This window comes from Calypte anna, chromosome 18 (genome assembly GCF_003957555.1).
Source record: "Calypte anna isolate BGI_N300 chromosome 18, bCalAnn1_v1.p, whole genome shotgun sequence".
Lineage (NCBI taxonomy): Eukaryota > Metazoa > Chordata > Aves > Apodiformes > Trochilidae > Calypte > Calypte anna.
Genome location: NC_044263.1, coordinates 8037644 through 8109732, shown reverse-complemented (window position 1 = coordinate 8109732; position 72089 = coordinate 8037644). Strand labels below are relative to the sequence as shown.

The 72089-nt window shown below is 39.1% G+C and overlaps 2 protein-coding genes across 5 annotated transcripts; one reads left to right on the top strand and one right to left on the bottom strand.

The window, feature by feature from the left end:
- Positions 1–43363: 43363 nt before the first annotated feature.
- On the bottom strand, positions 43364–50099 carry PCTP (phosphatidylcholine transfer protein). The gene is made up of 6 exons (XM_030461874.1): positions 49939–50099; positions 47615–47732; positions 45939–46018; positions 45434–45605; positions 44833–44900; positions 43364–44362 (listed from the first exon to the last, which is right to left on the bottom strand). Exons 1-6 carry the CDS (start codon positions 50083–50085, stop codon positions 44297–44299), a joined length of 651 nt encoding a protein of 216 aa, XP_030317734.1. The 5' UTR covers positions 50086–50099; the 3' UTR covers positions 43364–44296.
- Positions 50100–58107: 8008 nt separating this feature from the next.
- Positions 58108–64060, top strand: TMEM100 (transmembrane protein 100). Of its 4 annotated transcripts, XM_030461853.1 has the most exons (4): positions 58108–58285; positions 60837–60991; positions 61385–61414; positions 63494–64060. In XM_030461853.1, exon 4 carries the CDS (start codon positions 63556–63558, stop codon positions 63958–63960), a length of 405 nt encoding a protein of 134 aa, XP_030317713.1. In that variant the 5' UTR covers positions 58108–58285; positions 60837–60991; positions 61385–61414; positions 63494–63555; the 3' UTR covers positions 63961–64060. The 4 variants fall into 4 exon arrangements, with proteins under 4 accessions (XP_030317713.1, XP_030317710.1, XP_030317711.1 ...); XM_030461850.1 differs by lacking the exon at positions 61385–61414; XM_030461851.1 differs by lacking the exons at positions 58108–58285; positions 61385–61414 and adding an exon at positions 58374–58454.
- Positions 64061–72089: the final 8029 nt, after the last annotated feature.

Here is a 72089-nt window from a genome sequence, read left to right as displayed (position 1 = left end):
TACCATATATTGAATGCACATATAACACGCCCACACACACTTTGATTTCACAGATTCTTTAAGTATGCAGGCTTAATTTAGCCCCATGTTCCAACACCAGTTTAATTATTATATTTGCATAATTAAATCTGCTGATTCCCTCTCTCCTTTATTATTCCCACAATTAGGAGCTGAAGGATCTGTGTATCTATATGTTCTTCTGCAGGGATTTCTTCCAAATCTTTCCCTTTGTCTGAAATATAATTTCAGCTAACAAAAGAGACCGTCTCCTCCACAAACCTTGTATCAGATATCCATGAGTTGTTATGAACACCAAACAATTATTCTAGCCTGGCCTTTTTGCAAATTTGTGTTTATTTGGCCATTTCTCCAAGGTAGCAAGTAGAACATGAGAAAGCTTATGTGCATGAAATAATAGAAAAAAATCCATGCCTATAACCCAGCCACACTGAGCCAAAACACCCACCTCTGCTGTCAGGTACATGCAGAACTTGTTCAGTTCAATCCCCTATTTTTATGGGAATATTTAATTGCTCCAACTTCAAACATTGAGACTGTACTCAGCAGACAAGAGCAGTGTATCAGTACCAAAATATTAGATCACTTTAAAAAAAAACAGTCATGTGTTGAACAAGGGTTCTTAGAACTAAGGAGGGCCAGTCACAGAGGTGCAATGACTGCATCTAACTTAGGAAACCAATGACAAATAGCAGTGGATGGAAGTAAGAAACCATCCTTTCTTAATTCATTCTTAACAACTACTGCCAGCAGAGCCAACTGTGAGCCCTAGGGTGAACCACCAGTTGACTATAAATTCATTTTATCTTACTTTTCTTTTTCCAAGTAGGCTTGTGTCAAAAAAATTATGGGGAAATTAACATCTTTTGTACTGTGTTTGGACAGAATTCTGGCCTTTAACTAGGACAAAAATACTACATTAAGACAACTGAGGATAACCATACTACTTCAGATGTTTTGCAACCTCTCTTTGCACTTTATATGGAGGCCAAACCCTATAATCATGCAGATACTTTTAGAATGAAATTGACATTTTTCTATTCAGACCAAATTGTTCTACTGATATCACATGGCAGATCAGTATGTTAAGGTACTTTAAAACCTGATTATTGTTAGGATTTAGCATCTAATAAAACTTATCATGTAAGATGCAACAAAAGCTCATCTTATTCAAGCTGAGCATGTGAAATTTCTGAGCTTAACGGAAAACATGAACTAAACACAGCTTTGTCATTGATAGCTCAAAACTGGACAGTTTCTGCATGCTAAGCTTTTGAACCTGCCTCTCAGAACACTTATTCATATTATGCCCCATTCAGGAAGTGATCTCACTGGAAAATGTGAGCAAACAGTAAGACAGAAGTTCCAGGCCCAAAAAGCTAAAGAATGTTCTTTTTTCCCCCTTCGTCTTCTTTTAAATGAATTTAGTGCTTGAGAAAAAAATTAGATTGACAACCCTAAAGACCAAGGGTGATTGTGTATGCACAAGAACACAGCAATTTTCAGTGTCCTGACTTCATGTTCCTTAACTTACCATCTTGGGCATTAATATTCCACTCAAAACTATTGCAGAGATAATGCACAGATTTCTTAAGCCTGAGGGTAAATACCTATATAAACATACAGTTTATTAATGCAGTAATTCATCACCTAAGCTTTTCAGTTCTCATAGCAGAAAAGAAAGTGACCAACCCATTCTCAAGTAAGCACTAATATGTAATTCCTGCTACTTGTACTGCAGTATCCTCAGTCACAGGCTCTCTCAACTTTGAACAAGGGCACCAGATTTGAGCGGAAGCCAGCATTAAATATATCCCTATGGGATTGCTGTCTTGCTTTTTGCTGCTTGTAATGAAATCAGTGTTAGTGGAGTAACAGAATATCAGCCAATCTTGTGCCCTGTGCAGTAGGCTAAATCCCAAAGTTAAATTACTTCAGCTGATGTTCACTGTCGCTACTTGACAGTGCGACATCTTACACTTACCCTGACAAGAGCTGACTCCATATTTGTTGTTTCTGCTGTTAATTTCTGTTCCTTATATAGATGTAAAAATCATGCCACCCACTTGCAGCAGATTTAAATTTCTAAACAACAGCAAAGTTCAGTGAAAGCATTAGAAGTAAAGCTGCTGTAGCATATTTATTCTCTTCACAAAGAGCAAGTCTCATACTATGTTTAATTTTATATATAGACATGCATATATATTCAGAACAAATTTACTAGACTATGCTTGATTTCTCTTCACTATACCTATTTTCTGTGCTTTCACTGAGAGCATTTCCAATGTACATATTTGCTCTGACACCTTTGGATATCACTGTAATGTTCTTTCATGCCCTTGGGTGAGATTGACTCACTTCCATCTCTTCTGTTGCTATGAAAAAGTAAACAGTAGCTACAAATATGTCAATGAATTGGGTTTAATTTTCTCCTGTATGCATTTAATCCTTTTATCTATATACCTGAGACCTTGTTCTATCATCCAAGTCATGTTCATATTTTGCATCAGCTCTTGATTAATATTTTCAGAAATTTATACCTGGCTCTTGCATCCTTTGCATTTTCACAGAATCACAGAGAATTATTGAGGCTGGAAAAGACCTCTGAGATCATCAGCTCCAGCCTAATTTTTTTATTAAGCCAGATGGAACAAATTGACTACATTCAATCCAACAATTCTGACAAATTCCTCAAAGTAAATGTTTCAGAGAAGCAGGGCTTCTCTGGGCTCCCATCAGCAGGCACACACAGGTAATTCTCCTTTCTGTCTCATAAAGGCAAAAAGAACTCCTAAAACCCAGCTTCACCCACTCCAATCAAAATGCCACTCAACTGCTGATTGAAATATCCTTCATTCAAATCAGAGTGAGTGCCTTTAATGGCTGCCCAAATGGCTGTCAAATTAAATAAGAAACAAAATGCAAATAAATTAGCATTCCTAGCTACTGATACACTATAAATATTTATGAAGAAAAAAAGATGCTGTAATTTAAAATGATACCACAGGCCTATTTTGTACCAACAGTTAAAACAGTTATACACGCAATACTGTACTTTGCAATTTTTTTCCATTTCACATCACCATAATCACCTAATAAATATTTAAATGGACCCATTTGCTGTAACTATAAAAGAACCGTGTAAACTTGTTGTCATCTAGACACATAAGCCGCAGTGGAGTCAATGAATTTCAACAGTCACTTAATATTGCAAGCCACAAGCTACCTTAAACCTGCCAGCAACTGTCTGCCAGGAAGCTACTGTAGCACCACGGCTACCTCCTCCAACCCAGGACACGAGATTCATTATGAATGCTAGCATTGCTACTCTAATTAGGCCTGGGAGAGGTTTAACAACCATGCTACAGTCTTGCTGCTGACAAATATAAAAATAAAGCCTTGTTCAAATTAGCAATGTGAAGTGAGAAGGCCTAGAAGCAGCAACTGTCTGACCAGTAGTGAAACAGTTCTAATCTATAGTGAGGTTATTTTGCTTCATAAACTGCTAGTATGTTACCTGCAGGAGGTCTCCCTGTAAAATGAATTATAGTAAGCTATATGTGATAATTAACCGTGCATTAGCAAATATCTTGAAACAGGGGGGCTCTGTTTTCTCTGTATTTTGACTAATAAAAGCATGAATTTGTTCAACAAATGATCATTTAGGTTGTGGAATGCTAAGCATATTGGAAGAACACAGTAAGCAATAGAATATTGTAGGTGGACTAACAGTTTCCTTACAAAAACAGGCTGTTTAATAGGCTGGCTCCATACTACGTTATTCACAGTACTAAAAACCACAGTGTTGGGAAGACAAATACAATATACATTTAAAATAATATAAACCTTGTACTACTATTTACTTTAAAAATGCCATGGATGTGACAATAAAAAAAATCCATAAGCAAACGTTTATTTCAGAAAGACAAAATCCCAAATGACTCTTTCCAGAATGTAAACAGATAGCGAGGCAACTGCCATGGTCATCATCTCTGGAGGGGAAAAAATGTTGCTGGGTTTAAAATAGTCTCCATCCATGACTGTGAATAAAGGAAAAAAATCGTATTAATTTATTAAGTATACTGCTTATCACAATAAAAATAAAGTGGTGCTATAATTTATTTTAGCTTCATTTACATCTTATGAAAACATACTTAGCCAGAACACTTCATGGAGCTGTGACTGTACCAGCTGTATTCTTGGCTGTGAATCAGGGGTCAGAGCCACTTCTGCATAGAGAAGGTGACAATCAGTACCTCTTTATTCATATGATATGGACTGGAGCTCAAGCTTCCAAACATCACAAGCTGCAAGTCTTTTAACTACAAGTAATCTGTCAGCTTTAACCAGATCCTATGCAACAATGACTAATTTTTGGACTTGGCCTTATCATGGGGAGATACCCAGCCCTACTTCTGCTGGGCTGAGCGGCAAGTAAAAAGAGAAATTAATGAGCAATGATGTTTCAGTTCATAAATATCAGCATCCAGAAGTCTCTGAAAACTTTTAAAATGTTTTAAACATTAGAAGTGTTCTCTGAATTTAAGATAAAGCCAAGATCAGAATACACCTCTCAGTTGTACCTCCTCATTTCCTTCCAAGCAGCAGAGCTCTCATCTGCTCTGTAACAAACAGCACATGTGAAGTGTTGGGTCTTTCCATTCAGCATTCTGGGGCTTCATGCTGAGCTGAGGCAGGGGCTATCAGCAAGGTATTCCCTGAGTGCTGAGACAAGGAAATATTCAGTGTTTGAATAAGGCAGGATACTCAGAGAGTTGGTACCTGGAGAAAACTGAAAGGGTGTGCCTCTCGTCCTGTGACATGGGCAAGAGTAAGAATGCTTCTTGTCAGTGCCCTCCAGTCTTCAACATCCACTTGATTCAACAAGAGGATATTGGCTTCCTATTTCCATTGCAGCATCTACAGAAATGTGGTTTTGCAGCTCATAGAGGTATATATACCATGTACCTGAAATATTTCCTTTTCTAACAGTTATATTATTGTTGCTATCATATTACAAAAGATAGTCAACAACACAGCATTTAGAAAGCATAGAGAAAGGAAGTATGCATTCTTACAGAAAATACAATATATATTTGAAAGTTACTACAAATGAATGGCAAGCACATTTCTTGAAGGGTTGAATTTTTTTGCTGTTTTTTTTTGTTTTATAAAAACCAACTTGCACAAAGTTGGCTATCATTACAACCCTCCAAGAGTGGAACAAGTTAGTTTTTTAAATTCATAATGGGCAATAAGCTGGAAAATTAAGACAATTTTGAGATTCTATTTTTCCCTAAATCTCTATCATAAACATGTTATATCCAAGAGGCATTTAAGTGTATAATTTAGTAATTTTTTCATGCCTCTCTCAACAAAATGATTGTCCTCTCCAAGTAAGGCCATCAGATATTTTTAACCGACACACTTTGAGATTGACTACTGGTTTTATACCATTTTAGATAATAAAACTTAAAATACTAGTCAATAATAAAAAAAAAATTCAATGCCCTTAAAACTTATCATTGCACTAACCTTCAGTTTTCTCAGGTAAATGAGGACTTAGAAAGTAGTGTGCTGCATTTTTTCAGTTGAATTTTAAGTATAGATTTCCAGACAGAGGGTAAGATTGCCCCCTTTTGGAACTTTAAATTGCAACAGTTCAAAAAAAGAACTGGGTGCAAAGCATTCCTAATCCTTACTCAAGATATGCATCTCATCAGGGATTATTTGTGCTTCATATTGTTGTATTCTAGTGTTGTTATATATGTGGTTTCACATTTCTTATTAAAGCAAAAGGCATGAAAGAATTCAACTGCTCTTGCCAGCAACCACAAGGGCACAAAATCTCAAGTCAGATAAAGGTAAACATATGGGAGCCTCCAAGGAATGCAGTAGTAAAGATGGAACAGATGAGCACATTTGCCTCTTTTCTGCTCTGCAGGACAGACCACTGTAATCTATAATTACAGTGTCCCATAGAGTAGCATTGTGTGATAAAACTCACAAAGAGCTTAGTATTTTAAATTAGAAATTGTCTGGGACAATTCTTTTTATTCCAGATGTAATTAAACAGCAAAAGGCATCTTTGGCATCCTGATCTGGTGGTTGTTTTTTTTTAAAACTTGTCATCTTTAACCCATCTAAACAATGGTTTTTCACCAAGGGTACTCATCCCCTAAAGGGATGTTCATGACTAGAATCAGAAAGTGCACAGGTAACCAGGAGTCTGGATGGAAACCTTTATTTTGACATTACAGTGCCATAATGATAAATATATCAATAATGTTTGTTACTGAAAGCAATAATTGTTTTTCTTTTGAAGTAGTTAATAATTAGAACAACTATAAATTAAGAATCTTTAGTCTGTTGCTTGAGCACTATCTTCTAATGTTATAAACTAATCTTTTATGATATTTGATTATGTGACTTTATATGATTTTATTATTACACAGGACATTCCTAATTTTGTTTCAAAACTAAAAAATATTCTGACCTTGTTTCAGTTCAATTTGTTACACATAACTTTGGCATTATGGCTCTAGTTCTTATTTTTGCATGTATAGAACTATATTTGTGCCCTTATGTAGGGTGATATGAACTCCAACAGTTTTGGAGACACAACACCTTTTCAGAAGGAAGTATGGGCACAGTCAAAGCTGTGAAACCAAGTAATGCCTTGCCTTAAAGCCACCAATCCTTAAACCAGTGTGCACCTTTGACAGCATTTCTACAGTAAGGTTAAACAGCCTCTGCTAATTTGAACATAGATGAACCCAGTGGAAAGAAAGCACCAGAAAACACTCTCAAGACCAACAATGCACAGAAAGAAGTGAAGGTGCAGGTTGCTCAAGAACAAGCAAGTAATTTCATGTAAACAATCCCTGATTTACTTGTTTCGATTTTTCTTTCTGACTTGTTCTCACAAGTGTCTGACCCATCCTTTTTGGACCTTATACTCTTAAGATTCAGATGGAGACAACTACCCTTAAACCTTTCCATGGATTCTTTAAGAAATGGCTTCAGCCTTCATAGCTGAACAAATATTGAGGCCAATGTTTAAGAGTAAGCTCATTAACAGAATCATTGTTTCATCATTGTTTTCTAGGCTACTGATTATTTCCCAGGAATGATACTTTTAAAGCTATATTTCAGTTTTTAAAGATGAAAAAGCCATCTCTAACATTTTTGCCTGTGATTAATTTTGTAGTATATTGAATCTTAGATATCAAACTTAAAGAGCATGCTGAAAATTATCCTTATCATTTACATGTGTGTTATCTTTGCTTCACAGTAAATAGATTAACATATTACTGAAGAGTAGATATTTTGAATTTTTACGTTTTCATTAAAAAGCTGAATTCCCAGCTTTACTGAGTGAAACATAAAAAGCACCCAGTGTAACAACATGAACAGCAATGTAACTTTCCAGACTACTTGCCCAAGTTGTTTAATGCCCTGTGTATTTCTGTTGAGGAAAAGAGAGAGTTTAAGTTGAATTATGTTCTTGCTACTTTCAAAATACTTCAAACAGTTCCTTAAAGCTGTAGCCAGTATGTCATGCATTCCAATACAGAATCTAAGAATCTATGTCTTTAGTGTCACTGTAAGACTTTTACCTAGAGTTTTACTTTCAGTGCCATGAAGTTAATCATAAGGAAGGAATGCACACTCTGATCATGTTAACTAGCTCACTAATTCTGACTTCTAAATGGATCACTTTAATGTGTCCTCAAGGATGCTTAAAAACCATTTTATTAAGAGAAATGCTTGGTTTCCTCAACTGACACAGTCATTAGACTAAAAGGCTCATTAAGTAATCTGTAGCTATCATGATATCCATATATGGAAGAGGAATACCACAAAAAAAAAAAAAAGGCATTAAAAAAAGTGTTAGATGCCATAAACTTTTTTAGATGTTTCTTTAAGCTAAGAAAAAACCCCAAATGTTTACCACGACTCACAATTTTTTACTGTCTGTATTTTCATCTTTGCCTGTTTCAATATAGATTGTTCTTATTCTGTCATCAAGTCCTTTACTATGGATTAGGTCCTTAACAGGACCTTTAATTCAGACAGTACACTGGAAGCTTGGGTGGGATGCTGGCCAAATACCTCCATCTCCTGCTGCCACCAGGCCTTCTCTGCTAATTCTTCAGCAGTACCTGCATGAGTAGCAGGTTCTACCTCTTTATAAGTAGGTTCTAAATAACTGTTCTTTGTTCTGAGTTCTCAGGAAGGATGGAAGATATCATATGTTAAACAAACCCAGCATCAGTTCATGGCACTTGTCACAAAGACAGGGTTACTTATAGGACAGATAGGAATTCTGTTTGCATACTTTAGATTTGTTTAGATGCAAAAAACTCTCCATCATTAGTAAATCTGTTATGGAACCTGACTGACCCATGTGACAGGCCTGGTATAATGCAGCAGAATTTGAGTATTCTTAACAGCAAATCATTTGAAAATATTTGAAAGACTCTTTGTGAGTGTAGGAGAGAATGCTTATTATGTGCTTCCATAATCACATATTTCATCCAAAATTAGAATCTCTTCAGTAAATCCCATAACAATTTATGACTTCTCTAAAGCCATTCCCACACTCTCCAATTATTCTTCAGGCAACTAAAAGGCCATGCAGCACAGAAACAGCTGTAGGCTGCAGAATGTTTTCATCTGACTTACTAGTGAGTTTCCACTGTTTTTTTCAAGTTGGAAAGCAGAGTATACACAACTGGACTCTCAAATATATCCAAATGCTGAAGACTGGTTATGACTTATAATAAAAGATTGAAAGATATGTTTTCAATACAAAGCTTTCTTGTATCTATTAGACATAAATTCAGCTGTCCTGCCTGTATTTAAAATTCCCCACATTTTTTTCTAATACCACTTAAAAGAGGTCTCAGTCTTTGTAACAAGTCAGGCTATGCCACTTGACCCATAAATTTGGGTTGCGAAGCAGAAATTCTGTATAAGTGAGAAAAGAACATACTAGAATGATTATTATTAAATACTCTTCATAGAAATGTCAGTTTTAAGGGATGTGTTTTCTGCTGGTGTAACAAGTGGTCTGTAGTTATAATGTATACTAACAAATGCTAAGAGCACGTGGCCCAATAGAAGGCAACTTCTGTGACACATACCAAGTTTCTCCACATCCTAATGAGTGTCCTTTGATTCCAATATATCTTTAAGACAAAGCCTTTGGAGCAAAACTTTGTATCATCCAAAAAATAGAGATTCATAGAGGCATGAGGAAGTGTATTTGTAGGCTGAAACAGGGGGATAAATGATGTATCTAATCAATATGAATTAAATTTCAAACAGGCCTTAAACTTTGAACTGTGAATTTTAAATAATAAAGACTCTTATCTTTTTCCTTCCCTCTGAGATGAGAAGCTCAATGAACAATAAAGCAAGAAGTTCAAGAGAGGTCTCATTGAGATTAGCAGTAAAGTTTCAACAATAATCAGAAAAATTTCAGTAAAGATAGTGTAATTAGACATGCCATGACCCTGAAAACACAGGAAATAGGTATTAATTCCTTGGTGAATTACTGGATATGTGTATATATATATGTAAATATATTATGTATTGACCTCAGTACAAAGTTTCAGGTAAATTCTTAGGAAACTTTCTTTATCATGAACTTAGAACTATTAAACTATCTTTAAAAAAAGAAGCCAGTACCACTTTATCAAGTATGTGGGAAGAGTAGACAAGAATGTCACATTACTTCCAGGACAGTCAATAAGATTGTAACATGCATGTGCAGGCCAACTTCTTCCATCAGAAGGAGCAGTCTTCATGAGATTTAGTTACATGAATCACTATTTATCTACAGCCACTGACAAGATACAGTCAAATCATATGCTTCCAGAGAAGATACACTCATGTTAAATTATACAACTGTTTGTCATTTTAAAAGGCACCACAATCAATTTATGAAACGTGCAAAAAACCTTGCCTGGTGTAGCTCCCCTTAAGTATTCTGAAAAGTGAAAGTGTTGTTGCTATAGCAGGCACATGAGTTTGAGTGGATTGCTAAGGAGCAGTGCCCAGAAAACACCCTGAGAAATAATTGTAGGTTAATAGCAGGTTTCAGAAAATCCAAATGTTCCTTTTGACATAGCAGTCTGAAGTCAGTAGCACAATGCAGAGTTCCTTAATCTTCCATTGACTGGAGTTGATTTGTTCCAATAAAACCTGATCCAATAAGGTTTTTACTAATGCCAAAATTTACTACTTCTTTAGTTATCAAAAACAAGCACACAGATCCCTTTTTTTTTTTTTTTTTTAAGAGAATCAAAAGGATCAAGAGCTTTTTGTGAAAAACAGTTTGCCTCAGACTGTCATAAAATTCTATGCATACTCTTTCTGGAATGTCAATTTTTAGTACCAGGTTTGCTCAAGTGTAAATGTAGGTAAGTTATTGATATTAACCTCTCAGAAACTAGCTCTTGAACAGTAGAAATGTAAACAATTGCAGAAATAGAAATTCTAAACATCCAGTCTTAAATATGGCAATTTTTTGTCATTAAAAGGCATTGACCACACAATCACTCTATCAGAATATACTTGGATTAAAATATCAGCATATGCTTGGAAGGTAAAACAAAAGTGCTTTCTTCCCTACAAATAGTCAAAATGCCATTCTTCTTGTGAAATATTCCCAATAATTAAAGAACAGGAAGGAAATAACCTGCTTATGCAACACATTAAAGGAAATGCAATTTTCATTCTTCAAAGATTAAAAATTGTGTTCAGAAATGCATACAGTAACCTGCTCATCAGATAAGTGAAATATCTAAGAAATAATTTGAATACTTACAGTTTGTTTTGTCCCTCACCAGGTCACTGTTTTTTTACTTCTGCTGTTATTCAAGCCTCAGCTGAAACAAACAGTCTTTGACATGGATGTATTTCCTCAGAGCTGCTTTGTCTGTCTGCAGTTCCCCAGATGAACACTGTCCCAATAATTTATATCACTATCAGCATTCTGTTGCTCCACTAACATTGCCAGGGTGTCCACTCTGTCATCTCCCACTTGCTGAGCTTCTGCAGGAAAGAAACAATAGATGAGAAACTGACAACTGATAGTATCCAACTACTCAAGGAAAAGCAACCTGAGACCACAAGGTAAGGCATGAGACTGTAATGGTACACTGTAGCACGTCATCTGTCCTCTAGTGGCATTTTGAACCCCCAGAAAAACTATAAAATATTGTCAATATGTTTGCGAGGGCACAGTAACTCTGCAAAAGGATTTTTAAACTATCAGTAATGTGAATATCGTGGCATGCAAAGGGTAGATGCGCCTCTAAAATTATATTTTATCATAATAAAATAAAATATTCTCAATTTCTCTTTACCAGGAGAACAGCAAAGGCTGAAATAATCCTGAGAGATACTATGTTCCACTTCAATAAGACAAAACACATCACAGATGTTCACACCATAACTTTGCAATTATGTTGCATGATCAGAAACACTAACTGTACACAATAAAGCTTCTGTTTAGAGGAAATAACATGAAACAAAGTTAATATTGTGATGAAGAGTAATATTCTGAAGCTTCCTAAATTTATTCTAGTGTATGAGAGACCTTGATTACAGTAACTTCTATAGTGAAACAAGTGAACAGTAGAATTGTAACATGAATCTTCACGTCAAGCTCTTAATCAAAAAGCGAAGTTATCTGAATCATTAATAATTCCGCAAAGCCTACTGATTTAATACAGGGGATAATTTGATTCTATGTAAAGAAATGAATAGAAATATCTAAGGTTAAGGAAGTATTTGGTTTGGATAGAGAGTTCAGATAAGAATTTAAATATCCATTGGAAAATAATCAATGCACTAACATCTATTAATAAATATAGATGCTGGAATAAAACTGCTGTAAAAGGCAGCTCTGCTACTACTTTTTTAGAGTTCAATAAAAGTAATTTTTATAGACAGGACTAAACACTTACTTATAGCCTCCTCTGGGATGGTATATACTGCTGCCAACTCAGCACCACTTCCTGACACTTTAAGAGAAAAAAGAAAGAAATGTTAAACACAGTGGCTGAAGAAAAACTTAAGTGCCTTGATTTGTTTTTCCAAATTGGAATCTGATTGCAATACTTCAGATGACACAGTGTTTACAAGAGGGCATTACCTTTCTTAATTGCAAGCAGTGATTTGGGATTTCTGCCTCTACCCTCCTTGCAGAATGCACATTATCAAAATCTTGACATGTGAAGCATTTATATTAGAGGCAAGAAATAAATACTTGAAGACAGAAAGGATATAAGGATATAAATCTATCAATGCCATTAAATTCCTAAGAAAAGATTCCTACCTAATACTGCCCAAATACAATGCTCAGATTCCACAAGTGGTTAAGGACACAAAGCAAAGATACTATGGAGCCAGACTAAAACCACTTATCACCATGTCCTCATTCACACAGTAGTGTTGGAGAGCAAGGAGACAAAATAATTATGGTTACAAGGCTTAAAGTATGACCTATGGATAAGCCTAGCCAGTGAGATGCTATCCTCACCCCCTTGGGTAGATAGGAAGCTGGAGGAAAAGGAAGGAGAAAGGGGTCTGGTGTAAATGTCACTGAACCCATTCCCTAAGGAGAATTTATGTTGCTCTAAATCTTTGTTTATTTTACTTCATGAAGCAAACTGGTAGAAGACAAAGTTTTTTGACAATATGAAGAAAACCCTCCCACAGTCAAGTTATTTACACCCATTAATGCAACAGGTCTTGACATGCTAGAGATGCAGCAGGTATAGCTGGAAAGTCTTCTGTGTCTGGTGGGTAGCAAAAAGGAAAGAGGAGGCTGGAGTAGTCACTACTTGGAGACTTTTTGAATGAAAAATGAAGGAAGATTTTGAGGCACACACAAAATTGTACTCAAGGCCCAGAGTAACCCTCTTGGGCACTAGACTCATAGGAATTACAGCTGGATGTGTAATAAATGAAGACTTGAGAAATATTTTCCAAGAACATACTATTTTGTCAGAAAATACCAAAACTGTTCCCATCACTGGGCAAGCCATACTGATGCCATCATATAGGTGGAGGGCTCAAAAGTATTTTACCCATAGACAGAACAAAAACATTCACTTAGAAGTTCACAAGATTCTTGAGATCTTCAGCCAAAGAAGTTGAAAAGTGTTATATAATAATTCATTTTAGCAATAGGCCACAGAAAACACTGTCATTAATGGCAGGCTTAACTTTCAGGAGTGATTCAAACTCACTTAGATTAGGCTTCTAAATCACTTATGTGAACCTGAAATTTTTGCTTGAGATGAAATTGATTTAAGGACATAAGTATAACTGAGCTTTTCTTAAACAAGCACTAAGTAGTGTAACTAGGCTAGAAAATAACTACTGAATATTACATTTTGAAAAATTAGAAGGGACAGTTATGGCAGAATTTCCTATGACTAGATAGTCCTCAGAATCAAAGTTTACTGTTTTTAAGCAGCTGCTGCTTATAATATTCCCTTTCAGATCTTCACTTCTAAGTTGCAGCTCACAATGCAGCAGGGATACTCTGCTGACATGAGAAAATACTTGAGTCTGTATTTTCCTTCCCAATCTTTCAGCTGCCCCAAGCAGCCTTTAATACTTCCCAGGCTAAGATGACTCAGCACTACAGCAAGATAACATCTTTTCATTCCTTTCTGAAGTTCAAATAACATTCAAACTGTCACTCCTTTCTAGCTCACACTTCAGCACCTCCCTGGCTCTCTGAAACACCAACAATCCAGCTTTGCTAAGGCTCAGACAAGAATGAGTCAGACACTGACATCCAAAGCAAGCAAAGATCTCCTGCTGTGTCTGTCATTATATAGGAAGGCTCTGAGAGCAATTCTTCATTTCAGGCTCCCATGCCTTTTTCACCCAACTGTATTCCTAAGTAGAGTTTTCCCTTTTCAGACTCCTCCTGGAAGCTTACCATCTGCTGCAGGCAATCCAGAACTACTTCACTGGGTCCCAAACCAAACTCATTTACTGAAATCAAGTCACAGGCAAGGCACTGGCCAGGTAGAAGTACTCTGTAGTGTAGTAAAATGAGGCAACCAGGTGCTACTAAGTACCAGGTAGTGCATAGAAGCAGTACAAAGCCAAGCACACCAAGGTTGTGAGTTCCAGCATGAGCTGAGCTTGGGGGTTTGAGCCTTACCTTTTATTGGTCCCCTAATCCTGCTCATGCGCAGTGGGGGCCTGCCCTAATCAGGCACAGGTGGGCTTAACACAAGATCATGCCCACTACCTGGCAATTAGTGGCACCTGGTTGCCTCATTTCACTACACGTAGCTCAATGGCTTAAGGCAGGATTGAAACCTAAATATTTGAAATTACCACTGAGTTGCTTACTAAGCAGGCTGTGCAGACAGCCAGCAGGACTGCACATCCTGATGGCATTTACTTCATCTTCAGTGGACACGTTCAAACCTCCAGCAGCCAACAAACAGCTGGTTGTCCCTGCTGCATGCACTCTCACTGACTCTGAATTCTTAACTCTGCTGGAACATCTGATCAGTCCTAGCTATTTTTGGCTGGTATTCACAGCTCCAATTGAGTAGACTCTGGTGAGTACACCTGGCAACACTGGCTCAGGACAAGGCTGACACAGACACACAACACAAACAGGAAGAAATGGAAAGAGAGCCTGGGTGTTATTGATATAAAATTGTATTTTTACCAGGCTAATAAATAGTGTCTGCTCATTCCTTCAGTTGTGTGGAAATGTCATTTCACAATGTCACATTCCTTAAGAGCACAGTTCGCATAATCCAGATAATGTACTTTAAATACAACATGAATTACCTTTCATTTTTATAAATTAGACTGCAGCTGACTTAAGAAATAAGTAGGGGGAATCTGTCATCTTCACTTCTGATGCTGATTTAGCCACCATCATTCCTACCAAGCCAGCCTAATAGCTTTGGATTTGTGGGCTCTAAGTTAATAATATTACTACCAGTTTGGAAAAAATAACAACATTGACAGTGCTGACTTTTGATCAATCACCACCTAGCCAGGAATGTCTGTTAAGTGTCCCTTCTTTGCCAAAAATTAATGAGACAAAAAAAAGTACCAGAGGCTGGAACCAACTCTGTCTCATCTGTATTCCATGCCACAGTGACAATGGAGGTCAAGGAAAGGGAAAAAAGGAGAGAATGTAGAAAGCAAAGATTAGTAATAATTGCAGCATTAATTTTTTCTTCATTATTAAGTATGAGCAGGTGCTGTCACCATATAAAATTCATAGTGGCTAAAGTGAAAATAGATGATTTTAGATTTCATTAAACAAAGTTTCAAACATACTCAAAAATAGGAAAACAATAAATACATAAATGAAGACATTAATAATATTAATAAATTCCACATACATGTGGAATTGAACTTGAGAATCAGGAAAAGGACGTAGCTTTGTATCACAAAGAGATCTAAAGACTGGATTCTGAAACAGCAAAAATTAACTCCAAGTTTCCACTCGAGTGTTTCATTTTGTAGATCCTAGAGAATTTTTATGAGCTTACTCTTTCTCAGGAGCCCTCCACAGCTTAAGATGAGTTGCACAATGCCGGTCCAAAAATTTTAGCTATGGATCAAACACTTCTTTGCATGCTTTAAATGTAGTATGGCCTCAGCAAAAACTTGGATCTCTGTTATCTTATTCACTGTCATAACTTGTTCCAAGGATGTTGGGTTTAAGGTCTCTTGTGATGTGGTTTTGTTGAATTCATAAGATATAGATTAGACATAGTCTTAGTTTCAGAATGTATACTAAGAGTGTCCCAGGCTCTTTGATAGATGAAATACATTATGCAGAAACAGTATTAACCAGGCTTTTTTTTCTTTCTTTCATTCTGTAAGTTTAAAACAAACTTTCTAATGTTTAAAAATACCTCCAAGAATTTGTAAAGCAATCCAAAAAAGCAGGGTTTTTTAATTGTCCAGATCTTACCAGATTTCAGTAGGAAACAGATTTTTTTTTTTAATTCCATACTATCAGAGCCTCCTTTTCCTGTATTTCCCAAGACCTTTTGGCAACAATAAACTCATTTGGTTGCCTTTTATAAAATGTTCAGAAGTACACTGAGGACAATTAAAAGGAACCGTGCTATTTGAAGCAACAGTGTTATTATCCTGCCAATGAGCCTGTGTAACCCTGAGGTTATGGTGGGAGCAAAAGAATTTTAGTACAAGCAATGACATCAGGTCCCACAGTTTTCAAATGTGTCACATTAGAACAAAATTCTAAGAGGAAATTGCATCCATTTGAATTATATTATTGAATAATTCGAAGGTCAATAGTTTCAAAATAAATAAAAGGTCAAAGCCACTGCAGGTTTGCATTTCTCAGGTAAAAGGCTCAGACCATGATCTCAGACAGAACAACTTAAAATTTAATCAAAGGCTCAAAAAATTTTTTTTTCAAACCCCCCCCCAAAAAAACAGACCCAAACCAAAATCCCCACACCCAAATCATTTTGACTTATCTAATGTTTTGCTTAGGAAGAAATTAAATCTGAGAAATCTTTCAGAATGATAATTTTGTACCCATTTTCCATGGGAAGTGTCTTGCCTTTCTCTGTTTTAAACTACCCATGAACTTCCACAGTTCTTTAGAAATGAAGAATTAACAAATCCCCAAACTTATTTCTAGTGCGTTTTCTTTCAATATTGGAATTAGGAGATGGGTTGGCCAGCTCCCATAATACAGAGAGTTCTTTTGCAAACTCTGTTAAATAATATTTCAATTATTATAATTTTATAATAATATTGCTATCATTATGTTGTGTACAAATATATACAGGCAATGCTACATTTATTCCAGGCCTCTGAACAATCATGTCCCAGCTTCAATGTGAGCTGAAGCTATAGGATTGAAGGCCAGGAGTGTCAAAGAGACACCGCACCTGAGGCCACAGAACCAGCAAGTTAAATTTTAATCGTGTATAAAACATTTGCCTCTCTGTGTTATTTTATACAGCTGTTTCAGGGAGGCATTGAAATAAATATTTACACCATCAAAACAGACATATGTACAAACATACTCCTGTATGGGAGGCTGTCTAGATGTTTTTCTGCCCACATAGATTTTAGGCTCATTATCTTGGTGATAACAGCACTAGTATATCTGAAAGAAGTTTTTTAACTGTGGCCATCACGTGGCTGAAGTTCAAAACTGCATCTTAAAATGTAAGATGTAATTTTGTGTGAACTGAACGATTGTCTACTGAAGTCCTGGAATCTTACCTCAACTTCCCACACAGCTCAGCCTCCAGCCAAACCTTTCCACCAACATCCACAACCTAAAAGCCCAAATCTGCATTTGATTTTATCTGACTACTGCTCTCCTGCCCCAGGGATTATGCTGCTGTAGGAAAAGAAGGGTAAGGAAGATGTCTGAAATCTGCCTCTGCCACCATTAATCCTTCAAAGGATAAACTGCTGCTCCAAACAAACTTCTTGGCCTTTGAGACTTCTGAGGCTCTGCTAATAATTAGAATTCACTTCATTTAATGAAATTACATTTCAATCCCTGGTTTCTGAAAGTTTTCACCTTCAGAATGCCATTTTATTTCTGAGATTACAATTCCTTTTGCCAGTGGCACTGAACCTCTCCTCAAACCATCCTGAGTACACCTCTGCTCACCCTCTCACCCAGAGGAGCCATGATTTGTACCAACCTTCCCAGAAACTCTTCAGGCCTGTGACCTTCCAGAAGTGTTTCCTCTGCCTGCACTCCCACGCCCATGAAGTTAAATGGCTGAAAGGAAACTGGGACATGCACAAGGTAATTCCCTGGTAATTCCTGTGAGGCCCAGGCTCTGCTCCAGTCTCCATGGTGCCCTGCTGGGACCCGGGCGGGCTCCTCTGGGGAAACTTCTAGAGGGTGAGTGCAAGGCTGGCAGCTCACAGGTGACCGTGGGGCACCTCAGGGTGAAGGAAGCGCCAGGGCTGGGTTGGACAGGAGAGAAAACACCTCTTAAGTGACAGGAGACAAGTTTTCCTTCAGATGATGGCAGAGAAGTTTTCTCTCAGGTGACAAAAGAGAAGCTTTCTGTCAGGTGACAGAAGAGAAGCTTCCCCTCAGGTGATAAGAGATGAGTTTTCCCTCAAGTGACACTAGAGAAGCTTTCCCTCAGGTGACAGGAGTTTTCCCTCAAGTGACAGGAGAGCTTTCCTTCAGGTGACAGGAGAGAAGCTTACTTTCAAATGACAAGAGATGAGTTTTCTTCAGGTGACAAGAGAGAAGCTTTCCCTCAAGTGACAAGAGATGAGTTTTCTTCAGGTGACAGGAATTTTCCTCTGGTGACAGGAGAGAAGCTTTCCCTCAGGTGACAGAAATTTTCCTCAGGTGACAGGAATTTTCCTCAGGTGACAGGAGAGAAGCTTTTCCTTAGGTGACAGGAGAGGAGCCCTCCCTCAGGAAAAAGCCTGAGCTCCACAGAACAACCAGCGCTCCAGTGCCATGCTGAGGGCAAACTGGGAGGGAAAAACCCACTCTTCATACTGAAAGGTTTGATGACAAATTTTCCTTCATTTGCCTTGGCCTTTGTGCTCAGCACCAGAGCCATTTTGCTTACCCTCCCACAGATCTGGTGGTTTGCTTAGAAAATTCTAGAGGGCTCTAATGGCAAAGGGCTGGTCTAGTCATGGACCTAGGATTTGTTTTGATGGCTGGATTGTATTTTACTGCTGTGTTGCTGTTGATTTTGCTGTAAGATTTTACCTCCTCTGTTCAGAGCAAAACTAGCGCTCATGAAGGAAAGAAACAATCAGGAAGGGACGGAGGAGGAGGAGGGTTATTCCCGCCATATTCTGTGTGCATTATCAGGTTGAGGAAAGGGACCCTTTGGTGCTTTGACAGGTACTGACTTCTGATTTTTCCATTTTGTGCTTTTATTGGGAGATAAGCAAGGTCTACGCTTTAACATTTCTGTAGCTTGGAGGAAGTTAAGGAAGAAGCTGCATGCAGAGTGTGTCCTCATTTTGAACAAAGGATTTTTCCATATGGCAAATGAAAGGTTATTTATCTTCAACAGCTAAGAAGGAGGAGTAAAGGGATGAAATGTGAGACATGCAGTCATTGTCAAAGATTTCCTCTGCAGAGCTGTTACTTTGCAGATTTAGCCACCAACATTACAAGATAAAATGCTGGGGAGGAAACAAATTATCCTATTCAGTTTCTGCCACTGCTTTTATGTTGGTTCCCTGGGGCTTTATGAGGGTACACAACAGAGTCATTAAAGCACTTGCTTAAATCTTGTAGAATCAGTGTCTTGGACCATAATTTACTTGGGGCAGAAGTCATAATCATGTTGTGGCTAAGTGATATTCATGCAGTTACATGTATGTGTGTAGAGCTTCACTCTCCTGATAATCTCTTTATGTATCTGCTTCAGTCTTGTTGTACGAGTTTCAGTTCCTCATGAATCTGAAAGTACCAGTGAATAAAAGATAATGACTGATGGTCTCATTCTGTGGAAATAACAGGGGGAGTGAGTGAAACGATGTCAAAAAGTCTGATTTACCTGCAGGGCAGATGTTTTTTTGAGAAAGACAGGTCTGAAAAACACTATGGAATTTCTCCAGATAACAACCAGAAAATTAAATGTTGTGTAAATGAGGACAACAAAATTAGTGTATAGATGGAAACAACAGAGATACAAGCATTCAAAGGGTAGTGTTGAAGTATTTTAATTAAAAATTAAAGCAGCTTAGGGGCTAGCTTGAAGTGTTGGCAGTGAAATCAACCCAAATCCGAGAATGTTTGTTTTACATACAGCACTTAGCATCCCCAGCTGAGATCAGCCAATACCCTTACAATGTTCTACAAAGAGTGTAATTACACATTGTCTGTCCCAGACATCTTGCTGTTCCAGTGTGAGGGTGAGTTTTACACATGGAGACATTGGGCATGGAAAAGATGGTTTTTTCCCTGTAAAATAAAAAATATTTATGGGAAAGGAGATGAACACAGATCTCAAGTTTGAAGGGAATATTATACCTACAAGATTATTCTTTTTTGTCAGTTTTCTGACAATCCACATTGTTACTTTTATCATGTAATAGAAATATTTTAATAGTAATGTAACTGAAGAGGTCAGTTTAATATGTATTTACCATTTGGTCCACAGTTGCCTGTGTCTGTGTGTCCATTGTAATCATTTAACATGCCCTTGGAAAGATGAGACTTTTTTCCTACAGGGCTAAACAATGCTGTTGCTGGCTAGGTTGTTGAACACAGGCAGTAAATGTTGAATGCAGTTTGGGTTTCATATATAAAAACTCCTGGCTGGACTATTAAAATCTATTTTCATAACAAGCAAGTGGACAAAAAAACAAAAAAACAAAAAAACAAACAAAAAAAAAATTAAAGCAGCTTTGCTAGACCTGCAAGACACAGATAAACAGGGAAGCAGAACTCAGCCAAAATTCCCCATTTCTAGCGTCTGGGCTAGCAGATAAAGTTAATGAACTGTCAAAAACCTACTGCAGCAGTACCTCTGTCATTTCAGTCTGTAGAAAGTGAATTTCCTCTTGCAGGATACTATCATTAGCCAACGTCCCTCCCAGTTTAATTATTTGCAGGTTCTAATTCTTGATTGCCCCATCTTGATCCTTCCTTAAAGGCATCCTTCCTCTGGGGGGGAGAGTATGGGCAAAAGTGCTGCAGCATCTTCAGGTACTCTGCATTGATACAGACTTGGCGTTGCCTAGGACTAGAAAAGCCTCAGGATAAAAGATTCTGTACACCTTTCCTTTCAAAGATCCTGATTTGTTAAGACTTTTATAGGAAAATATAACTTTTCCCAGAATTCCATGGGAAGGCTTCTTGGGTCTAAAATACTCTGGAAAAACCATACAGAATGAAAAAATATCTGAGTTACAAAGATCATTCCAAAGCTCATCACACACAAAAACTTTCTTTGACTTTAAGAGCGCTGTCTTAGATTATTTAAGTTATCAAAAATGAACTTAGAATTGTTTGGGAAAGGCACCTACTGTCTTGGGCAAGTGGCATAGAACCCAAGAGTTTGACACATCAGATTTTTGGCTTCATCAGATCCTCTGTGAAGAGACCCATACTAAGGTCTTAACAACCATTGAAAAGAAAGCCTAGGGCATGTTTAGAAATGCAAGTCATAGCCTCTTTCAGTATAGTCTGCTCTATGTAGACAGAGGAGTCATAAACCCTTTCTGGGACAGCATATTTAGTTTAATTCCTCCTTCACTCAACAAAACCCTGATAAAATCCATAATAAGCAAAGCAACACTCCATAAGCTTTTTTATGGTTGCAATATATAGGGATTCCCATTTATCTTGTTGGCATTATTTACATGAAACCTTCTACTACGTACAGGTTAGGGCTTCATTTCAGAATTTTATGGCCAACCCTGACTAAACAATGCTCCATATTGTAGTAATTTTATTAAAACAATTTGAATATGATCCTTTTGTAATTTTATTTACCAGTATTCTTGAAGAGTCTTCTATGGTTACTGTGAGGGTGGCTGCTGATTCTCAGTTACTTGGCCTTCTGACACATACATAATTACATGTATGTATACCCACATATATATATATATGTTTACTTGGGGCCTAGCTATGTGCCAGATGAACATACTAAAAATTATGACAAAGGGGATACATTTTAATGCAATAATATAATCTAGTCAATTACTATAATCAACCTTTTGACCTCAGACCTTTGGGAAATGCCTTAAGCCATCACCCACATCACCTTTAGGCAACTGTTAAACCTGTGTGGAAAATCCTGTCTAGTATTGCTTAGAAAAGTGACAGAGGATGAGGGACAAAATGGTGACTGGTAAAGGTACATTCAAAAGATAGAGGAAACAAAAAAAAGGAGTTGGCATAAAGGGAGAAGGACTGAATTACTGCACTATTTTAACCAAACCTTTGGAGATTTTGAAGCAGGAGCTGCAAAGTAGGACAGTTCATACTAAGACTTGGAGCAACCCATAACCACTACATATGGGTGGGAAATTACACACAAATATCTCCAATCCCCACGTTAATAAGAGCTGACTATATTCTTGGTCACAGGAACTGATCTCTCAGGAGTACTTATCACTTTGAAAGACAGAGAAATACATAAGTAAAATTAGTTTCTGCTGGACTTGGAAAGAGCTGGAAGGTATTCTTACTTCCAGAGTTTGTTTACTGTAGGTAGAGAGTTATAATATACATTCCTACTTCTAGGAATTCAAAACATCTATATCAGAGCTTCAGAAACTTAAAATAGTGTTTATACAGCCAGATTGTAGTATTGAGAGAAAAATAGCTTGGCTTGTAAACATGTGGAGGCAGAAAGAGTACAGAATGGTGTATGTAATAACATCATGTAGAATGGGAGGCTGGGCTTGCTTGCATGGTTTCTAATTAATCTGTTTGTTTATATATTAATTTTTTTGTCATCCAAAATGGAGGCTTAGCAGGAAAATAATCAGAAAATAAGCAGTTTTTAAAGAAATGAAGACTATTTTTCTGTTTTAATTTAGCTTGAGACTGTGTAATCCCTTTATGAAACTAAGACCTTTTATAGGAAGAATGATATTTTTAATTTAAACCTCATCTCCTTATAAACTGTTTTAATATAAGTACCTATGAAGTCTGAACAGCACTGCCTCAGATGTTGTTTTCATATATTTGATGGCTTCTTTGTGTAAAAATATTAGTAAATAATTTAATGTTTATTTTTAGCATGAAAAATTGGAGGATTCTTTCATGATTTGCAAGAGAAATCTCACATATATTGCCATACTGCCCTCTGGAGTACAGTGACAAAGCATGCACATGATAAAAGTTTTATAGGCATCTGCTGCTCCTCTTTGCATCTAGGAAAATTATCACTGGATTGAGTAAAACCTTGGCTGTGCTCTTTGAAAGGGAGGCTGAATATGTAGTATTTTACTTCACTTAGCCCAGAATTTTTTGAGCATGTATCTTGTTGTCACTAGATACAGATTATCATGCAGGATTTTATCTCTGATTAGATATAGAAGTGTTTGATTGGAATATAAGTAAGTGATTATGGTAACACCACCTTAGTGGTTGTTTTGAAATTCTTTAGTGCAGCTTTTACTGTTTGGTTTAGAAGCTGCAGCTTGAGGTCTCTCAGCAAAAGTGAATTTTGTTGTCCAGAGGTGCAAAACTAGTGTCAGACCTCAGCCTCAGAAATCCTGGGACTTGAATAGAGAAAAGCAGTTGATCAGCACCAGGTATCAAAGACAACCACAAAACACATCATTTTTCCTCACAAGCTGAAAAAAACCCAAGACATTTGGAAACCATATGTATTTGTTGTTTCTTAAATTAATTCATCTTTTTCCAAGATTTGTCTTGTGGAAAAATGAGAAATTCTCCCTCACTCCTCCCTCTTCCCCTTCCCTTCCCCCAAATTGCTTTAAGCCCATATAGGAATGAAAACAAAAGTCAGGAATTTATGTTATCTCTAAGGTCTTCCAAAAAAATCTGGCATTTTGGCCCAGTTTGATTCACTTTATTTTTTAATATTTTTTTTAAGGAATCTTATACTTAATATAGATATTTAGCACAAAGATTCCTGGTTGCAGATTGTATATAGCTGGAAGTGTGGTTAATAGACATCACAGGTCCACAAGTACAAAGGATGGCAAACCACTCTCAAATGAGGGTGTACATAGATTATATAGTTTATTTTTTAAAAAAATATATAGTTTTATATAGTTACAGGGGATTTTTTTAAGTGTATATGGTTTATGTTCATTTCTGCTTATGTCCTTTCTCTTCTTCCACAATACGAAACAATGCACGAATGAAAAGCAAATGTAGTTATCTTCAGAAGTATTTTTAGGGACTTTGCAAGACATGCAATCAGCTAATCAAACTGCTTGAAGTCATTACATGTTTTAAGCACTTTTCCACTGAAAGTCAAAAGGAATTAGGTACCTTATTTTTTAAGACCCTTTTTAATGTAATGAGTTACTTTTCTTTAGATGCCTAAAGACTTCTGAAAATCCACTTTCTGAAGTTTAGAGTTTCAGGTCAAGAGATAAAGAAAATATAACCTAATAGAATAGCAGATTACACACAGTCTGACAAATCCTGAAAGAATTACTGACAGGAGTCTATACCACTCAGTATGTTGGGAACATCAAGTTGCATTTCAGTATAACCTAGTAAAATACCATATATATGTGAAAAGCTGCCTGTCAAAAAGACCTGAGAATTCTGTGGAAGGCTCAAGAGAACACAACTTTCCTCCTCTGGAACCCTTTGTCCAATGGAGTGAATGAAAATACTTGTGTTCAAGAAAAAGAGACCTAGTGAAAGTAGAGGAACTGTATTGTCATTATGTTTGGTGATTTTACTCTTGAAATCTCTGCCAGATTCAGCTTCTCTACATTTTTAAAATTGCAGAGAGTCTGGGCAGACTTAAGAGCCACAGGAATGGTGAAAAAGATTACTAAAAATTCCTTCAGCTTGCAGGAATGATGAGTGTTAGTGTCTTCAAGTACAGTGATTTCCTTTGCAGATTCCTTTATCCCTTGATGCCAGATTTATCCCTGCAAGACTCATTCAGGGTCTCTTTAGGTAAAACAGAGAAGTCCCCAACATAATGACAGCAGGGGGACATTGAGGCATTAAGCTGATGGAGAATGAAGAAAGATACAGTCTAAGATGGACTCTAACTACAAAAAAACCACCCCAATTTAGCAAAGAAATATTGCCAGACAATGAGGAAATTGTGTTTGAATTCTCACAGGATGCATGAGGGGAGAGAATTATGACTAGATACACATTTGGTTTTTTCAAAGGATATCATAACCTCATGCAAGCATTAAATTAAATTTTTAATTACTTCACAGTAATATTGTATAAGCAGCACTGTAACTATGGGTGGACAAATGTGGGATCAAAAGTCTCCTGAACACAGTAGCTGTTCAGTTTTGGATTGGATCTTCACTATCTGGATTTTACTTGGATACTCCAGTTGATAAATGAGTGATGATGGCTGGTGACAGAACCTGGTGTGTGTCAGTAAAAAAGGAAGGAGAGTAGGCCCAAATACTATTATTTAATTTATTATTTAATTCCTAAGTAGACAGAACTGTTTCCTTTACTGTGGAGTTTATCTTCATAGAAGCTCATTCTGACTTTTCAGAGGGCTTAGAGTCTCCCTCCCTCTGGAGTTTTAGAAATACCACCCTGTATTAATCTCTAATGGGGGAAGGCTTAATATTAATAAATAATTGTGGAATATATTTCCCATACAAGTGATGACTTCTTTATCACATATGTCACATATGACCTACATAGTGAAAAAACCCCAAAACATTATTTTTATGTCTTAATTTTTTTTGAGAAAAGACCATATTGGTCAATGAATCCACAATATCCTGGTAAATGTTTTTAAAGAGGATCCAAAAACAAATCAGGGCACAAATTTAACTTTACTATCAGCTTCTACTAAGATTAAATACATATATAAATATATGTATATGTCTCCCAAGACAAAATACACAACTTCATATAATCTGCTAAAGAGAAAAGTAAATATTTTGCAGCCACAAATGAAGTCAAAGCATAACATTGTGGTGAGACTTAAGAGGAGTTAACAGACCAAAATGTCTCATTATTTCACAAATTATAGCAGCATGGAAAAATACTCCTTTAGTTTCAGGATACTTAGCTCTGTTTTATGAAATAAAAATATGTGGTTAAAACAAAGCCCTGTTTCAAGCAGAGCTGGAAGCTGACTTAACCCGGTGTGATAGGCGGGCAGACTGCAGCGTGAGTGACACCAAGTCTACATTTCAGGTAGAAGAAATTCTTATTTCTTTCCACACATGCTGGCACACTGACAAAGCTTCATAATCTCATTCCCATAATCTCATACCCTGACAGAGCCAGGTTTTCTCAAGGCAAGGTGGTACAGTTAATACTATAGGTTCCTTTTGCTAATTGTACGGATTAAAACATTAAGGATAAAATGCATTTGGTGGCCTTGACCTGGTTTGTAGTGGATGTGGGGAGCCAAGTTCTGCCCTCAATTACACCCTGTAGCTCCCCTGAAGTCCGTAGTGGTGCCAAATGTAACTGAGGGAAGAATTCAGCTGTTCAAATATGCCCCTGGTTACCAAGCCAACTGGCAGCAGCTGCAGGGGAATAATAGGAGTGTTGAGGGCAAGAACTGAGGAGCCTTCGCAGGGCGGTCTGGAGATCTGCACAGGGCTTGTCTACAGACTGTCTGGCCTCCTGAAGTCAAAGCTATTAGTTTTTCCTACTTGCTCAAACACACTGCATACAAAAAAACCTTTCACTGGTAAACTCTGATAAACACCCATCATCTGGGGTTCCTGCAATTGCTCAGTGCATTGTATCAGCAGCCTTCTTGTTTGTGCCAGACCTAACCCTGAAGTTTCAGGGACAGAGAGCAGATCTGATTTCATTGCAGATTTCTAAAACACTGAACCATTACTGTGATTAATGAAGAACATCTTCTCATCCTCTCTCACCTTCTTGTGGCATAGCTAGCTATTTAGTGATTCATATTGCTCACAGAGGCAATAGGCTTCCTGGCTCATACAGTGACTCCCATCTGAGGGAACAGGAGATGATTTTCACTGCACAGACGAGAATCAAGATCTGGAAATATTTGTCTGAAGTCACAGCTTGAAAAAGGAACTGAAACTCTAGTATCCTGAGTTGTAGTAACCTTACATGTTGTCATTAAGCCTCTTACTAGCTAGTGCTACATTAGATGTTTGTAGACTTGGTGAAATCCTGGAGCTTTAATCTTTCAGTGTAGAAGACCTCTTGACACTGGATAACCCTGAGTTGAGGTTTTAGAATGGAAAGGAAAAAATAACAATCTTTTTATGGTGCATGTCAATTCTCTGCACTCCTGCTCCTATAGTTGTGTACTACTTGAAAAGTGAGGAACTTCACCAGAACAGATTAAAATCCCCTAGCAGACATTTCTATTCAGTTTCATGGACAGAAAACTATAAAGATTGAACAAAAAATCTGATGGCCTCAATGAAGAGGATCCAACCACTTCAGACAGAGGGCAGTCATTGGGTGAAGAGAGGAGGAAAAAAAAGTTTAACAAGTTCTTGTAAATGTACAAGATGTAAACCCCCTCTGATGCCAAGGGGGATGTCCTTGATGAATATTGTGACAAGAAATTCCCTGTTTGTCTTACAAGTACATCATTAAATGGAACTGCTGCCTTGAAAGTCTCATGTAGTGTTCTATAAATAGCTAACAGAAGAAAAATAAACAATGAAGTAGGGAGGAATAGCACTCAAAGCATCATTGGAACTTACACTAGTGTGCAGTTATTGCTATAAGACAAGACTACAGTATTATAAACCTCTGCTTTGGTACAGTTGGAATTTGACAAATATGCTTGCTAATTTTTCACTCTTAGGCATCAATAAGCACATTCTTAGCCTTAATCAAATATAATAATATTGTTGTTCTCTGGAACAGATACAATACTACCAGTAATTATTTTATTATATATATTTTACATGTGGAAACATCAGGCTCTTGTCAAGTCAAACTGCATCAGGGAAACTTGATTAAAGAAACTGATGTTCATTTTGTTTTGACTGATGATCACTTTGATTTGAAAAGCTCTTTAGGCAAATAATTAAAAAGAACTGTATGAAATATCTGAATGTAGAACAGTTTGGAATTCAATATTCAGACTTTAAGCCAAAATAAATCTTTCTCCATCCATTTAAAACAGTGACAGAAGTGTTCTGATTTGTACCACTTGACTCTCTCCCATCCTTTGCATTACACACACATTATCATTTGAAAAGGTCTTAAATACAGTAAACTGAACAGGCAAATACAGGAATAAAGACACAGTGAGACATAAAATCTTTCTAAAGGCACTTCTGTTATGTGAGTTCTATAACTATGAAAACCATAATCACTGTAATAATTCCTTCAATGCTAAGCAAGCAGATCCTTCCAATTTCTCTGGGGCAAATTCAGAATAAATCTTTGTTGCAAGAACAGATTTCTTCCACCTCCAGCAATTCATTGCAAAATCTGCAGCTTCTGGAAATTACTACAATTATATGAAAAGAACTTTTATTTCTGTGATAGTGTGCAACTGAAAAGATATCAGAGGGAACTTCACATGCAATATACAAACCAAACTCAGACTCTTAAAATGCAGTCTTTTCTGGAAGAGAATATAAAAACATTTCTCTGCACTAAACAGAATACTTCAGTGTTTAGAAGGTGAAGCAAGAAATTATTCAACAATTCAAACCTGAAGAGACTGTGAAGTGGGAATAATGTAAATTCCTTAAGCTAGGATGGGCCCATTAGATTCATAAATCAGTTTTGCTTGTCAAAAGCACTTTCCTTTCATTGATACACAACTACAAGTGGTTCAAAAGGGAAAGACTTGTACCTGCAATGTCTCAAAATTTGTCTCAGTGTCTACTGGGAATCTCTTGTACAGTGTGTTGAAAGACAAAACCCAAAGGTGGGAGTGCAGGGATACAAGATATGTAAAATGAGCCCATTCTAATTAGACTAAAAGATCCTATACCTTCAAATAGATTAATGTCATGTATTGAGTCACTCCTCATTGAAGAAACTGCTTTCTAATTATCTTTTCTCTGGAGAGATCTCCGTCTTCAATTATCTTTTCAGATTTTCATTGAAAAAGAAAATTATCTTTCTATTAAAGAAGAGTGGAAATTAAAAGTACCTACACAACTTTTTTTTCCACAAGAGGGTATTGAAGGAAAAACGCCTTATTTAGAAGTAAGGAAACATTCCATTCCTTCCTCATTTCCCTGTTAAAAATGGTGAAGCACAGTAAAAGTCAAAATTGCAGTTTTCTAGAGCTGTATTTATACATGATATTCTCCACGTTACTGCCTGAAGAGGACCAGTTTCAGGTGGCTGATATTGTCAGAGTTACATGGGAGCCAGAGGAGGTATTGCTGATTTACACCAGCTCTAGGACTGATTCATAGAGTTGAATGGTTGGTTTGTTTGTGTTTATTGTTTTGTTTTGTGAAGCTTTCTAAAAGCACTCTAGCTGCTTCAGTACTCATCAGGATAGTATTTTAGAATCTTAGTGTTGAGCAGTCCAGTTTTATAGCTCTCCCCAGCTGTCATTGTACAGATACCAGAGGTCCATATTAATTGTTAAAAATGTCAGGGAAAAGAGGTGGAGAGTTTCCTTTTTTTCTGTGTTGATCTTTATGTATGACTACATGCCATAATGAAAGAAACAAAATGGCATAAAGATGAAATCCCTCATAATTGTGGGGGGTTTGTGTGCAGAAGCAGCATTCATAAGCACAAAAAACCCAGACAAAACTTTACTTTTACACCCAGCACAGATTTTAACTGAACAGCTTTTCTGTGACCACTGAGTGGTCATTTCATATCCTTTTGTAGAGCTGGCTGAGAAACAACTTGAAAATGAATACTCCCATCCTACCACTGTCACAGAAGATGCATCCCATGAGATCTGCACACAGAAAACATTTTGTCTGCAGCTCTTATGCCTCCTTACAGCCTGGATATTTGTTGCCTTGAGAAGCTTCTGTATTCTTTAATATGGGCATGGGACAATGTGACACTGGCAATATGAAGCATACTGTGGAATAGGGGGAACTGATGTATCTCCTCAGTCTTTCTGGAGGAGGAGAGTATCCAAAGTCTAGAGGAGAGTCAGCATGATCTGAAGAACAGACTGGAAGATAGCCAATGACATAATCTGTCAGTATAACCCTCTATGGAGTTATCCTGAGATTTTAATGGCTTGTAGTTACACCTTTTTGTATCTGAATTATGTCATTTAATCATCATCCTAAAGCATCTTAGGATTTCATAAATACAGACATTCCCAGATTGATATGGTTTGAAAAGGTGATTTTAAACCTGGTTTTCTATCAATGAAAGCATGAACATGGGATATTCTAATCAAACAAGGAAGGTGTTCTTTTCCTTAGAACTGCTAATGGGAAATGTAGAATAAAAAGCTCCAGAGAACAGAAACTTGTATTATAAAAATGCTGAACACAATACAGCTGCTAATTTTTTACAAGATAGTGTGGTAAACTAATCGTGGTAAAAGAGAATCATGTTAATCAGCCACTGTGAAAAAGTCAGTTCTGCAAGTACAATAAAAACTGAGTAGCAATCAGTTTCCCATGCAAAGCATCCTTCCTGGCAGATACAACTCAGGAAATATTTTAAATATGCAGACTGCTCATGAGAGTTCTGATCTAGCTGGAGAGAAATTCATTACACTATAGATAATACAAATATACATTCTATGATGTGGAATATTCACTTTTGAGTACATTATTTATTCCAATGCATTCAGCTGTTTAGCAGGGAAAAGGCAAAACAGTTTTGACAAATGTTAGTAATTTTCTGATTCTTGAATTTACTTACAGTGAGGGAGTTTTCTGAGTTGCAGCTGGAGTTTTTTCTACAAAGGACACCTTGATATGCTTCATTCATGTGGAACATCTGAAATGAATAACAAGGAAGGGATGGAATTTTCAAGAGAAAAAGAAAATAATAAAACGCCCACCATAAAAACTAATTCTCTATAAATAACCTCAATCAGGAAAACCTTTACCCTTGAGACAATCCAAGGCTGTCTTTTTAGTAGCTCTTTCCCCAGTGACAAGAGCAAATTTTCCCATGCCACAAATCATTCCTGTCTATCATTTTTGATATAATCTGAAGGGGAGCCATCCTACCACCATAATGTGCCCTTTTATTTTTCATGCTCAGACAGCATGACTACATGCATATTTATATATTTTGTTGGTAGGACTTACCAAGCTGAGAATCAGTAATTTTGATCTTTCTGTCTGTTTTTCATGCTCTGGGCTAGCAATTTCATTTTTGTAGTGAAGCCCTTGTTTTCATGTCCTCTCACACTTAATCCATGGTTCTGCTCATGTTCTTCTTTTGGATCAGCTTTTCCAGTTGCCCAGTTTTCTAGTTGTTGACTCTTCCATTGTATTGTCTAATTTATATAGAATCAATCCTGTTGAAGAATAAAGATGTTGGTCTTTGCAAAAAGGCTGCAGGAAAAGGTCCCATGGATCAGTATAGTACTGCTGTTTATTCAGAAACTGAATATCTGTTTCCTTGAGGGAATGGCCTTTCCTTTAGTCTTGCAAAATAGTCTATTCCAGTCTCTTCTAGAAGCTGATTTGAACTGAGTATGATTTGAGAGCAGATTCCTTGTGCTTCAGCAGCCTCTTTTTGTATTGTACCTATCATTAAGGTCACAGAACAAAAGCAGGTCTAGATCTGTCATTAACAGCTCCCAGCACTGCTGCCTTTTTACATGGTTTCTTATTCTGTTGCTGTGGTTGCAACACCAGGAAATTGTTTGACTTGAAAGCAATGCTCTTCTATTACTGCATATGAAGCCTCTTTTTCTTGTAATTAGGGAAAGCAAATAGTTTCTCTTTAGCAGAAAATAACTACATCTACCACTGGTTTGGGGTTATGTACACTGGGAAGAAAATAACTAACTACTAGGCAGGTTTTTAAATCCTTTTCTCACTCGTTGGTAGCCTGAGGGCAGAGGTATTATTTGCCGAGCCAGGAGATTTGTAAGCCTGGTTTGAGTTATTGACTGTGTGGGTTTGTACAGCACAAGGAATTCCAGTAATAAAAAGCTCATTCCTAGCTTACATTATTAGTCATCTGTCTTGGGCCATTGCTAAAAGACATGGTCTGATACTCATCCTAGAAAGAGGAAAGTATTGTCTCAGAAGAGCCTGAGTGATGACTCAAATATACATAAAGATGGGAGAGGGACCAGAAAAGGGAGGAACCCACCAAGCCTGAAGGTCTTTGCTGGTGAAAATAATAATTTATGGATAAATCACTTGTGTGTCCTCTGATGGTGAAACGAAGAGGTCATGAGTAGCTCCTGGAATCATTGTAGCAGTGAGGATGACTTGCAGGCTGAATGGTAAAGCCACAGCTTTGGCTGTTGGGTAGGAAAAAGACTGAAGGATGCCCCAAACATTAGGTGCCTTCCCATTTTCATAAAAAATACCATTCTGGGATTGATTCTTGATTGAGTGTAAGTTTTTCTAATACTCAACAGTGCAAAATTACAGCATTCCACTGTTCCTGTTGTTTTATAATGGTTATAAAATGTTAGTCCAATGTAATGCAAAAGGAAATGAAGATTTGGTATGTGATCTGCTTCTTATAACACCAGAAGGCTGTTCCAGATATCACCAGCACTTCTATGTGGTTTCTTTATTAAATTCAAGAAACAAAGGTTACAAGCTTTGAAGTATTTCTGCATAATTTTTTTTTTTATTTCAACTTTCCTACTACTGCACCAATAACAATTACAGTAGTCAATAAAATGAGACTCTCAGTGCTGAAAGCTTAAGCTATTTTAGTCACATTCTACCTAACAGTGCTCAGATTCTGTACAGTAAAATATATTTTTCTTTTGGCAGCCTTTTTTGTGGTTGAGCATAATTTCCTTCCTTATCAGCATCCAGAAGTTGGTCTCATAAAGAAAAGAACAAAACTTTAATTGTATTCTTTTCATTATGAATGAAAATGACCAAGGAATTGCCTTAGTCTTGAACGTTGACAAATTTTTACCATATGACCTTAGGAAAACCTTGCTGAGAAACCATCTGTAGGCCAAGTGAGAGTTTTTTATTTGATAGAGGGAAAGATAACCCTGTCCTGGCTAGGGATTATTGGCTCATTGAGCAGTTCTGCTCTTCTGATCTTGTCTCTGAAGATGAAAGTCTTCACTTTTTCAGAATAGTTTCTACTGTTCCTCTTGTCTGATTGTGGAGCTTTCTCATTGCAATCTGCATTTACTCCATGGAAATAGAGGACAGCTCATAGGGCCAGACCAAAAGACATCAGGTTAATCAACTGTACCCTAAACTTCACACATCATTATGACAGGAAATGTAATCTTTTCATCTCATGGTCCCACGAGTCTTATTAAAATAATTCATTTCAGTTGTATCACAGAAGCTGAGCCTACTGCATAGCACTAGATGGCAGTAACATCCTACACTAACCAGTGGAATCATCAGCTCACTGTGTCTTGGGTCATCTGGGCTGGGAAATGTAAAATAGAACCACATTCCTTTTCAGAGTTTGTTTTGGTCTACAATCTGAGGTTGATCTAGGCTGACCACAAAAACCATTTATCATGCTGGATAGAGCAATCTGCCCTGCAAGGGTGAGCTAATTAAGCTCTTTGTGTGTCTGCCAATAAAACTAGATATTGACAGGTCAGACACCAGCAGAACCAAACAGCTTCATGCAGATCACATTTAGCCAAACCTGGCACCACACACTGCATTATTAGATAAAAGTGATTCATGTCACTAGCATGGTATACAAAAATGCAGTTTCACTTAGTCTTACATGGAGACTTTTTATCAGGTGTAAACTGATGTTACTATTAAGGAATCTCCATTCTTCTTGTGCAGAACAGATGTGAAGCAGCCTGAGAACTGTTAAACACTCACAGGTTTCCACTGCAGAAGCTTCTGTTAGTAACGTGCTGATGTTGAGATAATAGTGTGTTCACTTGAAAGATGCAGAGCTATGATATAAGGAATATCCAAAAGCCAATAGTTGTTTTTTTTTTTTTTTACTCTTTCTTTCACCAGCACATCTCTTGACTGTGGATAAAACAGACTTCTTTGCAGAACACAAAGGTTTGAGTAATAAATGTTTATGTGACTGAAGTCAGATCAACTATCTTGAGTAAAGATTCATCCAGAGACAGGTTATAAGAGTTAACCATACATTGCTTATGTCATGATAAAGTCAAAATATCTTGCAGAGGTTTGTAGTGACTGATCCAGAAAACTTGAGTTTCACTTCTTCTGCTGTTGACTGAGTGGATTACTTTATCTTGTGTTCTGCCTTTAAAATGTAAATGATTATATTTAACTGTCTCTGAAATCATGTCAAGATAAACTAATGCAAGCAGGTTTCAGATGCAGTTACTATTGGCTACTAATTCATCTCATTTCATTTCATTTCAGCCAGAATGAGGATTCTGTCCTGTTCTTCACATTTCATTACTCCGGGCTCCTTCAGTCAGAACCAACATTTTATGCAAGGAACCAGTAAGTCACTTTAATTTTGCACCACTTCCTTTTCTCCCTGACTTTTCACACACATGGTCTGTCCAGTGTAAACCTCTTCAGAAGCCAAGCAAATAACATTAAAATGAATGAGTGTAGTCTTGTTTGATTACAACAGCTATAATTTAGAAGAAATCTTTATTATTTCCTCTAATATGCAAATTGTCTGTTATAGATCTAATCAAACTTATTCCACACCCTTTCACAGCAAATACTGATCAAAGATTAGTTTCATGAAATTTCTATGATCAAAGAATGCTGTAAAATGTTCTTTGCAGCCACTAAGGCAAAACCCACAAACACTTTTCTGAAAATACAAAATAGAAACAGCACAGTGGTGTTTCTTACTCTTGATGATTCATTGCCAGCATGAGTGATCTACTGACATTGCTAAAATGTTTACCCAGGCTACAGAGCTGTGAGATATAGCTGGCTGCAATTAGTATTTGTCAATATTTTCATCTGTTTCCCTGGCTGTGATGAAGATACTATCAATGCATTTACCAACTGTGAAACTAGAGAGGTAGTACCTTGACTTCTGGTAGAGTGCTGTTGCATTTACTGGGGGAGAATTGAGTTAAATCAATGATATTTACAAGCCAAGGGATGGGGAGTGGGGAAAAGCATGACCCAGAATTTACCTTTGACTTTTTGAGTGGATTCTTGCATGAGGGAGGGGACCTGAGTGAGGGTCCTTCCTTGATAATCCCATTTCAGACTTTACCTCAGTGATTTCTGTAAGTAATGCTGTATCCTACTCTCTTTTTTTCACAAACAGAAGTTTTAGAGCTGTACTTTAACCTCTGAATAGCATGAATTAGCAAAATACTTTTGCTTTTTTTTAAACCAAATAACTATTTTCCATTTTTCTGGTGTTTTTCCAACCCCTCGTGAAACATCAGGAAAGTATCAGGAAAAAGGAAACCAAATGCTGATGTGACTTCTCAGATAAAAAAAATTAAATAATTATACTGTGTCCACATTGCTCCTATTTCCCCAGCCCCCTGATGTAGTCTGCACAGATCAGTGAGCAGTGTGTGCCCGGTGGTGCCCTTGTTTGTTACACTCTACCTGTGGCCCTTTCCTAAGGCTTTGATATGCCTTCCTGGTTCGGCTGTGTTTGGGTACCCAGTTTCCTGTAGTCTTTCCTCACTACTAAGCTCTATTTACTGCCCTTTTCCAGGTGCTGTGTTGCCCTCATTCACTTCACAAGCATGCCTTTCTGCCTGGAGGTATTTTTTTCCTTCCCCTCTACCACATTTCAGTCAGTAATCCTGTGCTCCCAGCCTCTGCCAGCTGACTCACCAGAACGTGTATGCAAGGTCATTCTGTAAGACAATGAGGCTGACAATTTAGCAGTTTCATTCACTGGATCAGAACACATTGGGGGTTTTTTCTCATCTTCCTCAAGTAATCAGTATCTGCTGTCTTGAGCCCACTAACTAAAGGTCTTATTTCCTGCACAGATGTGTTTAGCTTTCTAGATAACCAAAATATCAAATCTATAGCAAAAATTAAGGTAATAATAAATGTATTAATTTCTATCCTGCAAGGCTTCCTTGGCTTCCTAAACTGTGGCCTTTCAGTACACATGAAACAAAACAGGATCCAAAGTCATGTGGCAGATTGGGTTGCTTTACTTTGAGATTGCTGGCTTCAAGGTGAGAGTTCAGTCTCTTATTCTTAAACAGTTTGAAGGATTAATATTTTTGTACCTGGACCTGCAGCAAGTCTGCAACACAACCAGAACAGATCCAGGCTATTAGTAGTTGGAAAAAATGTTAAATTTGTTTCACATAAGAGAAGTAAAAATACTATTTTCCTCATTTTTCTGTGACAATTGGAGAATTGTCCCTTCTTTCCTCAAAAACATGGAGATTTGTTTTTCTCACTGCTGTCCCTCTCTTTGCATCTTTTTCTGGATATGTTTTCTTTTTAATAATAAAATATGAAAAGTGGGAAGATGAGGTAGGAAAAGTTTAAGTACCTTGGTTTTGGATTTGAAATTAATCTGATAAATATTATTTCTAGTATGTTGGAAAAATGACAGAAAAAATTTTATTCCACTGCTTATTTGTGTACATTACCACATTATAAACTTCAGTAGTATTTGGGAAAAAAAATGCTGTTTGTAAGACTATGTAGCTGCTGTAGACAAAACCACACATTTAATTGATAAATGGCAATTTACAGAGAGAAATCCAAAGGGAAAGGCTCAATATTTGTCCTTTTAACCCACCTAAAAACATGTGACATTAGAATAGCCTTCTACAGTATTTGCAATTTCCTCTAATATCCCCAGTGAACCAGATGAGCTTTGTGGAGCTTTGCTTCTCTCCCAGAAATAGACTCCACTATCCCAGCTCACTGATGTTTCATTCATTTGATCTCTCTGCTGTGGAAGCTACTGAAGGCATACTACTGAACTGCTATTCTGAGGAGTTAAAAAAAGGAACATTTTGTATTTCTCCTGTTTTGCTGCTGCAGGCAATGCACTCATTCTTACTCTCAAACAAAAGAGCATTTGATTTGGAGTCTCTGTGCAAGGCAAGGGTGGAGCAATGTAGATCATTTTTTTACCTTTCAAAATACTAAGGGAAAACAGGAAACCACACAAGTTGAAGCTATCTTATCTAGGGAAGAATGCTCTAAGAGCCTGGCATTTCCATTAGTGCAACAGGGCTAAACTAATACAAGTTTGCTACTTAAAAAGTCAGAAGACTGCATTATTTTTGTTCTTTGATTAGTTAGACCGTGACACCATAGCAAGCCAAAAATGTCCAAATTTCAAAATATGTCTCTACTCAATGCAAAAAAAGGGGAAAATGTACCTGAAAAATTGCCCTGATTTTTAAATGGAAACCAGAGGAAAGTTTTTATTATAAAACAGCATGTGTAGTTTATCACATCATTTTAAACAAAAATATAATCTGCTTTCAGATTGCTGCTTAACACTGACAAACATAATTTGATGTTCAATGTTGTCTTTTCAGTCCAGTTTTCACCCACATTTTTCTTAGTTGCAACAGTTATCAGTTCCAAAAGACATAATACTTATTCCCGCATAAATCCAGACCCATCGATCCATGTACATATATAGGGAATAAAAAAGCATTTACAATTCAGTAAAAAGCACAAGCACTGACAGGCATAAAGGTAATAGATGAGTAGAAGAAGACCCTTGGGAGTGATGTCTGTGCTCTTCTCCCCAGAGCAGGAATCATGGATAAGTTGGAAGCTCACTGGGCTAAGATGTCAGAAGGTCAGATGACACATTAGGATTTGGGCTCATCCCAGATGTTGACACATTATTGAAGGTGGAAGGGAAAGGAAAAGGCATGTGACAGTAAAGGACATTTTATTCACCAGCAAACATTGATTGGAAATATTTGTCATTGGACCATGTAGAAGCAAATCCACTATAAAATCAGCATAAATATGTCATAATATTCTGTTGCTAAGCACTGAATTCAGCTGGTGATGAGCACCAAGTCTGGTGAAGAAGACTCTACTTACTTGCACTAGCCTTTAATATTAATTTAATTTTAATTAAATATGATTGAGTTTATATCTGACAAAAAAAAAAAAAAAAGCTTCACCATGCATAAAGCTAAAATCCTCTGAGTGCTACTGAGCTCAGCATGTTATCTTTAAAAATAGTGTGCTAGTTAAGGTAAAACTGGATCATTGTGGAGTGCTTAGATATTCCAAATCTGCATTTCATCTTCTCCTTTTATTACATCTCAGCCTTGCCTGGTTGAGCCTTTCAAATACGATCTACAGCTGCTGGATGCAGCAGGAAATGAACAATACCAACTGGCATCAGTAACTTCTTTCTGAGCGTGCAGCACAGCCTCATTGTGGCTGCTGTTGCTGTCCTTTTACAGAGGTAGTCACATTTTCACTCAGTAGTATATTTATTAAGCTTCACTAGCAAAGATTCAGAAAGCCTGCTTAATTTAGTTTAAAATTCCTAGATTTCTCACTAAAATAATACCTATAATTCTAGTTAAAATAATAAACTAAAACAACAATGCAAGCCTACAATAGGCATCTTTTCAAAAATGTGTATGTACCTCTTTCTAACGCAGATCTTGATTATAGGATTTTTTAGACTTGTGCACATCACTGTATGTCAGAGGAATTCAGCTCATTCAAGTTCGTCTGGTAAATAACAGCATTTAGGAAGAAAATAATGCCTCCTTCTCAGAAGGATTCACATTGTAATCTCCAGGATTTGTTATTATTAAAAATCATATAATTCATCTTGGAAGGGACATATGGGATCACATCATCTGGTCCAACCCACGGCCTGGTGCACAGCACCAAAGTTGAAGCTCATTCTAATTTCAAAGTCAGATAAATTGCCTTGGGCCTTCTCCAGCTGAGCTTTGATTATGTCCAAAAATTGAGATTACACATTCTCTCAGAGCAACTTGTTTCATTGCTGATTATCATCCCTGTGAAAAAACCCCTTCCCTTATACTGTCATAAAATATTCCAATATCTACTAATCATAAAAACTATGAAGAGCAGAATTTTAGTTCCCTATTGAAGTCATTGTCACAATAAACTTACTAGCAAAGATACTAAGCATACAGAATTACCAGTGTGAAAGGGAAGATAGGTAAAACTTGTGAAACATATTTTATGAAAGGGAATGATTTATCTACGTGATGCCTCTCACTGTGGTTGGTGATCTGGCAGTGTGTCTACGTCTGTGTTTGCTAGAACATGGCAAAAGGTCCTCAGACCACTTGTTTATTCTTATTCTCTAACTTGTTCCTAATATATTTAAAAATTGTTTTTCTCAGATACTGACATACTTGCCTGCCATTGTAGTGAATTAATCAAGCTCATTATTCAGTGATAATGTTTTCAACTTCATGGTTCCTAGAACCACACCTTAAGTGTTATCACGGGTCAGTTTATTCCCATGTTAAAAGAAAAAAATCAGTGGAAGGCAATGTACCCTTTCACATACCCACCTCACTCCCAGACAATAGACCCTTTTAGTGTCAAAGTAATTTCCTGCTGGAGAAATGTTCCTACTGTTTGTTTTCATTTGTATAGGTGAACAGGATCATATGATCCTTTCACAGGGTAAATGGGTTGGTCAGGCAGTTCTGGCTTCTTGTGGGCTCATGCCCTCCACTCAAACGTACAAATCAATTCTATGACTTCCATGCTGAGAAAATGCATTAACTTTTAAAATGAACAGCAGTCTGGCCTTAAAAAAAATGTTTCAAGCCCACTCTTAAACCGTAACTCCAAATTGCAGCTGAGTATGACACATCCATTTACAGCCAATTACACACAATTTCTGTCACCCTCTGGAAGATAGGTATAGGCAGTAGGAATATTAAAAGCCACAACTTCAGGTGAAAACAAGGAAAGACTTAAAGCCCTTCAAGATATGGATAGGCAGAGATGCAGTGAGCCTTGAAACTTGACAGCAGGCATCTATTCCAAGTATGTACAGCACATCTTTGGCCTTATGTACCATAGAAGATGAACTGCTACAATCCCAAAATTGCCATTCTAGGAACACCATCTATTAAAATGATTAATACTCAAGAGTTTCTTCCATAGATGAAGAACAGTAAGAGAATTAAGCTTGGGTCAAAACCTGATTCTTACAGTATCACAAAGCCCATAATAGAGCCTCTTCTGCCTCCAGTCATGAAATAAGCCTTAGAAAAATCTCAAAACCTGCATGAAATCTATTGAGGACAGACAAAGGCAAACTCACTCAAATCTTAATGTTACAGCTAGTCATGCTTAAACTGCAGGACCAGCTTTCAAGTTTATTAGTTGCACAGCTGGGATGCAGGAAATTTTTCACAAAGCGAAAATTAATACCTATATTCAAGTACTGTCAACATAATTGCTTATTATGGCATGTTCTAGTGAAACACTTACTCACAGGATGCAGTTCTTCTTACTTTGAAAATGAAGGTTTTCAGTGGAGAGTTGTTCTGATTTAAAATACTCCTGTCTCACAGCAGGACTCCAGGATACTTTCCTAATTCAGATTCCAGATGAAAATAATCATTTATGGTCAAGTTCTCAGAGAACAGGGAACACTGAACAGAGAGAAAGATGATGTTCTCTTCTTAAGTGCATGTGTTCAAACGTAATCCTAAGTAGTATGTTAATTGGCAGCTGCAGAGAAGATTTAGGATGCTTACATATCAGCTTTATTTACCTTACTGGTCAGGATTCCTTGGAAATTTGCAGTTACAAGCCAGTGGTATGAAAAAATTTTAGCAAAACTGCTCTTGCTATGGAGATTTGTTGTTACTGCTTTTCAAAGAGCATTTATCTTCCATATAGTCCATCTAGATGTGTAACAACATACCTGTTGCTACCTCCTGTCATAAGCCTTCCTCCCTATTCCTGAATGGAGGTTTTCTGTGTTTTAAACCTTTAAGAGAGGGGTGAAAAGCAAAGTTTTCTGTCTGAAAGTCATCATCTCCTCTATCAGAAGACCACAGTGTGACAGTGAATTGGGTTGTGAACTATCCTGTTTAGCGGAAGGCAAATCCACACTCAGGGAAAGATTACACTCAGCCAAGTGAAATTTAAATAGCATTAGATCCCATTTGAAAATATATACACAGAGAATTGACAATGGAAAGCAAAAGTGTTGGTGGGAAGTTATATGGTCTATCAGTGTGCATTAATATTATAAGTCTATTCCCCTATCTTCCTACATTTTTTCCACTAATTTATAAAAACAACCAATGCCCTGCTTGAGAAATGAAGTATCAACCAGATGTTTCCTGAGCAAAGACAACTTGTGTTTCCCTTTACACATCATCTTCTGAGAGGCAGCACTACAGATTGTGTATCTGACATCATTCACTCTGTTGACTTTGGGTTACTCAGAATCTTTCCTTTACTTTACCTTCCAACTCAAATATGAGAGTTTTACAGAGATCCCACGGAAAGAATAGATTTGAGTTACTAGAACACAATGTGGAAGAATTGTTTATGTTCACTTTGTTATATCACTCCTTATGGAAACATGAGTGACCAGGCATCCCCAGAAGGAACTACTTCTTTATGTGAAGAATAAAATGCAAAAATATGTTTTTGTGAGAGCTGATAATTTTAAAACAAATGTGCTGTATGGGAATAGATTCCAATCCCATTTTGATTTATGGAAAGTCTGATTATTGCACTTTGGATCACATACCTGCTTACTGCCAGAAACTACAGCATTTTTCTAGTTCTGTTTGGCTACTAGGAAAACTTAATTAGTCACCATTAATCTGTAGAGGGAGATACCTACCGAGCTGTTCATTGCAGCAGGGGAGAGGAGAGGCTCAGTCATTATCTGACAGAAATGCTTCATTCTTTTTATTCAAAGCACCCTCTGTTTACAACAGATCATTCTACAAGAACAAACTTTGAGCTCCATTTTTAGGCAAGCTGGTGGAAACAGAAATCTAACTTTTAGGTGCCACTTTAACAAAGAATGTAGGATGGGGTTTTTTGTGGGCTTTTTTTTGTTTGTTTTTTGTTTTGTTTTGGCTTGGTTTGGTTTGGGTGTTTTGATTTGGTTTGTTTTTTTTTATCCTGTGCACCAAAACTCATAATGCATAATGACTTACAAATTTCACAGCAGGTAGATTATTGCTTAAGGTATCCAGAAAACTTCACGAGATGCACATAAAATTTATACAAGATCACAATTTAATCTGTTATAAATACAGCTCTAAAATGCTTTATGAATACCACTAGATGGGCACATAATTTTAACAGAAGATCCCTGTTGCATTCATCTCACATCATTGGATATTTGCTTATGAAGAGAGGAAAAGCTGTTTAATCAAATGCATTTTAACTTGAAAAGCTGTGCACAAGAATCTGCCTGTGCAAGTTTTACTAAGGAGATGTGAGCAAAGGCCCTGTACTTGATGCCCTCAGTGTGAGGTCTGTAGGAAATCAAGTTTTCAGTGAGATTGACAATAGAGCCATTCAGCCTCTTGAACCCTCAGTCGTACTGTGCCAGCCCACTGCAGGCAAATCTATGCTATGACTTGATGACAAATAACTGTAATGATAAAGATACAATCATGAACTGATGAATAAAAAAATGTTTTCACTTTTCCGTTGCTTCAATTAAAAAATAAGCAATATTATGGATTGGCTGGAGAAAAAGGATGAAAAATAGATTACCTCATATGGACACAACTGATCTCCATGCATATCCTCAGCTTACCAGGTACACATGGCTTGTAAACCTTGAAATGCCTGGAAGTTTTAGGTAGGTTTACAAATACAGGTAACAGGGTTTGTACTGCTGTGGTACAGAGGCCAGTTCTGTTCAGAAGGAATTGAAAATCACTTAGTTTGCAACATTGATTGAGGAATATTTATACTCTACTAGTCCCCTTTTTAAATTCTGTTATATTAAGCCAAGAATAGGCTTCTTTGATTTTCTATCTTTTTTTTTAATAACCTACCTAGTACTGCCTATGCCCATTTGCTTCAGGACATAACTTCCATCCATATCCTCTTATTCAAAAGAAGCTCTGATATTCTTGTTCTTGCTTATGCTTTTTGAATTCCTACATACTTAGCTCACTGCTAAAATGCTTTCTAAACTCTAAAGGTAATTTTAAAAAACATTACCAAAACCCAAATTTGACAATTGAAAGACTCAGGTAAAACCATCACATTCTTGATAAGGTGGAGATAATTCATTTTCAGTACATATAAATAAAAACTTGGCTCCAGTTCCAGTAAGTGCCTGTGTACAAAAATCATAGGAAGTTAAAAAGAACTACACTTCTGAACTATTCCCTCTCAATGTCTCTTCTTTATCTTCTATGAAAAGAAAAACTGAAAGCTAAATTTAAAATGGATTGAAAACTGTCTAGCACTGTAATAACAGATCCAGTAATGGTCTCCAAGTCAAAGATTCTTGAAAAATTCCTCAACTGCTGGCAGCAAGCTCTTCAGAACACACGGAATCCTACTTAGTTCTCATGAATCCAAGTTATTCTTTCAAAAAGCCTTGAAAAATAAAACAGCCCATGACATCAGCCTTGTCATTTGTGACCTGCCCAGCACAGCCACTCTTGAACCTGAAAGGTGGAACAAAAGCACTGCATGGGTAGAATAATGATTTATTGGAAACAAGTATTTACACAAAGTATCAAGGCAACCACTTCAGCCATTTATTTTTAACAAGACAAAGCTGCCCCACTTTAGTTTGTCCACAGTAACAGGATTAGATTTAATAACAATGCACACTATTTCAAAACACCTGGGATTAAGGCTCTCTCATCTTCTATGCACTCCACAAAGGTGCTGAAAATTTAGTTTCCTGCTCAGTTGTACTTTTAGTGGATTACCATCCAAAACTACAATTTCAATCATTGACACCAGCATTAAATTTTAAAATGCAAGCAAGCCCAAGCTTCACATCAAGTTCATTCACATTCTGTTGCAGGCATTTGGTTTAAAATTACTTCCAATTTCAATCTGGTATCCAAGCTGCTTTTATGGATAAGGCTACTGGCTCTGAAGATATAATTTATTCTCCTTAAAGCAGACACAGAATCCAACTCCTGTTTTTCTAGCTAGACACAGCTAATGATTTTTCATTTTCATACAGGAATATTGATAAAATGTAACTGATATAAATCATTAAGTTTCAATAGGAAGTCACCCTGCAAAGTCACAAAGGCAGATCCAGGCATAACACTCGAAGAGAAATTTCAGCCCAAGCTCAGACATTTTTCTTAGCAAGATCATTGTCTCTTGCGTCAGGATGAAACATTTCAGTCAGCAGAACTCCTCTAGCTGACACCTGACAATCAGCACAAGCAAAGCATGGGAGACAAAGCTGAACTTAAGTAGTTGTAAAAGGATGCACTTGTCAGAGACAGCTGGAGATGGAAACAAAGATTTAAAACAATTCACTGCATAAACCAACTAAAATAAAATTCTAACATTAGAGGTAGATTTTATCCAGTGTAATATATAGTAGCCATTCCTGTAAGTGCAGAGCTGTAGAAATTAAACAATTCAGATCAACTTTGACCTAAATGCTCTTAGAATAATCACGGCAAGCTTTTTGCACATCCTTCAAGAAAGCAGGCACACCACTCTGTAAAGAGAAAAGTAGAAAAGTCATTCTTGAACAATTTAATCAAGAAAAACTATACATAAGTGAGAATTGCCACTATAAATTTAAGGCCTTCAAATACAGAACAACTTTGAGATGTGTTACAAAGCATCAAACCATTTGATGCCTCTTGAGCAGGCTGCATTACTAAAGTTTGCTTGTGTTAAGACATTGGATATGCTCTGGAACATGGAGTTACTCACTTTGTTGCAAAAATTTACCCTGTCTTGTTGACTAACCAAAGGAATCTGATAAGAATTAAAACAAAATAAATGAAGATAACTGCCATGAGAGCAGGCAATAGGGAGACTATAAAAATAGAAGAAATGGAAAGGTCAATAGATCAGTTTCAGAAGAAGACAATTCTATCTATCATGCAAAGAAATATATGGGTGCAGTGAATCCATGGTTAGAAACAGCCTAAAACAATTGTGCTGTCAACCTTTACTTACCTTGGCAGTCCAATTGACCAGCCATGAAGGAATCATGCCACCAGGATTATCAAAATAGTACATATAGACTAGAGACAAGGGAGAAGTTACCAGAAGGTTATTCAGCCATAGACTGTTAGCTCCTAACACCATATGACAGAACTGTCAGTGTGCATGACTGAACCACCAAGCACAACACTTCTGTTCTAAATTCTTCACAAAAAAGTCAGCTTGCACTGGAATGGAATGTGAAGTAAGAGCAGCCATTCCCAGCTAGCCTTAGGGAATCTGAGAGTGCCACAATATTCATTTAGACTATTGCAAACCACTTTAAGCATCCTGTCTTACAAAATAAGGCTGTCTTTAAAGGACTGATTTCAGACATGAGTCAATCTCTAGGCAAACTCTTGAATGTATAAATCTGTCAATCATGATACTTGTATCATTGCTGAGTTACCCAGGCTGCAGTTAGCATCAGGCTCTACCTAACAGAACTGCCAAGAAAAGCCTCCCTCTCCCAGCCTGCCAGAAAAAGTCTCCCTCTCCCAGCCTCCTCTGTGTGCAATCTGCTAATACATTCTTTGGCTCCACAACTTGTGATCACACTTTCTTGATCCCTTACCTTTAGATCCAGTTTTGCCATCACTTTCTATTGCCAGACTTTGCTTATAGCTTTTAACTCTGATGATGCCAGGCTTTTCAGGGCACTGAGGAACAGACACACTTTGAGCTAACACAACCCAGATCTTCCTTCCATCAACATCCATCTCTCGACACTCCCGAATATAGACATACTATATGCCAAGTTGAGGAGGCATGTCAAAACACTGTCAGCTTGACAGATGATGAATTGACAAGTGAATTCCATTACAAATACCAGCCCCTTCATGCTATTTCTTATGTTTCTAGAGGATTCAACCCTGCAGAGTAATAATTCAGCTTTGTGAGCTTCAGCTGTGCATGGGAAGAGTCACCCACACTCTTCTTTCTGCTATACATATTCATGTCACATGAGGACTGCAGGATCTTTGATGAAGTGCAGCAGAGCTGTAGAGTCAGTACACTGCTGAGATCCCTGGGTGACAAGGTAACAAAAACTGAAAGGGGAAAAAAGCTTGAAAGGATACATCTCTGTTTGAGAGAGGAAAAGGGTATTTCACTTGCCAGTAGATCACTTTTTCACCATCATTTGTTTTTTCATATAGTTCTGTGGTTGGAAAAAGAAGATTGTTAGGTATTTTTAATTTCTACTGCAACAAAACCACACACAGCATCAAACACTGCTCAGATTTATGACAGGAACACATTTTACACACAGCCCTTATGTCAAAATTGATATATATGCAAAGTTTTGGCAGTAAAAGACATTTAATAAAGTTCTGCAGCAGCATTGTTCAGGAACCAAATACACCAGAGCACCAATAAACCACAGCATCATGCTATCCACCAGGGGTCACTGGAGCATCGGTTTATTCACTTTCTAACTGCAGAGCTTTCCTTATGCAAAGAGATTAAGACACTTTTAAAGACCTGGATGCAATTTTCAGCTACTAACTCATCTACCTTTGTATCTTTTCAAACACAGAAAAACACACAATAAGCATTCAGTAGAGTCTGTCATGACTAGTGAACAGCTTCTGATCAAAACAGAATACACTGCATTTTAATTGATAACCAGATTTCACTTAGCATTACCACATTAGGTCTGTTTTATTCACAACAGGCACACCTGCATTTGCTGCTTTAGCAATCAGTTATTGCTATGAAATTGTTGGCAAGTGTTATCTTAATCAGGACAGAGTTACAATCAGGAGCAGCATGTTTCAGTTCTGCCCAAGCACTTTGTATCACACCCCAGAAGCGTGTGGTACCACAAGCACTGTTCTACAGCCTAGTTCCATCATACAGACAAACAGTTCTAAAGAATGAGTGAGCTTGTGTCAATTCTTAAGCCAAAAGGAAAGTGTTAACATTATGTTTATGCCCTTCAAGAGTTAACTTTTGTAAAGTGCTGGACTTGAAGTAGCAGCAGCACAAGTATAAATTCACAGACGACAATATCATGGTCAGCAAGGATATAAACATCAGCTCTGCAACATTATCTACTTTTTAGTTTAAGGGTGTAGCTTCCCCCGACTGCTTCCTTTCTTTTCTGTAAGAAGGCATTATGAAAAAAACCTGTTTGTTTAAGGATCCTAAATGCATTTAAATCAAAGATTACTGAAGTAACTTAAAGATAACACAGTATTTTTACATCCAATAGGGTAATGTTGACTCCCACTATAGCTCTTTTGTTCATTAATGACAAAGTGGCCTTTACTACAAGAAAGGTATTGTCCATTTTAACAAATACCACTTACTAATAAAGACAGAGCTGCTTTGGCTTGGCCAAGGACTGCCATTACATGGATACCAGGTTCAACTCCCTTTTTCAAAGACAAAATAATAAACACAACTATTAAGTTTAACTAAATAAGTTAAACTAAACTAAATAATTTCTTTCTTTATAAAAGCCCAAAGTCAACAAATATTCTCTTGATACACCCACTTCTGATTGTAAAAGGTGCTGAGAACAACCAGTGCTTCCCGTAAAAGACATTCCAGCACGCATCAAACTGGAGCAAGCCATTGCCCTGCTCTGCTGTGATATGCACAAAAAGTACCATCTCAATTTCTCTTCAGAACATCTATTAGAATTTAACCTAGGAATGCTAAAGTCTGGCTGAAGTCTACCTGTGAAGAAAGCTGTAGTGGGAAGAGTCCACGTGGACAGTTTGCTTTTAAACTGCCAAGATGAGCTTACCTTTCGCATACTGATCCCACTGTTTTCTGAAATCTAAATCCATATAGACATCAACACACAGTTTTGGGGGACAGTCAGTAAGACCACCGAAGATTTTATATTCATAAAGTCCTGATTGCTGTGGAAAGAGAATGGAGAGAGGAAAGTCACACAGGAAAGGGAAGTACTCTGCAGCAGGGAGAACAGCTGAAGGAAATTAGGTGGGGCACATACTACAAATTTGCTCAAGAGCTGTGAAAGCGAGTGCTCAAAAAACAATACAAGATTCAGTCTTTAACCTCTTGACTTTTCGATCTACACATGAAAGTTTAAATCTAGACAGGCTGACCTGCCCAGCACAATGGTTGTTCCTTCCCTTACACCAGTACCCTTTTACTTCATAAGGAGTTCCAAAGGGACCATGTTTCTTCAAACACACGTTCCCCTTTTCATCTCCAGTGGTCAAAGTGGAATAAATCTTGCCCACACTGAAGCTTATCAGAAACTTTAAATTGTTATGGCAAGGTCTCCAGACCCTATATGATGCATTTAAGAATCTCAGCCATATCCAGGAGTACTGTGTGATACAAAGTACTGGGTGACTTGGAATGGTCATGCTTATACTTCAGGCTGTGACACAAGAATGCCTTAAAATGCTCACGTTTCTATACAATCCACTATTATGTCTGCTTTGAACACTGATAAGATATTTTCTTTATGAAAGCTGCCTGCACTGAAGGGGTGGGGTGCAGGATATCTCCTATATTAATGCTTTTAATGTTTCTCTCAACATATGGAAACTCCATCAGATCAGTGCCTATAGAGCAATGTTTGTTCTATTGTTAGTACCAGTTCAGGACTAAATTAAAACAATGAGAGTTTTCTGAATATATAGTGTAGCAGTCACATTCAAGCATTCTCAAGGAAAGGAAGGATTATACAACATTATGTTAGTGAATAGTGATTTTTAATTCTTCCCCTCCTTTTCACAAATCAACCCTAGATGAGGATTTAATATACCAGATGACCAAGAAGCTTAAGTTAATCATCTTTACTGCAGCTTCACTGAAGCATCAGTCCCTAGCTTCAAACCTCAACTGTTCAGCACCTGTGCAGCCCCATGCACTCACGTTGTCTTTTACAAAGGCATTAACACTCTTATTTTCACAAAAAATATCTAATTTTGAAAATATCACACGTGAAACTGAACCCAACAGAATATGCCAAAGCTCTACACTGATGCTTTAAAACTAATTGCTTAAGGCAGAACAGCTAATCACGATCCTTCCTTCTCTGGTAATTCAGAAGGAAAAAAAAAAATCACTTCCTCGTGTGAAGTTGGGCTGTTCTTCGACTGAAGAATACGAAGAAGCCTTTGTATTCTTTTTGTGGACTTGGATTAAAACTGCACCTTCAGAGGTAACAAGCTCACCCCAAACCTTAACCCCACAGTCAACATGCAAAGCTGACTTTTCTTCTAGTCCTTTAGCTTCTTATAAGTTGGTGGTTATTTTGTTGTTTGGTTGGTTGGTTGGTTTTGTGGTTTTATTTTTTGACAGAAGAAAGCCATGCAGTAATTTTCTTATTTAAGCTATCAGAGCTCTGAGATTTTGCACAGCACCACCTGCTTTCTACTTCACTGAGGACAGACTACAGCTCGCACTCCCAGGGTGAAACAATTCAGTTCTGGAAGCCTAAGCTCTTTTATTTCCCTCCCAAAAGATGTTAATTTCATTCCAACCCTTTCTCAACTAAATCCCAATTGTAGAGAGAGAAAGGTGGAAAATCAGATTGAAAGAAGTTTTGGAGAGAGGGAGAAGGCAGGGAAGCAGGAGCCTGCGGCAGAGCAGGATGCTGTAGCACAGGAAGTGCTCTAGAACCGGTGTGCAGGGATCGGTCCGTCCTTCACCACCCCCATCCCTTACAGGGGGCTCGGGAGATCCAGAGCGGTTCCTGTGGCCGTCAGCAAATTAATTTCTCCCGACGCCAGCTATTAACGAGCTCTGAGAGCCTCACAGTCCGCAGGTTCCCCCAGCAGGTTTTAAGAGCGCTGTTTACTGCGGCTTTCCCCATCAGCAGCAGTTAATTGCATTATCCTGAAAGCTGCTTTCTGGGAGCCTGGAGAAATTGAGCCGAGGGACGGGCAAGGGACCTCAGCCTGACCTGTGCGGGGCTCCGGCGGCTCTGGACCGGGACAGCCGGCTCTGCCCTGATCCGGCTCCTCGGCAGCGCTCCCCCCGCTCCCCGCCCCGGAGCGCTCCCCCAAGCAGGGCCCAGCCCCGGGCAGGGGGGGGCGGAGGAGCGGCCGCTCCCCGGAGCTGGGGAGCTTACCCCCTCCCGCCCACCTCGTCGTACAGCCGGTAGATCCTCACGCCCATGCTCTCCACCAGGAGCTGCCAGGGCCCCCCCGCAGTCGGCGCCGGCTGGTCCAGCTCCCGGCAGGCGGCCTGAAACTGCTCCTCGGAGAAGCCCCGCGGCGGCGGCGCCTCCATTCTGCGGGCGGGCGGGAGGCGGCTGCGGGACGCGGGGCTCCGACGGCCCCAATGGGCCCGGCCAATGGCCGCCGCCGCTCCTCCCCGCCCGGGCCCCGCCGCGCCCCGGGGCTGCCGTGCCAGGGCTGCGGGTCAGGGCACCGCAGAGGGCCGGCCCGGTGCGGTATCGGGGGTTGGGGCCGCCCGTGAACCCACGGGCCCTGTACGGGTGCAGCGCTGGGATTAGTTTCTCGGCGCTGTCCCAGGTTTCCCGATGGGGTCCCAGTTGGTAGGTAGTGCGTGTGGGAGGTGGTTTTCAATGTGCATCTCATTTGTGTAGGGCCGGAGTAGAGCTGGTGTGTGGGTCAGGGCGTTTCCTTTTCAGTGTTCCCCAAGGGGGGAGATTGAATAGTCTTGTATTTTTATATATGTATTTTCACGTTTTGAAAAGCAGTCCTCCCTACGAATTGACTGCTGAAATGATAATATATTAAGAACAGATAACTGCTGCACACAGCTGGTTGGTTGGGGTGTTTGACACAGCCATGCACAATTTGAGGCCCTGGCCCAAGGGGCAGCAAGGAAGAGGTGGCAGCAGACTCTTCCCCAGGGTGGGCTGGGGGGGACAGGGTCGATCTTCTTGCTGAACATTGTCTTTGGAACAAACAAGCAGCTCTGAGCTATGGGATGTCATCAAACCTACTATCTGACAAAGAGCCTATGTGACAGCACTAGCCCAATGTATCAGTGGTAACCTCTGCACAAAGCTGGCAAAATTTAGCTTTTTCTAGCTTCCCTGCCAAGTGGTTGAGTTCTTTGACAAAGTATTCACTTATGTCAGCTGTCCCTTCCAGTTCCAGTCAATTGGTTTGCAAGCAGAACATGAGGGTTTCTGGCTGACTCTGGTTTGGACATTCAGGCCAAGTGTCACCCTTTCACAGTCCAGAAAACCTAGGGTTCAAGAGTTCTGGCAGAAGGCAAGATGGTATCTCACACCCCTCCTCCCAACATGCAAATTTGATGCCAAAATTTGACCTGTAGCATCTTTCTAAAATAATGTCACTAATGGTGGCCTCTGCTTGTGCATTGCCTGCTCTCAGCTCCCCAGTGAAACCACTAGACAAACATTCCAATTCTTTTATTTTTGTAGTATGCTTACAGGTATTATGCCCTCTTATTATTGATATTTACACAATACATATAAATATTTTGGTTTATTTGTGTTCTCTGTAAATTACTATGTTTACTTTCAGTCAGCCCAGCTGGTTCTCCAAAACATCACAATACATCTCTTATGGCTGAACCCTTACAAGTAATTCTTGGCTGGGCTGAGCTGACTTCAGTGGAGCTCTAGTGCTCGCCTAGCTGAGGACCTGCTTTTTAAAATGAAGTATGAGACAGCAGTGACATAGATTTAGTTTATCTTGCAGAACTATTGCTTCAAATAGCAGCTTTGCAGTGATTAAATGAAATTTCTATCTCTCTTTTAAATCCCATTCATGCTTTGAAATAGGACTCAGGTGAAACTGAAAGAGCTTGTGGCTCTTGTTTGTACAGAGATGACTTTCACCCAGTATGAAAAGGAGGAGCTGTGAGTCAAAGGTTGATGTTTAACATGCAGCAAGGAAACATGCCTGTGAGATTACAGGAGCTCTTAAGGAGCCTTGTTTGTGCTAAAGGAATAAAGTGGCCATAGCTTGACTCTGACTATTGTTTTATGGTAAATGTTTTGCATTATATGGTTATCTACATGGCATCAGAATTGTAAATTGGCTACAGGCTCCCTGGCCGCTCCCCTTTCCCCCTCATGGAAAAAGAAATTTATCTCACAAGGCCACCCTAGGGACTAAAGCTTTTAAAAAAACAAAAAAAGCATATGTGAACTTTTTTCTTGGTAAATAGGAGTGGTGATTACTAAGAAAGCACAAACCATTCTGAAAGGAGACTTTATTTCCTATTTCCATGTGTGCTTATGTAAGTGTTATTATTTATCACTTGTATGTCCATGTATTACCCTTAACTTAGAGGTGTAAACTAAAGTCTGTACCCAAACCCTTTGATAGCTGCAGTACCAGATAGCACAGCTGTATTCTGGAGTGAGGTGGGACACAGCAGGGACCAACCTCCTAGAGCTCTGCAGTGGGATAGCAACTGCTTCAGGGCAGCTGGTTCTGGGAACATGAACCCAAGCTTGGGCAGAGCTAAAAGGCAGCCTAGATACAACATGATCCAGTCCCACGCATGGATCAGGGACCTAAATACTAACTGAATGAAAATAGAGGGTTACTATTCCAGGGCAATGAGGAGGAGTTTCAGGAGTGCCCACAACTTGACCCACATACTTAGTATTTCTTAGGTATTTAGCTGCTCCTGCTTTCAGTGGGAAACAATACCTCAAGGAGACTTCTGATCTGGGCTATCAGTGGGATCAGTGCACCTAAGCTGCCCATCTCTTTTCTAGAATGGAAATAACCTGTATTAATTCCACCCTAGCACCTAACCTTCCTGCTACAGAAATCCATGCCAGCTGATGATTGGATTCTGTGGTATGGAATCAAATCAGTAAAGTGGAGGGCTCCTCCATCAGGAAATAATATGTGGCCAGACATCAAAACCAGCAGAGGATACTAGGTTGCTAATTCAGACCTGGGATGATTCTCAGACCTTGTTTTGGATATGGATATCCATATGTGAGAGAGTGCTCAAGGTATATTGTGTTTTCCTGCATCTGTCTCTGTGTGGCACTGGTGCACTTTGAGAAATACTTAAAGATGAACTGAAGATGTGGGATTTTGATGGATTCAACTGCTGTGCAGACATTTATATACTACTGTTATTCCATTTCATGCAGTCATTTTACTCCAAAAACTTTGAAAAAGTGCTGAGTAGTCCTGACACACCATTTAGGGAGTATACACAGCCAAACCAATTAGAATCTTCTGCTACTGTTGTTTTATTGACTGCATTATGTAAAAGCCTTTTTTAAAAATTTTCATGACTTTTGCAGCTTGCAAGATGTAAATTCTTCATCCAGAAAGCTGAAAAGTAACAGTAACATCTCCCCCCAAAGTCTTGCATATGCAAGGCAGTCTAAATGTTCCAGAATATGCAAAAAAATCTATCCTGCTTGCCACACTGACCTCTTCATATATTTTTTTTATTTTATATATATTATACTTGTGTTTAAGTATCTAGTGACAGTTGTATCTTTTGCAAAGTGCTAGCTCAAGACATGCAATATTTGAGCTGTCAGAAAAGGTCTCAAATGGCCATTAAATACTGGCTTGTAATGCCCTTCATGAGCTGGATATGACCTCAAACTATGACTGTAACTGAATTGAGACTGTAACTGAATCTGCTTTCAACAGAGCTCCACCCAGATAGAAAAGGTTTCATATAAAAACTGAAATTCTGCAGTTTTCCTGCCTTCTAATACTAAATATTTTTTATCTTTGCTAAAAAGTTTTAATGTGCAGGACTCCAGCTTTCAGGACCCCTCTCTTTCATTTGGTCATATTTACTTTTGTTTTACACCTTTTAGCTGTAGCTTTTCTCTAGGGTGATGCACTTCCAGTGCAAACAAACTGGAGATTGTGAGGTACAACCTCTTTACCTGGCCTTGAGGAAAAAGGGGTCATTTTAAAACTTCACTCTAAGAAAAAACTTGCGGTATTTTCTGCATGACCTAAAATGACTCATTGAAAAGATAACCAAGGCTACGTAGACCTTGACTTCATTTGGCAAATGGTTGTCACTACCACACCCTCTACTTTCCCAACCTGTTTACACAGATGCAGAAGTATTTCTCAACATCTCCTCTAGCATGTGATGCTAAAGTAGCTGATATATAGATGAAAAGCTTTTTTAAATGGAAATAGTGAGAGATGGTTTTACAGCAATAATTCTCTCTCTTCTTTATTAACTACCCTTTAGGTCAGACACTCGACTTACTGTTAATTTCACAGAAGCCATCGATTATGTAGGAGAAAATCTGGATATTTCAGCTACATGCAGTATTTTAAGTAGATCTTATGTATAAATATAGTCCCAAGGACTGTAGTGGAATAGTGGATTCATCAGACAGAGTAAAAGCCAGAAGATTTAGAATTAGCATTAAAAAAATTAAAAATTAAAAATAAGCCATATTTTTAAAAGTGAATATGGTGACATTTGAATGAATCGGCAAGTCAGATTATCCACCTCTTGATTCTATGATTTTCTCAAAAAAATTTCTTCAGATAAACAGAGAATTTTGGTGTCCATAAAGCTGCCATGTTGGCAAAAGATCCAAAGGGGCTCTAACCAACTTCTGCAAGATTCAGGATTTAACTTCTGGTGAGAGATGGTGTCGTGCATCCTTCTGTTAATTAAAAGCACATGTCCACATTTTGAACATAGCTCTTCAAATGTGAATTTGATGTAATTATGAAAGCAGTAGGAGATAAGAAAAATTGTTTTCAGTTCCAGATGTCCTGTCTTCTTCAGCACTGCAGGAAGATGAAGTGAAAGTTGAGTAAAGCAATAACAAAGTTCAAATGCACAGCAGGATAACTTCTGTTGACCATGGTACTGGTAGGATTTAAGGGACTTCAAAGAAAATCCCTTTCCATATTCCTAGTCACCAATGAGGTTTCTTTCTATCCCTGTAAGCTTGTCCATTTCATGAGCCTTTTTACATACAGAGTGGGTGGTTTGCATAGCTACCAACCAAGAGGACTAAACTACCTAGTGCTGTAAATAGTTTTATGCAAAGGGTGCTACAGCACTTTATGTTAAATTATTTTGTACTGGGCTTTAGCTGGCTTTGTTAAGGAGTCCATTCCCCATCAGAAAATGCATACATTGCTTTTCATGATAAGGACAAATAAAACCTTCTAAATGTGTTGAGAAAGTGCTTTCTGAAAGTTCTACTAAACACAATAAACTGGCCTGTTGTGTCCTTATGTGGGCTTAGGGATGAAATAAAGGAAAATTCAGTGGAGGGTTAGGGAAAAGGAAAGAAAAGCTAACTGAATAAGGAGCCCACAATGGTTGTACCTTGCCAGAGTAATGAGTCACTGTTTGCTACACTGCTAAGGCCCAGGAGACTTAGAAAACTCAAAGAAAGCCACGAAGAAGTATTGCAAGTGTGTCTTAGCAGGCAGGGCAACAGCATTGCTCAATTTAGTAGTACAACTCAGCTCTCTCAATAGGCTGTGAGAGTTCCAGAGTCCCACAGGCTTCTTGCGTATTGTCCCAGCCTCTGGGGCTGCACCTCCTCTGAAGCAGCTGTGTTAAGGCCACAGGGAGGAGATTTTGTCATTTAGGGCTGGTCCTAAAGGGGAACTATGTAGCATTTAAGCATGGCAGTCCAAAATTGTGAACCTGTAACCCCTCACTGCAGCTGTTGTTCAGTCCTGAAGTTTCCTCAGCTGTTTGCACTGAATTTCTACAGGTGCCAAATGTGCTGCTTCGGGTATGTTTGGTGCTTCTTTCCTTGTATCCTTGGACAGTCATGCTCAGAATACATCAGGACCTTAAAAGGCAGAGGTAGTCAGTCATCCCTTTTTAAAAGGCAAGAGGAGTGGTGCCCAAGTTGTATTGGACCCTTATGTGCTACAAACCCACCCTTCTAGGGGAGAGCCTACTCATCTGGCAGCACTAGAGGGAGGTGCCATTCCCATCACTTTCCATCACAGCTTTTCTGCATCACAAAAAGGAGTTAACAATTCCCCAAGATCTGGAAGAGAGCACAACTTTCTTGCCTCCTATTAGGGCATTTATTTGTACAGAAACACAGGACTTCTAAGCCCAGGTTCAATGCTTCTTTAAATGCACTTCAGATTCATTCCTCAAAAATCAGTATTGGGAATTACTTTACATAAAAGTTTCAGTGTTTTATATAATACTTTCAGTAATAAACTTGGCATGGAAAAGTAGGAGTTTACTAGTGAAGCTGTTGATGGTGTAAGCATGGGAGGGAGGTCGTGTGTTGACAAAGGAGGACTAAATAATGCACTCAAAGGAGCAGAGAGGAATTGATGTAATAGGGATGTGGTGGTATTGAGGTCATGCACATGTGTGCTAACAACAAGAATTTCTGTTATAAAGTGAAAAATGGAACTGACACCAGAGAAAAATCCTGAGAAAAGTCCTGAGCAATCAGAGGATAATTAGAAAATGTTAGTATTTCTGGTAGAAAAAGGAAAATACTTGCACTTCTATGAAAAATACTGGGAAGGCCACATCTGAAAAATCTGTGACAGAAAACAAGACTTAAAGAATCTGATTTCTACCTCTCAGGATATTAAAGGTTTAACTGCCAAAAGAAAGAGCTACTTCAGCCAAAGGCTTGTTTATCCATGTGGAATTGCCTAGGAATACATGCAGCAAGGAACAAGATTGAGGTTCCTGGATAGCAGCAGAACAGGGCTCATAGCCACCCAACCTGAGGAGCAGGAAACCTGGTTGGTTTGGGATGGAAATTGTCAAGTTTGATCTCAATACTACAGGGCATGAGTGCCAGGACTTTGGACAGGAAGGACTCTGTAATGACAGTTTCCCTCAGATTCAGTTTGCTTGTTTTTTCTGCTGAAATGCTGGTGTATTTGAAGGGACCATTAGCAAATGGGGGAAAAAATATGCCAGTTTCTTGTATAAAGCTCTGGAGATCTTCCAGAACACCCTAGCTGATTCAGCTGGAGGAGATGAACCCTTGGCAGGATCTCCATCACTGGGGAGTTCTTAATGACACACAGCGTGAAATCCTGGCCCTTGTGAAGCTGATGGAAGTTTTGCTATTAGTTTCAGTGTGGCCAGGATTTCACCCTGGAAAGGGAGTCAAAAGTACACACATGCTGTCAGAGACAGAATAAGCTGATTAAATACATCTGGTGCACTGATTTTTTATCAATCACTGATAAAACTGTGCCTTTTAAATATAAACCTTGGGTAAGCTTAACTGCAAAATTCAAACAAGTCTTTTTACGAGCCTTAAAAACAAAACTTGTCAACTTTTTGTGTAAAAAGAACAGAAATTATGGTAAAAAATAACACGCATCCACCCCAAGCCCCTGGTATGATTTGATATTCCTCTGAACTGAGTGATGAAAGCCTAGAAAAGCCAGTTAAAATATATCTAGATGATACCTAAAACTTCATCCTCTGCCATCTAAAACTCCGTTCCCCCTCGTTTCACCAGCGAGAAGTTCTCCTGGACCTCAGCCTGGGCTGCGCTCCCGCTGTACCATCCGGCGCTGCCATCGCCGGCATCCCGGGGGTCCCTGCGGCCGCAAGGTCCGGAGCGATGGGTGAGCACACGGTGGTGTGCAGAAGTTTGTAATATATATATAAGCACTACTCTGGAGAGAGATCAGTTGTGCACAAATCTCAGTGACCTTGAGAACTCTAGTGATTATATTATAGTTCTATATGAAATGATTATTGCAAATGCAGATTAAAGTCTAGAATCTGTGTGCCTTAAATCCCCTGAATTCTAAGTCAATGCAATGCATTTTCCTACTAACTAATTGTTTCAAGCCCTCATGGAGAAAAATCTCATCTCATATCCTGTGAATAATGTCTGCAGTGGTATCTACTTCTTTCTGTAGAGGTTCTGAAATTCATGGGTTGTCACATGCCCCTTAATGGGGTTTTATCTCCGAAAACCTCTCATCTATACCCCAATGGCAAGGCTTAGATGCAGCTGCTGCAGGGATGGGGAGGTGGAGAGCAGGGGTGGCTCAGCTCTCATAGCCGCTTTGTGCCTCCCCCATTGCAGGATTAGCTGGGTGGGCAGAGAGGGCTGGAAAATATTCTCCCAGCCCCCGTGTTTAACCTGACAGGTCCGGGGTGCGGTGCGGTGCCTGACCCGGCCAAGCGGGAGACACGCACAGCCCCCCGGGCTCCTCTCTGCAAGGGGCGTGCGAACCCTGCAGAGCCCGCACCGCCGGCCCGGAGAGGCAGAACCCCGAGGGGCTGGGCAAGCAGAGAGGCAGCCCTGCCCAGCCTGGCCCCTGAAGGAGAGACTTCCTCCCGGCCGCCCTCCTAAAACCGAGCGGGACCTTCCCCGGTGAGTGCCGCCCCACCCGCGGCAGCTCCCGCCGCGGAATTTACTCCGGTCCCTTAATTATTTCGCTCTCATCAAGAACTTTGTCTACAGTCCCTTGTGCAGCGAGCTGCATCCCCCTCTTACGCTGGCTCCGGGCTACTGTCCTCCGCAGTCCCGTCCGGCAGTCGGGAGGTAAGACACGGCTCGGCACCGCACGGGGTAGCACGGCAAGGCACCGCACGGCACGGCACGGCTCGCAGCCGCTGGACCCGCGCAGCCGGTACCCGCAGCCCGGCTCTCCGCACCGGCAGGACGGGCTGGGGTTGCTGGGGCACCCCGGGGAGCCTCTCCGCTCCGGCCGGTGGGTCCTGATGAGGTTCCTAGCACCGCTCCCTCCTGTGTGCTCACCGGGCTTTCCCCGGGGGATGAAGTGTTCCAGTGAAAAACTTGGGGGTGGCCGCAGTCGGAGCTGCTCCCCGCATTGCCGGGTGCTCCCCCGGAGCTCCTTGTGCCTTCTCGTCCCCGGCGTGCAGAAAGCTTTCCGTGCCTGGTCGCCTCTCTTGCATCGGTATTTGGGGACAGGCATGACACGCAGTGGGTTGCCCTCGGTGTGTGTGTTTACAGACGCTTTTGAAAGTTTTCTCGTTTGCAGATAACCAGGTTTGTTTGGGGAGGGTTTTGTTTGGCTCCCATCCTGCCCTCCAACTGCGTTTGAAAAACGAAAAAGATGTGAGAGCTTGCATCTGGTAATTGTATTACCTAAAATCTTGTGGTGGAAACTTATCGGCATTCCGAGGCTTAGATAGTTGGCATGGGTGTAATGTGTTCTCCTCCTACCCTTGTCGGCCAGGGACTGATCCTGCAGTCCTGTTAGTACAAATTCGGGGTCTGTATTTCAAAGAGCATTCACGTGGGGCTGAGCTGGGGGACTGTGCTCAGCATTACCATAATCTGTTGCATTCCAGATGAACTCTGGCTCTACTTCAGTAAAGAACGACTCCTTATGCTACTTTCCATAGTCTCTTCAATGCAAAACCAAGTGTGAAACATGGGCATTATGATTTATTGGAAGCTGACATAGGCAAAAAAGGGAGTTTGAAATATTATGCAAGAGAGATACAATCAGGTCCAGAGCCTGAAGGCTCTCATGGGAGCACCTCATGGAAATTATTCTGAGTTAAAACATTGGAAACTTAATGGACAGATTTCATGTGTTTCTGCTTCTCAGCTTTGTAGTGAGGGAGTGGAAGAAGAGGGAAGAACTGTTGTCTATAAAACGTTGCTCTGTTGTTTGTTTGGTTTTTTAAAATAAAAACATTAATTTACAAACATTACCTAAACTGGATGTAGACAAGAACAAATATAAATACATTACTGACAGGGCAATTAATCTTCCCAAAGAAAGATGCTAGCAGAATGGCTTAGGGGGCACAATTGCACTTGGAAGAACTTTTCAAATAAATGTTATAATTCTTGTAATATGAGTGGAAATTAACTGTAAGATAATTTCAGAAGTCCACTATTGTTTTAATGTAATCCAGACCATTTTTCCAAGTTGGTTGGTTATTTTCTGTGTTTCCCTCCAAATTTTAAACAATTTAAAGTAATTGTCGCGTAGTATGCTTAAGAATATAGTCAAGGAGATAAGCAAGGAGACTTCCTTATTATTAGCTAACTTCAATAATCAGCTAAATATACTTTAGCTATGTCACAGGCTTATTTCAAGGATCATCTAGAGAAGAACAGCAGCAGTTTGTGCCTGTGAAATGTTAGCATGGTCAAAATAACTGTAAAAGAGAAAAAGCCCTTAAAGTTTATCATTATATGAACTTATTCTGATTAATTTATTCTCATCCTTGCTTAGGACTCCCTGCTTCAATGTTGAAATGATCTTTCATAATCATGCACATATAGGAAGGGAATGTTGAAAAAGATTAGCAGCATAGATCTCTGCTGCTTCATAAGTTTTACCCAGCTGCTTGGTGATTTCACAGCTGTTTCTGCAGTTGATAACAATTTCCATCGCTCTGCTTTCTGGGGAGTTGTCACACTGCTGCAGATTCTGCCTTGTCCCTATTTGAATTAAGAATCTTGTTTTGAAAAATCTAATAACAGAAAGGAAAAATAGTAAATAGAATGGATTTATGTTTATTACAGTGAGTGCTTGGACTCAGTTCACTCTTTTTTTTTTTTTTTTTTTTTTTTTTTCCTGAGAGGACTTTCCACAATTATATTACTTGAAGTTTTGTTATAGTAGAATTGATTTTAAAGGGTTTTTTAGTGGCAAGCATGTTGTCACTGACAGTTTACAGCTGGAGAAACCAAGGCACGGGGAGATGTAGTGATTTTCTCAAAGAAACTGTAGACACAGAAGAGACAAAACCCCAAGTATTCTGAGTTATGATTCACATAGGTGAAGTGAGCAATAGAAATAAAGTTCATTAACATTTTTAACTTCAAAAATTCATATGTATTACCTTTCCTTCCTAGCTCCTTCTTGGGGACTTGCCTGGGTTGTGACACTCACCATTGAGACGTCACATCATCAAAGGGAAATGTTACAGAGAGCCAGAAATAGGTGTCTGCTGCCAAGAAAAGAGGCAGAAGCCACTGGGAGAGCCAGAGGGAGAACGTCTCCTGCTTCGGTTAGGATAGGAGCAGGGGTCAGCATACAGAGGGAGCTTTTCCATGCAGCAGTTTTGTTCCTAAGAAGCTGATAAGTATCCAACAACTTTTCTTGTAGGAAACTTCCTTGCAAGAACATTGTCACCTCCAATTCATTGTTCAGCAGCATCTGACACTTCAGAGCTGGGAGCTGTGTGACCGCCGTGCATTGACATCTTAAGTAGTCTTCTACTGAGCCAAGGGATTTGTTATGATGGATTTCTCATGGACCTGGTAAGTGTGCATGCTGATAGATTCCATGACTTTTCAGTAAATCTTAATTTACACTTACTAGTGGGTAAAACACTCCTCTCCTGTATATCCAGCATTAGGCACAGGTTGCCACAAAACCCTAAACTTTACTTGTAGTGTGATTAGTGAGAGGATGCTGGTCTTGCCGGGTGTCTTTGCCTAAATTTCTTACCCTGAAACTTGAACCAAATCACCTGTCGGCGTAAGTCAGAAGTGACTTTGCTGGCAATGAGGATCTACTGCCCTTTATTCTGGGGGTGAATACCTTTACTTACACTTCATATAGGTTCTGTTGTTTATTTTGCTTATGGTATTTCAGTAGAGGTTTGTTTATTTGTTATATGTGATTGCCTGTCTGATTCCATCCTACTGCAGACAAGAGGTGTGCTCCTCACAAGTCAAGAGGTATTTTGCCATTAACTTAACTTTGTCATTTGGCTTTTTTTAATAAAAATCATGTTAGTTTTAAGTGCATAAATATATCTTCATTCTTCATAACTCTATGTACAAGATGTCCAAGCTATTAACAATCACTGAGGATTATCAGAAACAGAGATACAAGGACTCTAGAAACAGGACTAAATATACTTTGAATGTTAAAGTTTTTCAGAATAATCATGTTTTTTATGAGCCAAACCAAAAGCCTTCTCACATTTCCCTTATTGGGAAGTTTCCCTATTTCTATGACTGTTAGATAGAATATTTAGACTTTTGAATAGTTAGTACACTGTGTGTAGAACTAGGAGATATTTTATATGGAAAACGGGAAATTTTTCCTTCCTCAAGTTTAATAATAACATGTTGAACAAACTTCATTTTGTCTAACAGTAAATGAAAAAGGTGACATTTAGGGACCACATTCTCCCTTTTTGTTGAGCTTCTGTAGTGTTTTATTGATAAGTAATGCAGGAACATAATGGCACCAATGTGAATCTCAGTGCTATGTTGTTATTGAAATGCAGAACCTGGGCTCAGATCCATATGGGGATAGGTCAGTGGTGTTCTAGTGCTTAATCATGTTTTATGATTCAAAGGACAATGCAACAGAACCTAGGAGAAACTGGGATATCTAGGGTATCAGCAAAGACATATTTTGTCTGATAGCACTGATTAGATCCCTTGTCTGCTCTTGGAAATACCAAGTACCATTACAGAAGAACACAGAATCATAAAATGGTTGTGATTGAAAGTGACCTCTGGAGGTCGTCTGGTCCATCCCCTGTCCCTCTCAAGTAGGGTCATCTAAAGAATTCTGCCTAGGACTGCCCAGATATCTTTTGAATCAAAGATAGAGACACTACAACCTCCCTGGACAACCTGTTCCAGTGCTCAGTCACCCTTGCAGTAAAAAAAATGTTTCCTGATGTTCAGACAGAACCTCCTGTGTTCCAGTTTGTGTCCATTGCCTCTTGTGTTGTCAGCATGTGTTCTCTGTGTGTGCTCAGTTGTGTGGTGCTCAGTGTTGCCTTTAGGGAGAGAAAGGCTGCTCTGTCTTGTAGCTGATGGCAGGATTGAGCCCTGAAGCTATCTGTGTACAGCAAGATACAATATTGAGCTGATTATTTTTCCTTAGAGCAGTAAAACAGAAGCCAGAGCTGAGCTTCCCTTCTCACATTAGGGTTCAAGGAAACTCTCAGACTACATACAGAGCACAGCCCCTGTATGTGTGTGTTTAAAAATAGTGAAATCCTCTTTCTCACAAAATACACAATCCACCACATGAGGCACTGAACTACAAAACCAAGGGCTCTCCACAGTGGACAAAGATATCTTAGCAACAAGGGTGGGAGTGGTGGGAAAGGAAAAGGAGAATACAAGTATCTGGCAATTAACTTCCTAGTCACAGATGCAAAGGTGATAAAAGTGATAAAAGCATTAGTACATTGCCAACACTCTTCCGTGTTCTCTGAGGTGCATCCCATCCTGCTCATAGGAGAAATTCCAGACCATTCCAGAGGGTAATGGAGAAGTCCTGTGAGGTACTGCCTGCCAGAAAATCCAGTGGTTCACCAGTGTCCCCGTCTGTTATATGTAGGGGGGTGCCCTGAGAGCACAGACTGGTCCAAGGCAGCACAGCCATGGTAGCCTCAGCATTGTCAGAGACTCACTGCAGATTCCAGGGTGGCCTCCACACCAGCAGAGTCCCACTGAGGTGGCAGAGGTCTGTCATGGCAACCTGTAGCAGTGGAGAGCCATGGGGTTGTCTTGCCCTGACCAGGAGGGATACTGCCCACAGGACTTTAACAATGGTGTCTGGTTTGTTCTGGAACTGTTCTTTTGAGCACTTACACACATATTGATGATTACCAAAGCAATTGATTCAGATCCATCACAATCAGTAGCATTACAATTAAGCTTGTGCATAAATCCTTGTGGGGTCAGAGTGCCTGTTTGTTTGTGATCCCAAGTGAGATACTTCCATGTCACCCATTTCTCACAGAATGATCATGCTCCTTGGTTGAACTCCTGCTCTTTTCTCCACAGTGCAAGGCGTGTTCAGCAGAGCCTGCTCTAGCCTAAGAACTGACCAAGTCACGACAATCAAGATGACAAACGAACCTATTAAAGAGATCCTGGGCACTCCAAAGCATCCTGATCCTGTAACCACAGAGAAGAGTAATAACAATGACTGTGTGATCACCACCATCCCTCTGGTCAGTGAGTGTCAGCTGACTGCAGCCACAGGGGGAGCAGAACTCTCCTGTTACCGCTGCACCATTCCCTTTGGTGTGGTTATCCTCATAGCTGGTACTGTGGTTACTGCTGTGGCATACATCTTCAATTCCCATGGATCAATCATCTCAGTGTTTGGATTAGTCCTCTTGTCATCAGGACTCCTTTTGCTGGCTTCTAGTGCAGTGTGCTGGAAAATCAGGCAGCAGAAAAAGAAAGCAAAGAGGCGGGAGAGCCAGACAGCACTGGTGGCAAATCAGCGAACCTTGTTTGGTTAAAGACAGCTTAGAGAAGGTTGGATGGAAGACAGAACCTTTGTAAGTCAACTTGGCTATTTACCAGTAGGAAATATTGCAGGTTTTAATTTAACTTTGGAAATGAAATGAAGTGAAAATGGAATGGATTAAGAAATACTCTTAAAAACTCTGCAAGTTCTCTTAATATTTTTCATACTGCAGACTCGGTAGTGATTCTTTCCAAGACAGAGGAAACCCCACTTTTCCTTCACAGAAAACAATGGCATCATAACTGACTCATCAAAACTGCATTGTCCAACATACTGATCATGTTGGAAGGGAAGCTTATAAGAACTAAGAGAATAAAAGACTTGAAATGCCAGAGATCTCCTTAAAATACACACTGTGACATTTGACCAAGGGGAGAAGTCATAGCCTTTGAAGTGACAGAAAGCTTATGGCCAGATTGTTTGTAACTTAAATTGTAGCTCAAAATAGAAAAAAAAAAAACCAACCTAAAACACCCAAGCAATAGGAAGCAAACACACAGAAGGTTGTTCAATAAGCTGACTCTTATATTTTATGTAACTTTCATTATCTGTGGTACTTTCCCCCCTTTTTAAACCAACTAATATTAATTTTTTTTTACTATTGAATAGAAATAGGTAGAAACGTGTAATTATATTGTCTAACCTAAATAACGAGGTATGATTATAGCTTAAAACGTGAGGCTTTTTTTTTTTTTTTTTGTAAATTAAAGTGGTCAGGTTTAGCACTTTTGATTATTTTACTATAAAATTAAAAAAGGAAATTTCAGTGCTGCTGAACCTTTAGAAAATATTTTTTTTATTGCTATCAATATAACTTGTACCTTCAACTTTGATGGCTTTATGAATCTATTTTTCTAGAACAACACCTGTGACAATAACTGTGAACACATGTACTACTGACCTCTTCTGAAATGTCTGTAGACAGTGGCTTTTGGTTTGATAGTCCATCCCTCTTCCAGCTTGATTCAACTCATCTACTGAAAAATTGTAGCATTCAGTTCTGCAGATACTTGCATAGTTTTAGACACAACCATTGGTAATTACACGTGGAAGTAAATCCATCTGTGTAGTAGGTGTTAGTTGAAGGAGCTTTGGCATTATGAATTTTTATGAAAAACGGGTGCCCTGTGTCTGTGAGTGAGACGCTTGTTTCAGTAACTTTTGTGTTCTAGAGGTCTTCCAGCTTTTCAAACGTAATTAGTAATTGAGGGGATGGTCCCAAATTGAAGCAAACCAGAACATTATTTCTTTATCTATATTTTGAAGGACAAGAGGTGCTGAGCCAAGTCAGCCTTCCATGCCTGTGTATATGAGGGTGTCAGAAGACACAGGGGCTGAATGGAGTCCTCTGTCTTTTCTTTTTTTTTTTTGTTTCCATTCCTTTCTCAGACTCAGAAGGGCTGGATGTGAGTTTTGCTTTGCCCTTCTGGAGCAAGTGAGGCCCATGCTATCAGGCTTCCTCTTTGCCCTCCAGAGCCCCTGGCATCCACCAGGCCTGTGGCTGTGCTGCTGCAGAGCCCACCTGCTGAACAGGTGCCACAGGGCAGAGCCTTCTGAGCCGTACACATCTCCTGCTCCAATCACCCAGGAATTCTGCCTTTGGTGCCCCCTTTTCCTTTGCCCTCCACAGTTTCAGCTCGTTACATCCATAACTTATCTCCGGATTTGCAAAGTGCACTTCGTGTTTTAAATAGAGCAAGCTATATGTCTGGGAGGGGATGTTTGGAGTCAGTATTTGCGTTGCCACACTCCGTGGTTACCAGACGCTATAATAAAATCACTTGCATCAGAGGAAAGCTGACAACACATTTTAGCACTTCCAGAGCCCTACTTAATCACGGCAGGAAGCTTTCCTGCTGCTAGGAGAACATGTTGCGTCACCAGAACATCTGACACTGGTGTCTAATGTCAATCACTTTGCTTAAGGTCATTAAAAATATTAGGGTGTCCCCTTACGATGTACAGGTTTTGCATGAGTGACAATTCATGGGAAATGCATAGCATGATAAATAATGGAACAGGTGGACTAAAGTGGTGTCTTTCCTGTTTAAAATGAGAAAAGTGATTGACATTAGCAAAGCTGAATAATCTAAATAGGACTGTTTATTTTTTTTATCCCTGGGAACACAATAGTTTTTCTGAGTCCTTCTTCCCCCTCCCCATTTCTTTTTCCTCAGTGGAATTTTGCAGGCTGCCAAGGAGAGAATAGCAGGGCCTGTAGAAATGCAGGGATTTCTGCTGCCCACGTGTAGCAGCTCAGCTCCATGATTCCCAAGCTGAGCCCAGAGTAGGAGCAGCCTGTTGTCCTCTTCAGGAGTCTTTCCCATACACGGGTCATTATTTTGTGAGTCAGGAGAGCTTGCATCCAGTGTGTGGATGGAAAATAGAGAGGAAAGGTGAGGCTCTGGTCAAGGCATAAGAAAAGGCCAAACTCAGTAGAACAGAGGCAAAGGGGTTTTGGAAGCAGGTTTTTTTCAGGAAGGGTAAATAAGACTGAGAGTCACTCTGCTACTGCCAGGGAATATTTCCTTTCCCTTATCTCTGCTCTCTTTTATATTTGCACTGCATATTACAAGGACACAGCAGAGTGCCAGCACCACCCTGCCTTTCTTTGGGCATCTAGGCACTAAGCAGCATGGGATCAGTGACAGCCTTGCAGTGACCCTGGGCTTGATCCCCTAGCATAGCAAAGCTTCAGACACATCATGGTGTTCTGTAATACCAATGGACAGGTTGAGAGGTCTCCAGGTAATATGCTGAGCTCTATAGGATCACTTATCCTAGTGAGACAAAGTACATGTATGAGCATCTTCATATCAAGCACAGAGTGAAAGTCTGTGCAGGAATTCACACTGGTTTGTCCTCTATTCTATTCTAGAACTTTATGGGGAAGAATCCCAGCACCAGATCCTCGTGTGCTGCAGGAGCAAGGCAGAGGTTGGAAACAGCTTAGTCAGAGACTTCATGCTGTTGAAGATGTTTTTACATGTTACATCACTAACTTGCCACATGGCCCTAGAAACTGGCAAAAACTTCTCCACCACGACTTGTGTGCATTCATTTTGGGACAACCTGTAGTAGTAGTAGCAGTAGTAGCACCTTTTCTGAATGACACACATTGATGTCCAACACAAGGCTCACAGTCTGGTTTTCCTTCTTGCAATGCACATTTTATATTATTATCTTTGCTTTCCTTATACCCCTTGTCCTGGTTCCAACACAGGACAATACATTATTCTTTTTTAGTCCTTAAAAACCAATCATTTTGGGAGAGGTGCTACATGAATACAATGTGGCAGGCTTAGCACCTTCAATCATTTCAGAAACTGGTGGTACTGTTAAATCTGAAATCTTTTTTACAAGGTCACATTTACGTTTCTTTGGCAAGGCTCAACCTCTCAAACTGGTCAGCTACAAACAGCAAAACCTCTGCTTCAGCTTTTGAACACCATGACCTAACCTGGATTGATTTGGGGTTTCATGCAATCCACCAGTCTTTCATACCAAGCCATTTGGAACTCCACAGTTACTGTTTGGTGTTTCTCATGGGAACCTGAAAGGCAAAAGTCAGCCTGGAGGATGCAACCCTGTGGAGATCACAATGACTTTCCAGTCCAGAAACACCTTCTGTTTGGGTGTGAAAAGGCTTTGAATGTGACAAATGATATTTTGGTTCTGGGAGAGGTTGGGTGGAAGCTGATGCAAATTTTATTGTCACAATTCCTTGTCTCTCCCTTCCTGCAATCCCTGGCAGTATTACGCAAGCAAAATTGCCCTCACAAGTATAGAAAATTATCTAATAGGGGAATTGCACTGGTGCACTGGGCAAATGTTACAAGGATCTTAAATAATAATTTGAGAACCTAAGCACAGGAAATTGTGTCTGTAACTACACCCTGTATTGCTATTGTACACAAAGCCAGTTATAGCCTGGGATAGTATTTTAAAATAATAATCAGGTTGGTATGAAAATGCTTAATATTTTTTCAAGTCAAACTGCCCAATTGATGATTCCCCAGTCACTTAACATGTCAGGTTTTGTATGTGACTGTGGTTCTACTACCATGATTTGCCAGATTTAAAAAAGAAAAAAAAAAAAGTAGAGAGAGAAAGGTTAGTTTAGTGGACTTGTTTCAAGAATTAAGTTTCTCTGCCTGGGCTGCCTGGGAGAGCTCCTGTTACCAAACAACAAATGTACAATATTACTGCAGCTTTACAGAATAGGAACCAGGCTCAGAGTATGGAAGAAAGAGAGGCCTGAGAGTCTCACCATGTTCCAGAAGGGTCAGGCCAGGATCCAGCCCTCTGGAATATCCTGTATTCTTGCCTCGGCTTTGCTTATCCAGAGTCAAACACCAGGGCTACTGCTACTGTAGTATCTGAGATGGAGGTTGTTGCATATTATTAGTAGGTTTCACCTGTTTTTACAGTTGCCTACAATATAAGAGCAGAACAATATTGGCCATCCTTTTGCATAAGTATTTCCAGTATCTCTGCTGCCTTTAGACTGTAGAACATTTAACACATCAGCATAAATCTTAGTCAATTGCAAAGAGCTTTTATATGTAAAAGTACATGAACATATCAAGAATTGCACTTTATTATATGAAAGATGACATAAATCCTGGCAAAAGTCTGTGTGTAGACTAAATCTTACAGGCTAAGCCATATGGGAGAACAATGGTCTTAAACTGCAGAATCAACTTTAATTTTTGGCTTTTATTCAGGTTGTTGATGTCACTATTAACATGACAGAGGATCTAATCCTTCCTCTTGTGAGGAGCCAGTTGGAGTCCTATTGTCTTAACTAATGCATCCAAAAATTTTCATTTGTGGTGAAAAAAACTTTTTTTGATTGATTGCTTTCACATCTTAATTCTTCCGTGATTTCTAGAGTAAGAGAAAAAAAGTATTTAAAAAAAGAGGAAAAGAGGAAGGAAAGAAAGAAAGGAAAGAACACAACAGCAAATGTTGGACACTGCATAAAGTCATAGATGGATAGGAGAGCTTTACACAAGTGCCTTGTTGAAAGACAGACTTTTAAAAATATTTAAGTCCTGTTATTGATATGTCCTTGGATGTATCCTCAGTTTCATTCTTACAAAATGCCCAAAGTCTCCAAGTTAAGATCAGTCTTAGATCTCACTTCATATTTCTTCTCCTTTTCTGTTTCTCAGGAACCAGTTAGCTCAGCAAAAGGCAGCAGTTTGATTTCTTACCATCTTTTGCAATTTGAAATTAAAATGGTCATTTGGGATTTGCAGAGGCAGTGCTCCCGTGGATTTCTAAGTTAAAAGGCATCCAACTACAGTCAGCTCTTGAAGAAGCAGGGATTATATAGAGGTAAAAACGTCTGTACTGCAGCAAGGGATGGCAGTGAGTAATCTATTTAAATAATAATAATAATAATAACAATAATAATAATAATAATAATAATAATATAACAGCAGAGCAGCCCTTCACCACCTCTTCCCAGCCACATTCCCTTTCAGTCTGAAGGCCCGAGTTTGTGAATAGAGTTAACAGCTTTCCTGGAAAACTGGCCCATGACATTATTTCCTTGTGAACTCCATCCACCTGTCATGTTAGGGCTTGGTGCAACGCCAACACTGGCAGGAAATAATAGGCAGCAGGATGCTGGTGTGTGTCGATGGCCCTGACCCTCCCATTCCTGAACATGAATGCTCCTCCAGCTCGCAAGGCGTCACAGCCCTGTGGCTCCTGGGCCCACAGAACCAACATGGGTGGGATGCACAGCCACTAAAATAACATCCAGCCAGCTGAGCTGCAGCCACAGAGCTGCATGGGAAGAGATGGTGTCACATTCTCACTGTCTCCTGCTCTTTGTTCTTTTGCCCATGTTCTCACTGGGCTGTGGAGAAGAGGGGAGTACAACAACAAAGAGAACACCCTACAAAATGTGCCTGTATCTGAATTAGCTATGGTTCCCCAAAAGAACACAAAAGCTTAATTAGACAACTGTTGCTTCTTGAGGGAAGTGCACTGGCAAGGGAACATAAGCTCTCAGCTTGAAATTTATTGCAGCCACCCATCTGATACTGCACTGTTGTCCCTGGGAAAGGTTTCAGTTCAGTATTTAGTAGGACAAACTCTTGGGTGATTAAATGGTGGGTTAGTGGAGCACAAATCATCCCTTACATTAGACTTGGGTTCAGTTTGTGACATGATGCAAACTCAAGTGTTCAGTCTCCAAGATGAATCCATCAGCCCCTTGTCTATCTGGGTAGTTGGCACCCCCTAATGCTTCACAAGCATTTGGAAGAGTGCAGAGAGGAGGGTGGGAAGAATTCTTATTCCCACTTTCCCTTCTGCCAGAAGGGAAATGTATGCTTCTCTGACTACACATAGGGGCAAATAGCCAGAGATGTCTATACTTGTAATACTTGCAGCATAAAAATGGACTCCCCCAAAGGAAGCTTTTTACCAGGACTGATGGATGAAAGCCAGGATAATTGCTGGAAGGGCCAAGCATCTTGGGGCTACAGATGAAATTAAAGTTTGTTTGCAAGGCAATGCTCACCACCTCCCCACTCCCTTTGCAGTCAGATGGTTAAGAAATGTCTGACCCTGCAAGCCAGCTCTGGCTTGTTGTGGTGAGATGTCTTCTCTGGTTAATCAAGCCATGATAATTTTTCCTCATCTTCCATGTAATGGAAGAGCTGAAACCCCACTGTAATTCACTTAATGTAATTCAGGAGCTCCTAGTTAAGAGTGCTGGGGACAGATGCACAGTCTGTGGAATAGGCTTATTCTCACAGAATCCATGGGGTATGTTGTGTATGAGCCTCTCTGTGTTGCCACTTCTGTTTTGTTTCTAGCTAGATAAGAGACAAAGAAAATTTCATACTTTGCTTACCAACTGATGGCCTTTCAAATAATGATTTCTGTTATCACACAAGCAAAGGACTTTTCAGCCTTCACTCATAAAATTTGTAAAGAAATCTCTTGATCTTTTAGCCATTTCCCTATAAATAGTTTTCATAAGAAAGTACAATCACTAAATCAATTGCTGCCTGACCTGGAACAAAACTGGTACAGCTCAAGTTTAATGAAATCGAGTCTTGAGGCAAACCATCCTATCACCCCTTACCCTTTTTGCCCAAAGGCAAAACTGCTGAATTGAATAATATAATTCTTTCACAAAGATCAGGAGGATGATCACATAATTGCTAACATCAGCTCTTGCAAGATCAGTTATTAAGTGTAATAGAACAAAACCTTCATTTGCCTTTTAAAATAATAACAAAAATAAATCCAAGCCTTCTAGAAAATGAGCTTTTCTTCCCTTGGCAAAATATTTTTGTTCCTCCATCACAGCAGCTGAGACAGGTAGGGGTCATAGGCTCAATTGCCATCAGCTCCAAGTATTGTGAAAGATGTAAACCAGCAGTGTTGGGCACAGCATTGACATCATATTCCCTGACTTGCTCAAGTTCTGCCTCCCTGTGTGCTGACATCCGTGAGGCTCTGATGGCTTTTCTGAGCAGCACATCATCAGGGTTTGTCCTTGCTGTAGCTCAGGCTGCTGATCACAGACTAGAGGGTCCTACCTCGAGATGCACAGAAGTGCAGTTGGACTGTAAAGTGACCTGAAGTGGAAATATCAGGCCTGGAGCTCAGGACAGGACTCAGAAAGTCAGAGAGAAACCACGAGCACATTGGTGTTTTGCTCATGCTAATGTTAAAGCAGAGGTAAGTACTCCAGAGAAAGACCGAAGCACACTGGCAGCCAGCTTGGAAAGGCTTTCACCACCGCTGCTCATGATGTATCTGTGCCTGGCTAGGTAAAAGGTTTTGTTTTTTTTTTTAATATTTATAAAGCAGATAACAGAGATCTGGGCTCAACACAGTGTTGCCTGACACCGTGGAGCATCTGATGAATCACAGACTGTTGCTGCTAATGCACTTCTGGTGGTGGCTTGGTGGGACATCAGGGGAACTGGTTGTTAGTTCATTTCCCATGGGCCACCAACTGGGGACTTAATCAGATGGTGTCAACTTTCACTCTGGTCAAAATGGTCATTAAAAACCATTCTCCTGGAGGTAAAACAGTTACCTGGTGGAGGTAAAACAATTTCTGCTTCTGTTAAAGAATTACTA

Excerpts from the sequence above, each read along its gene's own strand:
- PCTP (XM_030461874.1), bottom strand. The coding sequence starts at position 50,085 with ATGGAGGCGCCGCCGCCGCGGGGCTTCTCCGAGGAGCAGTTTCAGGCC. Across the intron at positions 47,733-49,938 it reads TCTACCGGCTGTACGACGAG|CAATCAGGACTTTATGAATA; the intron begins GTGGGCGGGAGG and ends CTCTTTCCACAG. Across the intron at positions 44,901-45,433 it reads TGGCAAAACTGGATCTAAAG|TCTATATGTACTATTTTGAT; the intron begins GTAAGGGATCAA and ends CCTTGTCTCTAG.
- TMEM100 (XM_030461850.1), top strand. The coding sequence starts at position 63,556 with ATGACAAACGAACCTATTAAAGAGATCCTGGGCACTCCAAAGCATCCT.